A 72,089-nucleotide genomic window follows, 5' to 3' on the forward strand; every position below is an offset into this window, starting at 1 on the left:
CTTTACCATTTCCTAATTATATGTCTTTTACTTCTAACATATTGTGCTTATTGGAGGAAGAATGGTGGATGGGATCATGGGGCTGGACATGTGTGTGTGCAATCCCTGTCCTTCATAAGCAGGTGTTGAATAATGTGTCCATATAGATTACCACCACTAAATTATGGTGCCAAAGACAGGGTTTACTTTACCACTGAAAATGTTGCTAGCGGTACAGAGAGGAAACAGCTGGACTAATTCAATGGATAATGGTGGCAGCAGGTGAGCAGCTCTACTAAACAGGCTATGCACTTTATTATCATAGACAAGGCATATATGAGAAATACTTAAGTAAATGTTAGATGTCCCGCATGTGAAAGTCAAGGTGCTGGAGGATGAGGCACACTTACAGTAGCAATAAAGCTTAGCAGTGATCATTTTAATCTTTATGTATGCTTATTTCCTGTTGGCTTCTGCTGCAGAGAGGTGCCGCTTGGTCTTTAAGGGGGTCACAGATGGGACAGGCAGATGAGCTAGAGCAGTGCTGTCCAACTGGCGGCCCCTCTGTGTGGCCCCCCACCTGTCTGGCTGCTTTGATGGCTTACTCTTGTGTAAGCTTTAAATGGTATCAGTACTGTGATTAACTGTTCCCCCCAGCATGGTTCTCACCTCAGATTCAGGCTGTAATCAAGCTGTATTGTTTAAATATGTAATCCCCTGTGTTGTTCACACCTTTTAATCTCTGCATTGTTCACCCCCCTGCAGTGTTCACACCTCAGGCTCAGGCTGTAATCACCCCCATTGTTCCCCTGGTCACACCTCAGGAGCAGTAGAAACCCATAAATAATCCCTGCACTCTACAAAAAGTACATATACTGAGGTGGTACTGCAATTAAAAAGTTTTTTAATATATAGTTATTGTGCAGACTGTAGGAGCAGTGCCAGCATTGTGTCACTGTAGGCTGCCTGTGTGTGCCATACACACACAGGCAGGGTAGGGCAAGCAGAGTATGGCACACACAGGCAGCATAGGGCAGGCAGAGTATGGCACACACAGGCAGAGTATGGCACACACAGGCAGAGTATGGCACACACAGGCAGAGTATGGCACACACAGGCCGAGTATGGCACACACAGGCCGAGTATGGCACACACAGGCCGAGTATGGCACACACAGGCCGAGTATGGCACACACAGGCCGAGTATGGCACACACAGGCCGAGTATGGCACACACAGGCCGAGTATGGCACAAACCAGCCAAGAATGGCAAACACAGTGAAAGTATGGCACACGCAGGCAGGGTAGGGAAGGCAGAGTATGGCACACACAGGCAGGGTAGGGCAGGCAGAGTATGGCACACACAGGCCCAGTATGGCACAAACCAGCCAAGAATGGCACACACAGTGAAAGTATGGCACACAGGCAGGGTAGGGAAGGCAGAGTATGGCACACACAGGCAGGTTAGGGAAGGCAGAGTATGGCACACACAGGCAGGGTAGGGCAGGCAGAGTATGGCAGGTTTTTGCTGTACTACAACCATTAATATGGGTATGGTCATGTGATAACATGGGTGTGGTTTCAAGTGGGTGCAGTTTCAAAAAGGGAAGTGGTCAAAACTGGCTTCCATTATCGGCCCTCCACCACGTAGGTCGGAAAAATTCCGGCCCTCGCTACAACAGAAGTTGGACAGCACTGAGCTAGAGGATACCTCTTCTAAATAGTGAAAAAACATAATAATATCTATCCCCATTACATAAAAAAGTTTAAAAAAAAAAAACTTAAGGCACTGTAATAGAATTCTTCATTTTCTAGGAAGATTTTACTTTATTTAATTTAATAGATTTGGTAGAATATGTTTCTATTCAGTTAGCATATTTCTTTATTTCTTGCATAGTTCTTTATTTCTACATAATTTTTTTTTAATTCTCAGATGTCTAACACACTTTGGGCCAGATTCAATTCAGTGAGAAATTTAGGTTTTATCATGTGAAAACTCACGCACAAGATGACAATAATAGCGATGAGCAAATTTTTTCGCCAGGCATGGATACTCAGCTAATTTCCGCGTTTCGTCATTGGAGAATTGTTTTGCAAAGTCACGGTCGCATCAAAAATGGGCACAGTCACATCAAAATCAGACACGATCGCACAAAAAAAGATGTGGGCAACAAAAATAAGATGTGGCAACAAATGCGTTTTGGGAATTTTCTTGTCGCTTCGCAAATTTTATGGTGAAGCGAAACGGGACAGATTAGCTCATCACTAGAGATGTAGTGAACTGTTCGCCGACGAACCAATTCGCGTGAACATCAGGTGTTCGGAAGTTCGGAAGTTTGCAAACTTTTCGCGCATGTTCGCAATTTGGGTTCGCGTGGCGTTTTTCCGCTGCGTTTTTTCTCGGCCTAAAAACGCCACACAAGCCACACATGGCATTTTTCAGCAAATCCCCTTTCCATGGTGCTATTAGTGCGAAATAGCAAAAAACGCCGCGTATTTCCACTAGGTCTGCCAGCTGCCTTTGCGATTTTACGCAACGCTGTGTCAACAAAGTATTTTTCAGATACATTTTTGCCCTTGATCCCCCTCTTGCATGCCACTGTCCAGGTCGTGGCACCCTTTAAACAACTTTCAAATCAGTTTTCTGGCCAGAAATGGCTTTTCTAGGTTTTAAAGTTCGCCTTCCCATTGAAGTCTATGGGGTTTGCAAAGTTTGTGAATATTTGCACTTTTTGGCGTAAGTTCGCGAAAGCGTTCGCAAACTTTTTTTTTGAGGTTCGCTACATCCCTACTCATCACTAGACAAAAACACTTACAAGCTATAAGTACAAGAATGCCCCAAGGCATGGTAAGCTCCTGACAACAAAAGCTACAAAATCCAGTCTACCAAATATAGCCTAAGATTAAATTGGGCATCCACACAACAAACGCTATCCATTCTATGCTGCAAGGGTCCCCTCACATACCAGAGGGACTTATATCCAACCCCAGCTGGGGAGGATCCTCTGCCAAAAACAGAAAACTGTCAAGACACAAATGCCCACTAGCAGCCATAACCATAACTCTGGCACTAGCCAGCTCACTAGTGTTACCACCCTAGCCAACCACCAGCAGGCAGAATATCCACACCTTTATCCAGCAACATTGTGGCATTGGTCACAAATAATATTTATATAAACTCCAGTCCAAACTACTGGAATGTTTCATTTTAATAAAATAATCTTTTTCTTTTTTTGTGGTCAAATCATATATATCATCATTTTTTAAAAGCATTTTGACCTTTTATGATTGACTTAAATGAAACCGTGAGTAACTGAATATATTGTTGAGTAACCAAAATATAAAGTTGTTTTTACATTTGTTGTTCTAAACATTTAGGCAGAATCATTTGTGTTATGTAAATGTTTCCCCATAAATACTAAGAGGAATAAGGATGTTAATTAATTAAAATGGTGTCTGCTCTGTAAAGAATCTTCAAAAACATATGCGTATGCAACTAGAAAATTAAGCTCTATAAAGTGGATTGGCCAAGTGCTTCCAGGCAAGCAGCTGGACAGATTCAAAATATATATTATATATAAACCGTGGGTGTTCCGCAAAGGTTATAACTTAAATTGTCTCCATCCAAATGATCAGATCCTTTAATGAAGTACAAAAACATCCATTTTATTATTTTATTCTCAGAATAAAAGTGTTTACTTGTAATATATGGCAAAACGCGGAAATTTGCAGCAGATCTATGCTTGGCAAATAATTTCACTCATCACTACTCATCAGTATTAAATTACAGATATCTTCACTATCCAAGGCTAATTCTAAGAACACAGGTTTGTGAATATGTGTCATGGCTCAAACAAAGGAGATTTCTTAGGACTTGGGAAAAAGGAAGACTGATCTGTGGATTGGTGAAACCAAAAAAGAATTTTTCAGCTTGACTGAAAAGTGTTATGTTGGTGAAAGCAAAATACTGCATTCTAGCATACAGTAAGTTTATCCCCATTGAGTAACATAGTGGTGGTAGCATTTGGGCCTTTTTTGCTGCCTCTGGATCAGGATGTCTTGATATAATTGATGGAACTATGAGCTCTCAATTTTACCAGTAAATTCTGCAGGTAAATGTAAGGGTATCTGTCTATAACCTGAGGCTGAAGAAAAAAGTGTTGCTATTGCATATTATTTTGCACTTGTGGAATTCTCAATTCTCCCCATCCTCTGTAGCAATAAATTCTCATTTTCAGCATCATCTTTGGCTTCTTTTTTGCTAGTCTGCCATTATAGTTCAGTCCAGACTTAAGGTCTCCAAACCCATTCCTGCCTGCCCTGAACCTGACATGTGTAGCCCACCACTGGGTGTGCTATAGTGATAATGTGTATGTGCTGCATGCAGAGTAACTTTAGCACTGACTGGTTAGCGTGACAACTACCAGCAAATCCCATCTGGCTGTAAAATAAATATTGCCTTTATTTATTCTCCAAATAAGCGAGATAGGCAGGCACTCTGGAATTCCATTGAAGTTGGGACACATGCATGGATTATCTGAATGATCTAAATATAAAGTAACATTTCTGTTAGTGTGTTTCTTGTGTTTCTCCATGATTTCATTTTGCTTTGCTACCCTTGCAAAAGTTTATAAGTTTAGTACAAAAGAAAAACATGGTAGTCCTGTATAGTTTATTAGTTTAATTTAGGACACAGGCAAGTTTTTATTTTTCCAGCTAGGAAATTTGCAAGTTACATTTCACAAGGATTTTATTTCTGAAAATATTATTGACATATTTATTGTACATGTTGACATAAATGACATTGTTGACGTGGCTATTTAACCATACAATTGCAACAAGAATCTTACTTATAATTCCTCTCTTTTTCTTAATGTCCATAGTGTGGTGCTCCGTGTAACCTAGATTACTCTAGCTCTTCACTTTGCCTACATTAATCTAATGCAAGAAGAACATAACCATTTATTTTGTCAATAAAAGACTTTGATGGATAAACCATGTAACACTTTGAAGGTAGTCAAGTTTAGATATATAAACAGTCATAAAGTTTGGAGTGCAGTAAAACTTGAGCATATTTACAGTTACAGCCTTTTTTATGCAGCATGTCACATTCTGATGCCTCAGGACACATCTAAATATATCCAAGTCAATGAACTATTAAATGTCCTTCAGTTCTGGAGTCTTCTGTTTACTTGAAATATTAGTAATATTTATTGGCAACTAGAGCCCTAGAGGTTTTATTAGAAACAATACACATCTCTTTAGAAATGTATTGCATTTTTAATATATAAATTATAAATCACTTAATGAGGGACTTAGCACCATTAGACATAAAGAGAGGTTGTGAGCACCCCAAGGCTAAGTAAAATATAACTACAATGGAATTGCACCTGATCTGGTCAAATCTTTTACAAACATACATAAGATGGGATTGATCAAGGCGCATTCCCTGGTTTGAATAGTAATTTAGTACCTGTGCAAGTGCATACATTACACTTGCACAGACGCCGCTCTTACCCTGAGACTCCTCTAAAGACAAAGAAAAGAGGACATATTTTATGACAAAATCTATTAAGCATTTCCTGTTGTTTGATTCAGAACACAGTCCACTAAAATAAGATAATACTAAAAGTGGAACAAAGACATTTCATGATTGTGATAATGACTTTGTAAGCTCTCAGAGTGTGCCTATGACCTATCTATGACTTCTACCAGCCAACAAAACATAACTTTACTGCCCTACATAAATCAAATTTACCATAAAAGAGGACAAGTATGTACTCAAAGCAGAGCTAAATAAAGACAGCTGACTGAATGGTAAACATACTCATTGCTACAAACTCACAATAAAAAACACCAATACACAAGATAAATAAGACAACTTCTAACATCAAGGCAGATGGTTTATTGAAAGTGTGAGAGTCTGTTAAGAATAATAAGTAGCTACTCCTGTACAGGGCCTTAAAGGAACAGTTCAGTGTAAAAATGAAACTGGGTAAAATAGATAAAGTGAGCAAAGTAAAAAAATATTTGTAATAAAGTTAGGCAAAAATGTAATCTCTAAAGGTTGGAGTGGGCAGATGTCTAACATAAAAGCCAGAACACTTCCTGCTTTCAGCTCTCTAACCTCTAAGTTAGTCAGTGACTAAACAACTGTTTAGTTCGTTTGTGAGCATGCAGGTCAGATTCAATAGCAAACTAACTGAACAGTTATGACCCATAAGGCCCCCCTTAAGTCACTGATTGGTTACTATAAATGGAAGTATTAAAGACACATGGAATCCTGGCACACCTGTAGCTTCATAAAATATAACCTTTCATTGATATTATATTAAAAATGAACCGCTAAAAACTGAAAGAAAAAGGAAAAGGAAGGGTTAAAATTTAACACTATACCCTATAAGAGAGAACTGACTGACTGGTGAAGGGTATCACCTCAACTGTTACTTTATTATTGTAACGCTTCGGTTTGTATCTCATAAAAGTAACATGTGTAGCGATTAGTAAAGTGGTCTGGCTGGTTGTGTCCAGTATCACTTATCACAGTATTGCAGTGCAAGTGATACGTGATACTGGGCACAACCAACCAGACCACTTTACTAATCGCTACACATGTTACTTTTCTGAGATACAAACCGAAGCGTTACAATAATAAAGTATCTCAGAAAAGTAACATGTGTAGCGATTAGTAAAGTGATCTGGCTGGTTGTGTCCAGTATCACTTATCACAGCACTGCAACACTTGTGTAATATCGTATGGGGAAGCAGGACCCCATACGATATTACACAAGTGTTGTAGTGCAAGTGATAAGTGATACTGGACACAACCAGCCAGACCACTTTACTAATCGCTACACATGTTACTTTTCTGAGATACAAACCGAAGCATTACAATAATAAAGTAACAGTTGAGGTGATACCCTTCACCTGTCAGTCAGTTCTCTCTTATAGGGTATAGTGTTAAATTTTAACCCTTCCTTTTCCTTCTTTTTCTTTCAGTTTTTAGCGGTTCATTTTTAATATAATATCAATGAAAGGTTATATTTTATGAAGCTACAGGTGTGCCAGGATTCCATGTGTCTTTAATACTTCCATTTATATTTCAATTTACACAATGTGCACCCTGGCTAAAAACACTGTAGTGCGAGGTTCCTTTTTGTGATACATATACTGATTGGTTACTGGCTAACTAAGAGGTTAGAGAGCTGAAAGAAGTGTTCTGGCTATTATGTTAGACATCTGCCCACTCCAGCCTTTGGATTACATTTTTGCCAAACTATATTGAAAACATTTTTTATTTTGCACAGTCTGTCTGTTTTACCCAGTTTCATGTTTACACTAAACTGCTCCTTTAAGGCTAAAGCCCTACCATGGTGTAGACCAAGAGGTGCTGTTTGCTGTTTAGCCTGCTTCCCAACTTGTAGGGAATACAATGCCTTCAAGCATTATCATGGTCAGCGCTGTACAAACATAAACTAACTGAAATAAAAAAGAGATAAGGTTAAAACCCTTACCTCTCCTGTGGATTTACTTAACTTTCTCCTGTTTTTGCATTCTGTCAGCCACAGATGAGAGTGAATAAATTAGCTACTCAATGGGCATGAAATTACCCTGCTGCTTAGATTTAAGCTATGGACAGAATTCACAACCCCACAATGCAAAGCACAATTAAGCCTTACAGTGTGTTCTTTCAGTACATCATTTTTAATGCATCCCTTAAAAGATAAACAATGCTTTGCATGTAATTTAATAAAGCAACCCTACATATAAAGCTATATTTATTATACTACATCTGTATGGGTTTGGGTTTCTATGCATACAGTACTTTAAATTATGGAAAGGCTTCTTGTCTAATTCACAATAGCATTCACAATAATTTAAAAACTGTATAGTGCTATGTATACAAGTAGCACTACATAAATATATATACATTCATATATGCACAGATCCTTTGCCATATAAGAAAAAACAAAACATGTTTATTGAAAAAGATCCAACGTTTGAGCACTAACTGTCCCTGAGGAAGAGCACTGTTAGTGCTGGAAACGTTGGATTTTTTTTCAACGTCGGATCTCTGTTCCTTTATTGTTAATTTTAGCCAGCACCCAGGGCGTTTGGTTTTCTGAAGGGTGTATATACAGGTATATATATTTTTGTAGAGAGATTGTCAGACTCTGCTGGAATTTTAACCTGGGACCTGCCTTTCCATAGGTTACAAGTGAATTCTGTCTTATCACTTGATTTACCCAATGTGGGTTTGACATCTCAACAGCCGTGATCATTTGTAGGTCCAACCAATCAAAGATGAGTTCTTCCTATCAAGGATGAGCCCATTGACTTTAATGTATTTGGTGTGAGAAAACTAGTGGCAAAAAACGAGTCCAATGCGTGACTTTTTCCAGCAAATGTTTCATCACTACTTTAATTACTCTTTAATTACTTCTGACCGCCTGAGCACTGAGGCCTTCCCCTAGGTCTTACTATTCCTGGCTATTACCTCTTGTCTTTCTAGTCTGTTGCCTAAAAGACTTAACCACCCTCCTCTCCATGTACCAGGAATCTCCCCTTAACAATTCCCTTACAAGAATTTGTTTTCAGTGCAATTAACTTTTAAATGTACATAACCTTAATCCCATCACATGTGGGTCAAACCTTACTATTACCTTACTCTTCTACATATAAAGGTAAATTGAAGTAATCTATTAATCAGCAAAATTACCAGCCAGTTAGATACTGTTTTTTTAATAGGAAACATTTTCATGTTCAGATTATATTTATACATATTCACATTTTACTACTCAAATTGTAGCTACATTTTCCTGTTTTAATGTTTATAATTCACAGTTATCTGTATATGGAGCACATCACTATTTATCATGTAAGCACTTTAGTTTCGACAGTTCGTCATATATAAAAGCAATATACTTGCAACACCTCATTGAAAATCAAAGAAAAAATGGATATATCTCTGTCACTTTAATATATAATATATATAATCCTATTTTAACAGAACTTTTCTGATCCCTTCACAAAGTAATCAAAGTTATGCTTTTGCCACTGCAATTAAATTCTTTAAAAGTGAAGGCTAGCAATGTTTGCAATTAAAGCCTACAGTAACTTCAAGTAACTAATTATAAAGAACGCCCATCAACAATCTGTCAGATCTAAAGCAAGATTATATAAGAATATTTTACTAAACCTGGTGCAAGGATTAAAGTGGCGTCAATTAGCTGGAGTGTTTGACAAGAACAAAACCATTTGTCCTCTTAAATAATGACATTTGTGCCTCTGATTGATAATATGTCAACGCCCTTACTTTTATTAAGCTTTATATGTCCTTTTAAAGACTAATTTAATGCAGTGGTAAAATATATTTTGTGTAGAGCCCATTACATCTAAAGAATAATACAATATCTTTCTCTTTAGAGCAGCATTTTTTGAGTGCTTAGTAAAAAAATGAAAAGGCTTAAGTTAAAGGAGAACTGAAAGCAAATAATTAGGCTAGAAATACTAATACATTGTGCCAGCCCCATAGCAATGATGGTCTATGAATAAGATGGCCACAGTAGTTCCAATCATCTTTTCTGCTGATTCACAGCACCTGTTCTTGGTCAATATCCGTTAACTCAGCTTAGGGCTAACAATATGCATTATATGCATTATATAATAAATAATATACCCTTATTGCAAAAATTAAGCCTATTATAAGTCACTGAGGACTTCCATGTCACTTCTTTCGACAGATGTAACCTTTGCAAGCCAAGATTTCGATGATTTCTTATGACCCCAAGACACTCAAGTGACCTTCCAAAAACAGCCCGGAGTGCAATGAGCATGTGCATTGTCCCTGACAAGTCACATGACAATGATGGCCTGATGGCCTACCAAGATCAGAAGATAGAGTGCTGCTGATGGCATGGGATGTTACTATTATATAGCTTCTGAACTACTTGGCTGTTATAATAAATGCAGTATATAAAATACAGTCCTTATAGCGATATTATGATTTAGTTTTCCATTAAGACTTGAGAGTACATGACTTCAATTAGTCTCTATGGATTGTTTGAGTTGAACTTCTAAGACAATCCCGGTATTTAATTTTATAATAATATTGTATAATATGTATTAATGTTAGGACTCTTCAACCTACAAATAATCAAATAAAACATAAAAATGAAAGGTTGGCTTTAGATCTATTTTTACACATAGAACTGGAAAGAAAGGAATCTAGATTTTCAAGCATACAAGGACTCTGAAAGACTCTTTTTATTTTTATGATTTATCTGAATATCTGTGGGTTTAAAGTTACCAGGGTTCTCTGGGATTGTGCAGATTAGCTGTGAATCTTTCTGAATGCTTATCTTTTGTTCCTTAGAGGGGTGAAGGGTAATAAAATATAAAGTTAGGGTTGTTGGCAGAAAATGCATTGGGGTATATTCTTTTTCAGGATGTTCTGACTTATTATAGTATATTTGTAGCTATTGTAACCATCTACAACTTTCTCCTCACTCGCAGATACTTATCAAATACTTATATATAAGGAATATAAAATACTTATTCAACTCAAAGGGGTAATATCTGAATAAACAGAAAAAAACTATGTTTTTCCTTAATTTCTATAGTTATGCGTATATATATATACAGTATATATATGTGTGTGTATACATATATATATATATATATATAATCAATCTTGCTATAAATGGATTTATTGTATGGTAGAATTTTTGATCAGCATTTCCCTATCCTTCAAGGATCCTTTGTAGGTATATACTGGATTTAGTGCTAAACATGTTATACTTGCAAAGACATAAATGGTTGCTATTGGCAACTGAGGTCAGTTTAGCACCTGTGTTAGTAAAAAAGCCCTATAAATGCATACATTCAAAAAAACATAATTGTCTAAAGTTAAACAAGCATTATCTTAGGCATAGTCAGGTTTTTTTTAGAAAAGTAATACAGCACCTATTAAATGGACCAGGAGTACATGCTGGTTTTAATGAAATTGAAATTAGTTTAGTTTTGCACTATTAATATCAAGTAGCTAACATGTAAGATGAAACATTTTTGTTAGTATAAGAAGTAGTTATGTTAAAAACTCCTAGTAAAATAGTAACAGGGAAGCACAAGGTCAAGTTAACTTGCCATTGCCTGCAAGGATTATTGGAAAAACATTATTTACATTTCTGAACATCTACTGGTAGGAGAGCATATGAAATAGCAGAACATAAAGCAGTATAATTTGTATGTGTATTATATATTTCTGCAAAATTATTAACAGCACTTTGTGCCCCCTCGTGCCAGATCAACACAGGTACAGCCAATTTCTACACCATAAATACCTCCACTTTACGAACTGTACTGTATTTTTTCAGTAGTAGATTTGTATCATTTATTCTTTACCCTATATTCTTGAGTAGACATAAATGATTTGATCAAAAACAAACTTCAGGTCATGTAAAAAAGCAGAGTATTAGAAAAAAAAATATAGAGATTGTGGGAAAAGTGCTTATTTGCCCTATATCTCCTAATTCATGAGCTTGTAATATTTTTCCTCAGGTTGAAAGTCCCACAAACACCTACATGATGTCTGTGTGTGTCTTCTTAATCTTATTTAGGTCACAGAGCAATAAAACATCTCACAAATAACCATTATGCATGCTTGTGCAAATGTTTACCTATTACAAATCAACAGTCTAACCTCAATGCAGCCTGTTATTAAAGTAGTTTATTAAGGCTTCCCTTTTACCAAAGGATATCATCAAGAAGTTGCACAATCATTAAAGTCTAGCTCAACTTTCCGCAAAGGTGGAACAAGGTCAGAGTAATTTTATACCTTGTAAAGAACCTAAGAGTGAGCTGGCAGCATTTTTATAAGGTATATAAAACTTTGCTGTATATTTTAACCTTTGCTGAAATTTCATGACAACAACTGCAAGTAAAATGATACTGAAAAATTATCACCAGAATAGTGCACCCATTTATTTCCATTTGACCACTGGGGTTTTCAGTATACTTACATTTGTAAGGGTAATTTAAAATAAATAAATCAAGCTTATGTCTTGTTTGTTACTGATGTAAGATGTTGCATTAATTCTCCTGGTAATTGAATGAAGATATTGCATGTATCGCTGAGAATCTGTGAATCATCATGTCTCATTTTTTCGGAAGGAGTGTGGGTAGAGTATGACAAATAATGGACTCAGTAGAAAAATTATGGATCCATTAGGCTGTTAGATTCAAGGTATAACGATATGTTTACATATTTACTAGGACAGTCTCATGTGCAATGCCGTTGCTGAAATAAAACATACTGTAGGATTACAGCATTAAGGGTGAATTAGACTGAGTTTAAATCACACATCTGAAACCTAAAGGAGTCACTTCCCATATTACAGAAGCATCAAAGAAACATGAATTTTAAACATAAAAAAAAAAATACAAATCACAGAATAGATTGGATCATACTGGTAGTGCAGGCTGGTATGCTTGAATATGCTAGTGGCTTGGCAGCAAACGTGCAACACCACTACACTGGAGAATCTAGTCTGGTATGGATAATAATACATTTTTGGTTATGGGCATTTGATTATTGCAATATGCCCAAAGTATAAATGATGAAATAGTACACCTGTTTATTCGTGCTTTTCCAATTCAGATATTTTAATAAATGACATTCAGGGAAATGAGTTGAGTGGTAGTTTTATAAACTCTAAAAGAACGAAAATCCAAATGTTTACAAATACCCTCTCTTAATGTCCCAACATGTTCCTTCTGCGTATGAGTGTGATGTCACATGCATGCACATAATAAGCAAGAAGGGAGGCCCTCACATTAACCACCTGCATGTAAGGAAATATGGCTGCCTGCACAAGTAGCTCCCTTACTGTATGAGCTGCAGAGCTGTAAACTCCCCCTATAACCCCTGGGAGTTGCCAGATTTATCGTTCCCTTCCCAAGTTTCCCAACAATATAATGAAATCCCCCAAGTTTTGAGCCTTTTCAAGAAACAAATGCATTGTGCGCATGCACTTTTACCCCTTTAAAGCAGCAGACCATTATTTGTGTATGCGTGATGATGTCACAAAATGACGTCATTAAGCCACACTCCCAAAGTTTGCAGCACCGCAGCTAATCCCCCAAAACACTGAAATGAAAAGTTGATGGTAGTGATGAGCTAATCTGTCCTGTTTTGCTTCACTGTAAAATTTGCCAAACTATGGAAAAATTCACAAAATGGCGAGAAATTTGCAAAACGCAGATGCCGCATGTCTTTATTGGCACACGCAATTTTTTACATGACCGCTGGTTTTTTTTACGTGTTGGCACCCTTTTTTGACATGCCCACACCTTTTTTGACATGATCATGAATTTACAAGGTGAAATTTCAGGAAACAATTCGCCAATGGGAAAATGCGGAAATTGGCTGCGAATCCATGCATGGTGAAAAAATTCACACATCGTTAGTTGATAGCTTTGCCACTATCAGATTTATTTTTTTTTAAATATTGTTTCCCCAACTGGAGTGCAGTGCCTTTTAATTTAATCCCCCAAAACACTGAAATGAAAAGTTGATAGTAGTGATGAGCGAATCTGTCCTGTTTTGCTTCACTGGAAAATTTGCAAAACTATGGAAAAATTCACGAAATGGCGAGAAATTTGCAAAACGCGGGTGCCACATGTCTTTATTGGCGCATGCAATTTTTTACGTGACCATGTCTTTTTTTTTACATGACGGCGCCCTTTTTTGACATGCCTATTCCTTTTCTGACATGACCATGAATTTCAGGAAACAATTCACCAATGGGGAAATGCGGAAAAATTCGCTCATCTTTAGTTGATAGCTTTGCCACTATCAGATTTTTTTTTTTTTAATATTGTTTCCCCAACTGGAGTGCAGTGCCCTTTAATTTAATTACATTTTTGTTGGGAAATTCAAGATCCCTTTGCACAGTTTGCACAGTTTGTAGCCTAGCTGGCTTTTGTTTGGTCAGACTGCGACATTGTCAAGTTGTGGCTGCAGTACTACCATGTAGCTGGCTCTTTCTTTATTGTATGGTTGTTAACTATCATGCAGGAACATACAGTGCTAAGCATCAGTAATACTTAAGTGGTATAAAAAACAAAAAAAAACTAAAGGCATGATGAAGCTTTGCACAAATTCTCATGCTTGTTTGTCATAAAGGTCTCTAAGGGGGTGCTTTAATTTGCTACTGTATGCTTGATATTTAATATATTTAAACAGTAGCTGGTTAGTCCTCTTTCCTATACTTATATTTGCAGTGTATCATTGGAATGTTCTACCTGGGAGAAAAAGTTTAATAATTGAGGAAATTCATATCAGTATTACCTGATTATTTTTAAAGCATTTTAAAACTTTTTGATTGCTATTTACTTTGAAATGATATAATATATTCCTGCTTTGCTATCTTCACACAGCATCCATCCATTTATACAGAAAGTAATCATAAAATCTTCTTTTAAAGTATATCTGTGTGTTTTCAGAAAGCACCAAAATCAATGTCTTCAAGATTCAGCTGAATACCAAATCGCACTCAAAGCAGATCAATACCAAAGAAAATTCTCAGTCCTATTAAGCACTCAAGGGGACAAATAAAATCTTGCTGTGTTCAGGTACAGGGCTCAAGGTCTATCAGATGGAAATATTTTGGTATTTATCCAGTTAATTTTCATTAATCCAACCTATAACTCAAACAGACGGTCTGCACTATAACTGTGTGAGATACAAAGCACTTTTTAAAATTCAGTTTATAAATTTATTTTGCTTTTTATATATGAAATTTATATTTGATATGTTCTTAAAATATTCCCTGTTACTATTCCAACTATACACGAGGCAAGATAAGACACTGGTTTATGTAACACTGGGGAAACTAAAATGGGCCTGAATGTTTATTTTATTAACGGAACTGCAAAACTGTTATAGGATTATAAGTGGATAATGCCATACTTTAAGTAGTATTCTCCCCCTAAACAAAGGTCCTTTCTGCGTTATATGATACATATTTCATAAGGTTTATATTGATTTTATTACTAAATTTATATTATAATATCTGAATGCAAACAAAACAAACACTAAAACAGGCTATAGAAATAAAATAAAATATAAATAAAAATAAATCTGACAAATATTAAGTATGAATAACAAAATAAGAACCTAATGCAAATTGTTGTGCCACAATACATAAGAAGAATGTGGATTTTACTGTCAAGAGCACCTGCCATAGAACTGCTTTACCCATGAAAGCAGTCATAAACTGCAGTGGCAGAAACTTATTTCCTTTCCCACCAGCATTTTCTTATTTGATTGTACCCTTATTTACATCTATGTGAAACGAGGACAAGCTTCACAAAATAGCCCTTAATAATAAAGTGTACAAAGGCACACACACACATACATATGAGTGTGTGTACAAATATAGGTCAGCTCATACCAAACTGCAAGTTGTTAATTATTAAGGGATATTTTGAAGAGCTTGTCCTCTTGTCAATTTTAAATATGTAAAGTCATAAATATAGCTGTGTCCATGGCTCATTTGATTTTTTACTTATTTATTAATGACCTGGAGGTGGGCATTCCAGTATCCTGTGTCTGATCATTTTCTTCTTAAAGGGGACCTGTCACCCTAAGAAATAATTCCAATTTTTTTTCCATTGTGTTTGTTAAGAAAAGATAACTTCACATACTATATAAATGATATATATCTTGTTTCCTTCAGTCTTGGGAATATACAATCACAGCCAGCAGGCAGCTGCCATTTTGTGGGCACTGTTATTAAGGCAAGCTTTGTATCACCCCAGAATGGGGGACCTGATTCCCTTGCCCATCCACTCGCTACACAATTAGATGGTGAGAATGTGAGTGCTGGAAGGAAAGTTTAAGTAATTGTCTGCCCTGCCTCTATGCCTAAGGCATAGAGGCAAGACAGGCAGTATATGATTGACAGCTGTGATTTTTAAATGCATTTATAAAGGGTTTGAATGTGTTAATATAAAAATGAATTTGGGTTTCATGTTTAATTTGAAAAGGACTTTTATTATACAGCTTTTAATGCCTCGGTGACAGGTCCACTTTAAGCATATCACAAGGTTTCTGGTATAAAACTTTTGTTGCGTCATCCTGTTATAGTTTCACAAGTATCCAAGACCAAAAATAAGTATTCTTCTCAAACTTCTATTTTGGTGAAGTAAAAGGGAACCTCTCTTTTTCTATGTATACAGTGTATACAGTAGAGGAGCCAGAGTGCCAAGTCCCACCCAATAGCTGCACTGTTGCCTCAGCTCCAACTACACAGTGGTTGACAGAGGATATGGTGCTTAAAGGGTTACACACAATAAATGTGAACAAGGCACCTGGGCCAGATGGAATACACCCTCGGGTACTGAGAGAGCTAGGGGCAGAATTGCAGTGGCCCTTGTTTCTGATATTCTCAGACTCGCTTTCATCAGGTATGGTACCTAGGGATTGGAAGAAGGCGAATGTCATTCCTATATTTAAAAAGGGAGTAAGATCTCAGCCTGGCAATTATAGGCCTGTAAGTCTGACATCTGTGGTGGGAAAGTTATTTGAAGGCTTGTTAAGGGATCACATTCAAAATGATGTGCTGGAGAATGCCATTATGAGCAGTAATCAGCATGGCTTTATGAAGGGCAAGTTATGTCAGAAAAATGTAATTGCTTTTTATGATGAGGTAAGTAAGAAGCTGGACAGTGGGGATGCAGTAGATATAATCTATTTGGATTTTGCCAAAGCATTTGATACCGTTCCCCACATAGATAGAAAACTGGCTACAGGATCGGGTACAGAGGGTGGTTGTTAATGGTACATTCTCTACTTGGAATAAGGTTCTCAGTGGGGTCCCTCAGGGTTCTGTACTGGGTCCACTTTTGTTTAACTTGTTCATAAATGACTTAGGGAAGGATATTATAAGTAATGTATCCGTGTTTGCAGATGACACAAAACTCTGCAGACCAGTCAATTCTATCCAGGACTAATTCTATCCAGTGGCATCCTTGCCATTATAGGCAAATCCCTAATGGAGAAGGACCTTGGAGTCCTTGTAGATAATAAACTTGGCTGTAGCAAGCAATGCCAGGCAGCAGCTGCAAGGGCAAACAAGGTTTTGAGTTGTATTAAAAGGGGTATAGATTCACGGGAGGAGGGGGTTATTCTTCCCCTTTACAGAGTGCTGGTAAGACCCCATCTAGAATATGCTGTTCAGTTTTGGGCTCCAGTGCTCAAACGGGACATTATTGAGTTAGAGAGGGTCCAGAGAAGGGCAACTAAGCTGGTGAAAGGTATGGAAAGTCTCGGTTATGAAGAAAGACTGGCCAAGTTGGGTCTGTTTACACTGGAGAAGAGGCGCTTAAGGGGGGACATGATAACTATGTATAAATATATAAGGGGATCATATAATAACCTTTCTAATGCTTTATTTACTCATTTTAGAAGAAGGGCATTATGGTTGAACGTGATGGACGTACATCTTTTTTCAACCTTCTAAACTAAAAGTATTTCTTCTTTTTATAAAAGGCATTAAAAATAGTATTTTTCTTTTATACATATACTGCATAGACTTACCACAAAAAAACAGATGTTCTGGGTACTCATAGTCTTAATGGTACAATGGACAGAATGCAATTTGTGGTGGTGTTTTTGTAAGGTCCATGTCTGTGCAAATGGTATAATTTCTGGAACCCTAATTTGTGTGTTGCCCAAAACAGTCTGTCTATCAGCTGAATGTACAATGTGCAAAGGGAAATCTTAGATTAACAATTCTTTTAGGCAGCATACATTTATAAATGAGACCTTATGTTAGCTAACTGTAAACAAAAAAATATTGTGAATTGTAATAGGAAAAGGTTCTCCTATTCCCTTATGTATAGCGGTCCTGAGTGGGTTAATTTCCCAAGGAAGTGTCACCTGGGGAATAATTAGCAGGCTAGCTCTGCTAGCAGCCTGAGAGAGTGAATGGCCCAGACAGACTGAGAGCTGAAGCCGGTATGGGAGGGTCTGTGCCTGTGAGGAGCAGCCTGGAGTGCTGCTGTTTTTTCTCCCAACCAAAAAGGACTCTCTGAACGTACAGTGACTCTGTGGAGTTGTATTTTGGGTTTAGCCGGGAATCCCAGTAGGGGACCAGTATTAGAGAGGGAAAGCACCTTGTGTACAAGCTATAAATATAATAAAAATTTGCCTGATTTTATACAACTTTACTATTGACATCATAACCTAGTAATGTGCTGATGAGGCTGCAAAAGACACGTCTGTTAGGTTCAAAACATCACTTCAATATTAATATCTATCTTCTTATTCATACAGAGGAATGCAAAAATATATATTTTCTGACCCCAAAGTTGCAGTCTGTCAGTCCTTGGATCAAGTTTGAACTACATATATTATACTATAAAACCAGTAACCTTGTTTTAGCTAACTTGCACAAAACCCATTCTGCTCTTTATTGACAATAATTTATTGTAACTGTCAGTACAAGAGCTTCAGGGACAGAAATCTGCAACCACACAATTCTCACTGTAAGAAAAAATGTTCAACGGTATTAAGGTAATATTTCTCTTAATAAGCATCACTTAAACTGGTAATTCCTATTGACTTTAGTCTCAAAAGCCAGCATGCTGTCACACCTTATAAACTGATTTTGTAGTTTTCATTTACCTCTAATTAAGCGTGGATCTGCCTTGCCAAAAAGAACTGTAGGTCAAATGTCCCTGTCTGCAGTGTAGCTAGTTTCTCACCCAGCTTGCCAATGGCAAAATGCGGAAATTTGCGGGGAATCCATACCTGGTGAATTATTTCGCCCATTAGTAAATATTACTTAAAATGACTGTTTGCAACCACTTAATACAGGTATGGGATGCCTTATCTGGAAATGCGTCATTCGGATATGAACGCTTGCCGAAAATTCCGCCATACGCCTCCTACATGTCCCTGCACCCGAATGAATGAGATACGCTCGGGTGCAGGCACGTGTAGCTGAAATACACATAAAAACGCGAGAGTTTGAAAGTTTTGCGTTTTTATGCGTATATCGGCTACATGTGCCTGCACCCGAGCGTATTCCATTCATTCGGGTGCAGGAACATGTAGGAGGCGTAGGGCGGTATTTTCAGCAAGTTCTTTTCCAGCATGGCATTATCCTTTATGTTTTTAACACTTAAAATATGTCTGTAAATTATGCGTTAACCCATGTCTAAAATACATGTATTTTAACACAAACCCATCTTTGTAAAACTATTGCAAAGAGTTACATTTTTGTCCATAACATTTGCTTTTGATACAGGGAGAATTAAAAACATTGTAAATATTATTTGGCTATTACAGCCTATTTGGCTGTAAAAACAGGCAACACCAGCTAGATTGGCTTTAGAGCATGGGGTACATAGGACTTAACACACCAGATGGGCTTTCGCTATGTGGAAATATCCTTAGGGTGTAGTGCAACTACAACTCACTTAGGCTGTGTGCAAAGTAATATAAAAGAATAAATGCTAGAAGGTTCTTTGTGGTACAACTTGTTTGTTACCCAAGGCAATTAGCCCACTGGGTTATTGCAAATACTCACTCAGAGGAGTGTGTTAAAGACACAGAGGATAGAGGGAGATGGTTTATCCCAACTCTAATGAGTCTGGGCAGGGTAAAGACAACCAAACAGCACGGCACCACTGTGCAGACTAGCCTGGACAAGTATCTTAGGTCCTCAGTATGAATACCTTAGCAGTTAAGGATCCCAAAACAGCCGACTATAGATCAGGGATTGGAATTAACCCGATTCCTGTGTCCTAATTGTAGTCCTGCACTAAGGCAACAGTGCCTGTAGGGAAAAATACTTCCCAGCTAATCTCTCCTGGTTGGAGCCAGAAACTGCTCTTTCTATCTGATCTTACTGTCTCGCTTTCCTAGAAAGTGCTATTAAGGATGTTCTACTATTCTAGCTATTCCTTGTTCACGGGGTCCCTGTTCCCCGACTTCACTAGAGTCTGATGGTTCTCTAGGATATAATGGCTTACTGGGGCCCTGTTGATCCCAGGCTCAGTGGAACTTCCACCTGCGTCAACAGATGTAGCCAAAGAGGAGGATCCATCCATTTGCTAAACACTATATTAGAGTGCAAAGGGAGTGGTCTACCTATAAACCAATAAGGCACAGAATGCAAACGGTAAACTACGTTGTAGATAAATGGGTCTTTGCCCAGTAACACGATAAAGAAAGAAATGGTAGAGTTTAAAGCCATAGGGGCATATTAACCCTATGGGTCCCTACAATTGTTTTTGCAAAAATACATTATTTTGCCAAAGGATTTTGCTCTTACATATATAAAATCGAAAACCAACTTATTTTGAGGTTGCATTACCAGTAGTGATTCAGTTTTTGCTGTGCCTCTATGGATGGATACATTGGCAGATCCCATTTACATATAAGTTGCATCTACAATGGAAAAATCTAGCATAACCGTTTTTTTTTCAAAATATTACTCATTATTACAACAAAAAACTATTTCTTTGTTACAAAAAGCTATTGCCTTATACCTTGCAAAAGTCATTTTGAAATAAACAAGAAAGATTTTTCTCAAATTATGAGCGCTGAAGGCTTCTTACGCGAAAAGTTGCGCATTTTTCGTAGCGTTAAAACTTAACGCTACGAAAAATGCGCAACTTTTCGTGTAAGGTTTAACGCTACGAAAAATGCGCAACTTTTTACGCAACTTTCGTAATGGATACGAAAAACTCGCGTTTTTACGCAAAAATCGTATTGGTAACGAAAAATTCGTAAAGAATCCGAAAAAATCGCAAAACATACGAAAAAGTCGCAAAATGTTCGTTTTCAAGTCGGAACTTTTCCAATTCGGGTCGGATTCGTGGGTTAGTAAATCAGCCCCTAAGTATTGCTTTTTAAAATAATTGCTTTACTTTGAACAGTTTCTTCAAAGCCTTGCACATACCATGTGATTTGTAGAGACTGATGTTATTCTACCATTACTAATGTATACGTGGTATATTAATTAAAAACTTTGAGTCCACTTCAATTTCTTGTGTATATACAGGTATATATACAGGTATAGGACCTGTTATCCAAAATGCTCAGGACCAAGGATATTCCGGATAAGGGGTCTTTCCGTAATTTGGATCTTCATACCTTAAGTCTAGTAAAAAATAAAAAAAAATTAATTAAACTTGATTATTTTGCATCCAGTATGGATTAATTATATCTTAGTTGGGATCAAACACAAGGCACTTTTTTATTTTTACAGAGAAAATGGAAATCAATTTTAAATATCTGAATTTTTTGATTAAAATGGAGTCTATGGGAGACAGATTTTCCGTAATTCAGAGCTTTCTGTATATCGGGTTTCCGGATAACGGATCCCATACCTGTATATATCTTTGAGCTCTTTGTTCAGAAAGTAGGAAGTGCATGGGTGCAGCTGGGAGAGCTGAGGAGCTAAAGCTAAAAGACTGTAAATTACATTTTTTTAAATTTCATGGATTAAGTTGCTTGAAAATTACATTGGTTGTCTCTATCTCTGGAAATTGTATGGCCACTTCTGCCAGTTGAGTAAACCCTGTGTAACCCTATTTTGTCAGATTTCAGGCAATGTCCAGCTAGATGGCACAGAGCATGGGGTACATATGGGGGGTACACAAGGCTGATTCTTGGCCTGCATATAATCAGCAATCCTCTGGCCTTCATGTCGTCACGTTTGGCCAATACTGTTTCAAAATGTTTTTATCTTTTTTTTTTTTCAAATGATATCATTAGCCACAAACAACAGCAACACATTTGGTTGCCAATGTATTTCAAGACTGAGTTATTAAGATGAATGCTCTAATTTTACACATTGCTACAAAACCAGAGCAGACTTTTTTCGAAGGCCATTTTTAAGGGTTTCTGCAAACTAAATGTTTTGTCTAAAAGTATATTAAATCTGCAATATTTCATTTGTTTCTCACTACCTTATTTCACATAGTTAATTATGCCGTGTTTTGTGTTCCTGGTGTTGGAGCTCTGCCATGTACATCTTTGAACAACAAAATTATGCCAGTAATGAACTGTGCATGGTAAAAAATAATGTCCTTATAATTTAGATTACAGATTTTCTTACAAGAGTCTCAGCTGTTCAGCACCATATTAAAGTTGTTTTTCTTTACGCATTTTTTTATATCAGATGAAAAAAATTGTCTGGAAAATGACAGTTTCAGTAATGTTCCTTAAAGGAGAAGGAAAGGGTAAAACTAAGTAAGCTTTATCAGAAAGTCCTCGATGAAAAGAACACCACATTTCTTTCCTTCTATTCTGTATACAGGTATGGGACCCATTATCCAGAATGCTCGGGACCTGGGGTTTTCCGGATATGGGGTGTTTCCGTAATTCGAATCTCCTACCTAAAGTCTGCTAAAAACATTATTTAAACAGTAATTAAACCCAATAGGATTGTTCTGCCCCCAATAAGGGGTAATTATATCTTAGTTGGGATCAAGTACAAGTACTGTTTTATTATTACAGAGAAAAAGAAAAACATTTTTAACAATGTGAGTTATTTTATTAAAATGGAGTCTATGACCTTTCTGTAATTTGGAACTTTCTGGATAATGGGTTTCCAGGTAAGGGGTCTGATACCTGTACATGTTTTTCTGTGTCAGACTTCCTTCTTTCAGAAAAATCCTTCAGGGCACTGCACAAGCCTGCTCGGTATGCTTCTCTCACCTATACCCCCCTCCTCTTCTGTAATCTAAGCTGAGAGATTGTTCCCTGCCTGCATGCTGCTGCCTGGAAGTGAAGGCAGACCAAGCTAAAATGGCAGCTGCTTTCTTAAACAAAAAGAGAGAGCTTCTAGGGCTGTTTACTCAGGTATGTTAAAGCACTCTGCAGAATAAACATGGCATTCTAGATTTCACTATTGGGACTAATCTATTGGCAATAAAATGAGTCAGTAGCTTTCCTTCTCCTTTAATAGAAAAAATAATAATAATAATAATAAAGGAATAATAAAGGAAATTCCATATTTGTGAAGATAATAAATTACAAAAAAACAGCCCCCCAAAAAATACAACAGTATATAGTCATAATTCTTCTAAAACTTTTCAGATGTTAGAGAACATTTTAAAGCTATTTTTTGGGGTATAATAATTAAGTAGCAGATTTATGCAATGACTTTTGATGGTGAATATAGTAGGCATGTAAATGTGATGGTATCATGCTAATGCTGCTCAGCAAGATTATTTTAACAACAAAGCAACTAGAGCAGAGTTTCTATGAAAACCAGCAGTGCCATCTCTTCACTGGCTGCTAGTCTGGGGGGCGTGTTTGATAACCTGAGTTTAGAAGAACTGAGCATGCTTAGTGCCAACGGCAAAAGTCAATATCTTAGGGAGGGGGCCAAAAAGGTTGGAGGAGGAGAAGAAATCCTAACGGATTAAGGGGATGCTGCCTTACTATTAACCTTTTAACAACCAGATAAGCAGATATTTAAAGATTTCAAAAAATGCTGATCGATTATTACATTTTATTATGGGGGGGGGGGTTACATGTCCTTAAAAAAACGAGGTAGAATGCCTTTCTAGCAGAATAGGGCAGTATAATTACAATTTGTTAAACAATCAGTAGTAACTGATGCTTTCGTGCTACCCTGCTGGGGTTTTTTTTTTTTTACAAATTAGACTAATTAAAATGGGAACAAAAGTGTAACATTTTTGTGGTTTTTATGTTTTTCTACAAATCTTTGTGTACAGGTATAGGACCCATTATTCAGAATGCTTGGGACTTTCAGTAATTTGGATCTCCATACCTTGTCTACTAAAAAAAATTAATAAAACAAAATAAACCCAATAGGATTGTTTTGCATCCAATAAGGATTATTTATATCTTATTTGGAATCAATTACAAGGTACAGGAATCAATTTCTACAGAGAAAAAAAAGAAATCAGTTTTGAAATTCTAAATTATTTGATTAAAATGGAGTCTATGGGAGATGGGCTTTCCATAATTCGGAGCTCCCCGGATAACGGGTATCCGCATAAGGGATCAGGACCTGTACTTACAAACAAAAAAAACAGAAAACATCTAAAACCACAAATTAACAAAATGATTGTTACAATTTACCTAGGACAGCTCCCACTGACTTCTATATGACCTTGACAGTTTTTAGATGGCAAAGTTTTGTTTTAGTGTTTTTTGTGGTTTTTACGCTTAATAAATCATTAAAAATATGTGTCTTTTACATTGAAACTCACAAAAAAAATTAATATTAGCGATTTTTTGTCAATGCAGTTCACAGTAAAAACTGCATATACCTCTTATAACAACTGGTAAACTAAAGCATCTGGTAAACACAACCATGCACAGCCAAATTCCCACTGAAATACATGCTTTGTTAACTCCAGATGAAGTAAGTCTGTTTCAATAATAGCTGCCTAAAATGTTCTAAGAGCTTTCTAAAGGGTTAAAAATATAAGGTCCTCTGTAAATATTTTAACATAATCTTTTAGGTGCAGTATATTTGGGTATGGAAGCATACATTTTTGCCTAAAGTGAGTTCTTTTTTGAACAAAATGCTGCTCAAAAAGCACTTGTTTTAACGCCAGTCTGATTTATTCGGGTCATATGCACAGTATGCATTTTATTCTTCTGCATGTTAAGTGAAATTTCAAGGTCAAGTACATTACGGCAGTTTTAAGGAATGCAGAACAGATTTTGAGCAATAAATGACAATCCCTTGAAAAGATTTACTTGAACATTTTATTTGAATGCCTCTCTGATCTACTTTTGAAAGTTAATCTACCTTTTTTCATGTACATTAGAGTTAACAAGAGATTTATATTCTGATTATGGAAGCTGAAAATCTTTGGTCTTTTGAGAGTTATTGTCCTTCACCTCAGCCTCTCCATCTTTTATCTTGTACTCCTGTACACTATGTGCGAAGAGCTCGCTGCAATACCCAACTGTATAAACAGAAAGACAGTAATAAATGCATATTGGTGAGACAGCTTAAAGAAATCTATAGCATTATAGTAAAATCATCATATATTGTATTTAATGTTTTGCAAACTTAAAAGAAATACCATACAGAAATTAGCCACAGAGTAAAATCACTTTCATTCTGAGGCAGTCCCTCTTGTGAAATACAAATCTTTGTGGTTCCAGTATGGAAGTGGGTCCTCACATAAAGGCAGGGAAAGGATTTTTATGCTCTTTCACCCACATTCTCACACTGATCAAAGTTCACTTGGGCACTAATATCTCCTAAAAACAACAACTTGATTTTTTTTTCTACATTGCAGGCCAAGTGTGCATCAAAGGACTTCTCTCTACTATGGCTCTACCTATTTGAGTTGCTTGATGTTTTATAGACCTGGGAAATCAATCATTCTGCTCTCTCCAATAGCACCTCCAACTGCTCTACAAGCTACTCCAGTGTATGTCTCAATGTGAGCTACATGTAGGAGCTAACACTGACACAGGCTTGTCCTCATTCACGGTGTAATTCCTACTTAAATTCCACAAAAGTGTCTCCCTTGCCCTAGGGCTATTTCTTCTACCCTGAAATATGAGAGAAGTTCATCATAGCTATTTCCCTCAGTTTATCAATTAGGGGGACAACTTAACATGACTGTGTAAATTTCCTACATGAAACAGATCATGCCTGTAGCTTGATGGGGACCCCCTTCTCCCAGCCATGCATCTTATTGACCCTGCCCACAGCTAAAGCTATACCTAGGCCTTGTTACCCCCCACCCCAAAGAATATAGTGCTGACAAACACAGTCAGTGCAGTATCATTCGGGGGGGCCTCAGGTCATTACACTCCTCTTTAAGAGACAAAGGCAATTTACAAAGTGCAAATAATTAGGGCACCCTTTTTTTTTACACTTCATTTGAGGATGTACATTACCCTTACATTCCATAAGAATTGGATGCTATCTCTATTATCATGGACTGATCTACAATTAAGGGTCAAATTATCACAGATCATAGGTTTTTTTGCAGCACTTCTGCAATGGGAAGTTTAAATTGTTTCTCCTCCCAGAGGCAACAAGTAAACCTGAGCAATGAGTGATCACATCTTCTGTTATACTTATATCCCCACAGCATCGCTGCCTTTCTCTCCTGCTATCCATGAAGTCCCCCAGATGCGTATTCCTTTATCTCTGTGTATTGGTATACAACACACACTCTTTTTTCACAAACATTTTAACACTGCATTTTTATCAATTATATTGCATTTTTAGTTCCATGTTGTGGTTCATTGCTTGGTTTGCCTGTAAAACATTCATTGTAAAATGTAACTGGGTTTCTGAGTACTAACTGTGCACAATTGTTGTATTGCTTTAAATTATTTTATCGTATTTTTTGTGATTTTAATGTAATCTCTGTTGGTCTCATTTATTTGAAATTGTGATTTTTTTTTTTACCTGTGGGTAGAACCTAAAAGAAATAACATTTAATCACGAGAATGTTCTCTTCCTAACCTTGGTATTTAATGTAAACTTTCCAATAATATGTCCTTCATTGTCAGACAAACTAATTATCCAGATATCATTCTTCATGTGTTTCCAAGGCAGAAGACTTGAGCAAATTGGTCAGGACTGTGGGGACAAAATCAAAAAATGTGAGTTTGCAAATATGGCTTAACTTTGCCTAGGACAACTCCCATTGACATCAAGAGAAACTCACAAGCTTTAGATGACTTTTTACATTCTGGTTTTCAGGCTTTTTGCAGTTAATAAATACCAGACAATCGAGATTTTGAAATATAAACTTTACATATATGAATTAAAAGAAAAGAACATATTTTGGAAAACAAAAGTTTATGGTTTTTAAATCATTTGACTTTTCAATTTTTTTTTTACTAATTTTAGCAAACACAATGATGATCTGTAATTAATGGGATATTATTCAAACAGTTCTGAATTACATGTTAGAAAAAGTCAGCACAGACAAAAATGAGGCTTCTGAAAATAATTAACAGTTCTGTCAAACATTCATGGGCTATAAGCTACAGTGAGAGCTTGTGTGAGCCATGTTTGACTTGAGTGCGACAGTCTGCAATGAATGTGGTTTCCTGCTTATAATATATAACATTTTATAGGGTTGTATGTACAGCTATTTGTAGGCAATCTTCTGTATGGCTGATATTGAGTTTTACAGTCTGAAGGGTGGGGGCAATATTATAGATCTTAGGGGCTGATTTACTAACCCACGAATCCGACCCGAATTGGAAAAGTTCCGACTTGAAAACGAACATTTTGCGACTTTTTCGTATTTTTTGCGATTTTTTCGGCGTCTTTATGAATTTTTCGTTACCAATACGATTTTTGCGTAAAAACGCAAGTTTTTCATAGCCATTACGAAAGTTGCGTAAAATCACCCGATTTTTCGTAGCGTTAAAACTTACGCGAAAAGTTGCGCCTTTTTGGTAGCGTTAAAACTTAAAAGGTGCGAAGTTTCGCGTAAGTTTTAACGCTACGAAAAAAGCGCAACTTTTTGCGCAAGTTTTAACGCTACGAAAAATCGCCAGATTTTACGGAACTTTCGTAATGGCTACGAAAAACTCGCGTTTTTACGCAAAAATCGTATTGGTAACGAAAAATTCGTAAAGGCGCCGAAAAAATCGCAAAAAATACGAAAAAATCACATAATACCGATCATTACGACAAAAACGCAATCGGACTCATTTCGACCCGTTCATGGGTTAGTAAATGTGCCCCTTAGTGTTTGTTCTTCTTGTTTGGGGTTGCGTGCTACAATCCACAAGAAGTGCATGTGTGGGCCATATTGTTCATGTTGCCTAAATCATACTATATGCTGGAAAATTTAGGTTTAATTATTTTTTTCTACCTGCAAAATGATCACATTTGTCTGACATGGATAATCAAACTGCCTTCGGTGCCATCCAATCATTCTATCCTTTTTAAAAGCAACTTGTGTACATTACACTGACCAGGGAGACCAGTTAAAAAGACAAAGAGTGGTACTTTATTTTGATTTCTTTAAAAGTGGCCAGCTGAAGAGAAAAGAATGAAAAAAAAAAGATTTCTTCAGGTTCCTGGAAAATTTGTAGCCTTGATAAGTGTTATGTACATCTTACAGGGTATCAAAATGTAGTGAAAAATGCATTGTTTTTACATTTGTACAATGAATAATAAGAATAAGATAAATATGCTACCATGCTATAGGAGACCCATCTGGACCTGGAGACTAGGGGAAAATTTATCAAAATGTGAGTTAAGAGCATAATACATAGAAACTCACTCATGTGTTATTCATTCCTATGGGATTTTTATGAGTATTTATCATTGGGTGAAACTTAGAGTTGACCATTTGTTAAATACGCTTTTAAAAATCCTATAGGAATGAAGAGAACATGGGTGAGTTTCTAAGTATTAACTCTAAACTCACACTTTGATAAATCTGCCCTTAATATTAATGGTCTCTCTGAGTTGTCTTTCTGATATTGGGACAGTTTAGGAAAATCTGTTAAATCATTTTCAGACTAAGTTACTCTTGGGCATCTGGTCAGATTATTGCACATCTATTCCCAATCGCATTTAATTCAGGGTATCATAGCAGAAACACGATTTTAACACAGATTGTTAGCTCCCATCACCTTGATCAAATATCTGATTGATCTATTAGTTTTATCTAGTAGTTTTATCTATTATTATAATTTGTTTTCTTCTAAATGGGTATGCTACATAACTCTGTCAGTGCTTTTATTCCCAACATGTTTCAGGTTAGCATGAACCCTGTAGCAAATGCTAATACTTGATAAAAGGTTCCTGCTAACCTGAAACATGTTGTGTGAACAAAAGCTCTAAAGAGGTTCTGCTTGGTTCCAGCTTCCTTTGTTATATATGTCTTAATCAGCAGTAAGGGTCAGAGCGGCATTTGGTAAAAAACAATCTGGACAACCTGGTTGTTTGGTTGTGAAAACCATTATGGTTGCTCTTTTAGCTGACGATTTAATAGGTCTTCCATTTTTTGTTTGTTCAAAAGTTTATTGCAGTTTAAAAGTAAAGTAAAAGGTTGAAAAGATTATTACTTACAGTACCACTTTTTCACCAGATTTGGCAACCACCCATTTCTTTTCCAGAAACACCACAAACACATCTTACATTTACAGTAGTACCAGTATGGGATCTGGAAAGCCAGTATCCAAATAGCTACAAATTATGGGAAGACCCTTTTTCTCTGTAATATTAAACCAGTACCTTGTACTTGATCCCAACTAAGGTATAATTACTCCTGCCTGAAAGCAAAACAATCCTATTGGGTTTAATTAATGTTTAAATACATTTTTAGCAGACTTAAGGTACAGTGATCCAAATTACAGAAAGATCCTTTATCCAAAAAACCTCAGATTCTGAGCATTCTGGATAGCAGGTCCCATATTTGTTGTAGAGAAGGCATATACACAAATACACATATGTTTAAGTGCATCTGGGCATTAATGTATTTTAATCTTTGGCATGATAACACTTGCATACTGTAAAATGGGAAATATTGTACCCTTTAATGCTTTCTTCTTTTTTCTGGCATGCTTATACCATGCAAAATGTTATTTTAGGTCAGAGGACTGTTCCATCTGTGCTAATCTCTACATGAAGGGAAAGATGCTGAGAAGGAGATCCTAGGAAACAGAGTGTAGGCACAGCATGCATGAGAGATATTTTGCTCACATGTTCTATGTATATAATGACTCACAGTTCATCAAATTAACAAATAAAGACATTTGAAATGAATAATTTAGAAACCCGGTTCAATCTAAACATATTTGCCTGTTATGCATTCTACTGTCTTGTTTAAAAAGCTGAAAGGTAAAGTAGAAACATAAACAGTCACAAAATAGGGCAAGATCATTCATCAGAACCACAAGGCAAACTGACCCAGGACAAAAAAAAACCCAAATAAGAGGAATCAGACAAGAAGCAGGAACCAGATAGCATTCTTTTACGGGGATGACAATTTTTTGTTGCACGGCAAATGTTTATGCAGCGGTTTTCCCATTTTAGTGGGTTTAGTTAAGTTAGTGTGTATATTTGTAGTGTATGTAAATATTTGTTTCCAAACAATATAAAATATATTTACATTTATTGTTCAGCGATCTCTTTGTCACACTATACTGTAGAACTTATTTTTAATAATCTTACACCAGTTTTAACAATAAAGGTGGCTACACACGTGGCGATTTTTGATCGCTCCAATCGGCCACTAACGTTCAGGGCTGAAACGGCAGATAAGGAGGTAGAAACAATAGGATTTATACCTCCTTCTGCTGATTCAGCTCTGAAGGCAGATTTTGCTCAGGCGCCTTCTATGGCACCCGATCAAAATCTTTTAACTGGCCCATCGGCGATTCGACCAATATCAGCAGCCTCGCCGACTTGCCATACATGCACCGAATATCGTACGAAACGAGGTTTCGTATGATATTATCAGTGCGTGTATGGCCAGCTTAAAGGGGGTGATGTAATAAAAGACAATACGGTCTTGCCCAGGTACAGTAACCTATAGCAACCAATCAGCAGGTAGCATTTACTGGTCACCTGTTTAAAAGCAAACATGTTATTGGTTGCTATGGGTACTGCACCTGGGCAAACTTAGTGCCTTTTATTACATATAGGGAATAGTATCTAAAGTGACTTGTGTATTACATTTTTTTACTGTTTTAGAGAAACCCAATTGATATGGTTTTTCTTACTGTCTTGTTCTAGAGCTAAAAATAAAGAAAACACAAATGTACATACAGGTTATCTAAAAAACTGCCATCGACCATTGGTAAGGCTGACTTGGTAAATTGCTGGATTTTTAAGATTCAGGTCACCTCAAAGTAGGAATGCAGTTTTAATTTCAGTACATGATAAATTATGTTTTGTATTTATATTTGTCCCTAATGTGCTAACACGAGCATATGTCTTTTACTGCTTAGTAGCTGCAGGGAATAAGCATCTGTACACAACTGCACTTTTTTGGAGTTTAAAGCTCCAAGCTATGCTGTGTGCCAACAACTGAAGGAACAGAGGATGAGATAATGTGTGTGAATATACTTTAGATATTAAATGACAGCGTTTCTTTCACCATAGAAATGATACTAAAAGTACAATGAAAATCGATAGGACTGTGAATAGTGAGATGAGGCAGGTGTCTGGGAATATTCCAGAATGGTTATTAAATAAATGGCAGAAAAGACATTGGAGAAAATCACCTGCAGTGCTTCAAAACTGTGTATCTGAAGTTGTGTACAGTTTGCAGCAGCTAAACACATACGAATGATTAGCTAATAATAAAAATCTATACTTACAAAATCACTAGACCTTTGCAGATCGGGAGTTTTAAAAACACATTTGTTTGAGGCTTTTAAAGTCATAACGCTCACAGGCAAGAAGTTTAATGCAATTAGAATTCAAAACAAATTAAATGCACTAGAACTTCTGAAAGGCATGATTAGATAAGATTGTGCATAATTATCAAATCCTTTAAGTACAATAGATTTTGTTGTGTCAGTGAGGCAGCAGCAGCTGGTGATATAAACTTGTAACACGTTCCAAGACTCATCACTTCTGATGGTGACAAATTTATTTTGGTTTCAGAATTTGTATATTTTACTATTAAAACAAAACTGCAATTTCAGAATCCCTACTGCTTTGGCTTTGAACTAAATCTTTCGCTAAACTTCTACTGAAAATGTGTAAGCTGTCCAAAATGAGTCAAGGTTTAATTACAGGCTATTTCAGAGACATCTGCTTACAGTCCTGCACAACCAGCAGTACTGAAAAATATACATCTTGCAATTCCTTTGGAAATGTAGACTTTTTTCTTTTAAATTAATTTCTCTTATATGGCTGGTTGTCAAAAGCTCATAAAGGCATATGATATGCTAAGAAATGGTTTAAATGTTGATGTGTATACATGCTGATATTTGGACTAAAATTACTGCACATACTGTATAATTGATCACAATTGAAATAAACAATCTAGCATGGGTTGCTATTCCTGAAAAAGCCCTAATGCCATCATATATGCAATGCTGTGTGGAAAGAAACTGCTAATCTGCCCCAAGCATTCACACAGCTCAGAGGTGGGTTCAGAACAGTTATGGGCATCTAGGACTTTTTCAATAGAGTGTGAAGTGCATTGAATTAGAATTTCTGTAATTTAGTACCACAGAGGGGGAAGGCAGATCTATCCCCTGTCCACAGTACTGTTAAAAATAACCATCGATCTTTATAAGGATAAGGAAAGGTCACTGGCCAGTGGTCCCATTAGCAGAAAATGCCCTAGCCTGGGGTCTTCTCAGCGAGCCCCAGAGAGCAATTCTGCCACTTCATTTTTCTTTACTACCCCAGGGCTAATGCTTGCACAGTAAAGTGAAACAGCTGGCCATGGTGCTTGACAAGGAATAGTAGCTGAACTTTCCATGGTGCTGGACAAGGAATAGTAGAGCTATCAGCTGTCTGTGGTGCTTGACAAGGGATAGTAGCTGAACTGTCCATGGTGCTGGACAAGGGATAGCAGCTGAACTGTCCATGATGCTGCACAAAGAATAGTAGCTGAACTGTCCCTAGTGCTGGACAAGGAATAGTAGAGCTATCAGCTGTCTGTGGTGCTGGACAAGGAATAGTAGCTGAACTGTCCATGGTGCTGGACAAGTAATAGCTCTATATACTGCCCATGGTGCTGGACAAGGAATAGCTCTATATACAACCCATGGTGCTGGAAATGGGACAGCAGAATTATTAAACCAAAGATGGATTACAATATGCAAAATTCACACAAAAATTACTATGGTTTTTGACCATATTTAAGATTTCAGAAGTAACTTCAATGTTGACTGGTATTTGAATGCTTTCTATCAAACAGTATGGAGTAACTTTTGGAAACATTATTTAAAAAAGGCAGTTATGTTGTATTCTATGTACAGGTGAAAATGAATAACCTAAAATACTTTCTTTTCATATGTTCACTTTCGGTCAGTTTTAGTTTTCTTTCTTACAGTTCATTTATCAGAATGTAATGTAAGGTTAATTAATTACATATTCTAATATCCATAGACAATGAATATAAACAGGTTTTGCTCTCTCAACATGGTTTACTCACCTCCCCTAAATACAGAAAAGAACATAAAATCTACATTTTTTTTCAGCAACAAATATTGGCTTTAGTTTACATCAATTTCAAAGAGAAAAGGGAAAATCAGTTTAATCAGATTTCCATAACAAGGTAGGGATTGCATCAATATTAGCAAATATTAGCAAAGGGACATTATTGAAAGCACAATTCCCATACCTGAGTTTCAGATTTCATACTGATTGTCTGTGGGTCCTGCCACTCATTAATGGAGATGAAAGTAATAAAATACACAGGACACTAGTTGAATTGCTAAACAGGTACATTTATTAAAACATATATTTATTAACAGTTCTTAACACATTGTATATACATACCAAGATTAGCACAGCTAACAGGACCCTGGTTAGTTAATAAGGTATACAGTAGTAATGAGCTACTGTTTCTGTTATATATGCAGATGTCACGAGTGTCTTACATTTCCTTCCCACCAATGTGTTTTTTGGCACTGTTTGTTGGGAAGGCCTGAGTGCCAGCTGAAAAACATCAGTCTCCACAATAGAAATATGATGAATTGTTTCACACTAAGACTTGAGTTGTGTGGATTTACTTGCTCTACTCTACATATAATTTTTTTTATTTCTGTCTGGCATGAATAGAGATTCCCAGGGCCAAACCCTCTGCCCACTTATATGTTACACAACAGTACATTATACAGCAAATTGTTTAAACTTGCTGGTACTTTTTAAGCACTTGCTGTTGGTTCTGGGCGCTCATTTGCATCTATTGCGGCCGCCATGTTGGATATTTAACTTAGTCCAACATGGCGCCACGTAAGTTAACGAGCATGTGTGAACCTTCCTCCCTCCCCTAGCCGCGAGCGTGACCTACTCTACCCGAGCCTCTCCTGCTTGTGAGATGGGAAAACACGCTCACAGGATAAGGTAAATGCGCATGCGCTTCCTGAGTAGCTGGTCCGTGCAGGAGCGAAGCATTCTGGGAATCTTCTTCACACAGCTCAGTGTTTTTTCTTCCTATTTGGCTTCTGATCATCTGAACAGGTGAAATATGGGGAGATTTAAGGGCACTATTGAGAGAACTGAAGGTATGCCTGCAGCTTGAGATTAAATCTTTATTAGCCTTTCCTTCTCCTTTAAACCCATCAAATAAATTGATATATGCTTACTGTTTCTCTGAGCACTTTTGCAATTAACATTCTCTTTCTATTTTTTGTGATTTTTGAGATAATGGCATGTTAGTGTGCTAATAGCAGGCAAGTGGATTGGCAGCTCACACCCCCCCATCACGAGGTGTTTGACCCATACATAATTTTTCTTTCTTATATTCACTACATATATGGAATGTAGCTCCAATGATTTAGCAGATCCATTCACATCTTAAATCACCTGTTTGTGCTTAAAGCATTGATTTGAATGGTAGTGAAAGCTGTTAGTTAATGGTAATATATGTTTACCTTCAGTCTGCTCTGAACTGAGCACCATTGTGCAAATTTGGAATGCTGTCAGCCAGGACCTGGTGATACTGCCAGGGTTCACTTGAGTGCGTTGCATACTAACCCCAACTGTCGTGCAGCTAGTAAATCAGATTCTAAAGCCATTACTAAAGTCACAACATTCACATGCAGATGTAGTAAGAAAGACATGGGAATTTATTGTGCTGGAATTCTGGGCAAAACAGTTTTCTTTGAAAACTTTTTTTATTTTGAAATTTTGTACTTTACATTCCTAAATGAGCTCTAATGCCTTTATTAGTGGCTGCTGTGCAATGAGCAGGTCACAGCAAGCACCACAAATAAATATGGGGTTGCTTCTACAGTAAGGACACACATTGGGGCAATGTTGTTTCCTCAACACAGGAACCTGAATGGGATACTGGAAAGACAAAGTCACCTGTATGTGTAGCTAATAAAACTACTAATACAAATATACTGCCTCTCCTACAGTAGTTGCATGACTATAAAAGTTCTTGGAATTAGTATTATTCATTATTAGAAAGGATTGCCAGTTTTGTTATCCAGCAACTTGTCAGATTTGGTAACAGGCTTGTCAGACTCCCTTAAATTAATATATATCTCTAACTTGGTCAGAGTGCTCTGCTAAGGAACTGCAAAAATAAAACAGAAATATTTATTTATTTTAAGAATGTGCACTTGTTCCTTAGCTGAAATGATTAAACTGGAAAATCACTTTATAAATTATGCACCCATTATCTTCCTGCAGCAAAAATACATACCAGCTTGGTATCACACCCTAGAGCTTGCATCATATATGATCATTTTAGCACAGTCAAGGATGTGGAATCTGTAATCTGGGGCATGTATGCAGATATGATTTTATAACATACTCAAAGCTATTGGCAGGCACTAAGTGCAGGTCTCAAATTAAGTATTGCCAAACTCAGGCAGCCCTGTTTTAGAGCTAGGGATTCAATCCAAGGTGAACAATAAGTTGCATGGTAGTGCACCTAGTTACATTAGGTTGGGCTGAAAAAAGGCCAAAGTCCATCAAGTTCAACCCCTCCAAGTGAACACCAGTGCACATATTTAGACTTATACCGACCTATCTATACACTCACATATATAAACTATATATACAGTATATACCAACATCAATACTAGCTGTAGATTTTAGTATCACAATAGCCTCGAATATTATTTAATGTTCTGATGGTAGAATCTTCCATCACAACATTAAACAGAAGCGCATTCCACAACTTCATTGTCCTTACTGTAAAAACCACCTACGCTGCTTCTAATTAAAGTTCTGGTCTTCTAATCTAAAGGGGTGGTCTCTGGTGCGCTGATTGTTTTTATGGGAAAAAAGAACATCCCCCAACTGCCTATAATCCCCTCTAATGTACTTGTACAGAGTAATCATGTCCCCTCGCAAGCGCCTCTTTTCCAGAGAAAACAACCTCAACCTCGACAGTCTAACCTCATAGTTTAAATCTTCCATCCCCTTAACCAGTTTAGTTGCACGTCTTTGCACTTTCTCCAGCTCATTAATATCCTTCTTAAGGACTGGAGCCCAAAACTGCACCGCATACTCAAGGTGAGGCCTTACCAGAGACCTATAAAGAGGTAAAATTATGTTTTCATCCCTTGAGTCAATGCCCTTTTTTATACAAAACAACACTTTATTTTTTTAGTTCTAATTCACTGGGGCATTTCCTAACTCAAAGCTCCCAGCTTTATTCCTTCACCATCACCACAGTTCTGCAGTCAAAGAGATTGATTACAGTCCAACCAAGCTTATACAGGTAAGGACTTGTTATCCAGAATGCACGGGACCTGGGATTTTCCAGATAAGGGGTCTTTCTGTAATTTGGATCTCTATACCTAAAGGGGGCTATTTAATTATGTTTGTATTTTATTTTTTTGTTTCCCGTTTTGTGTTTTTTACAGTAACATTTTTTTGCCATTTATTATGCATCAAAACCACAAAAACCACTAATACAAAACGTTGCCATCTAAGAGGTCATATAGAAGTCAATGGGAGCAATGGGAGGCAAATTGTAACACTCGTGGTTTTAGAGGTTTTCGGGGGGGTTGTTTGAAAGTTCACAAAGATTTGTGTAAAAAAAAATAATGGTTTTCATGTTTTTTACAATTTGGTTCTGCAATTACACTCGTTTGCTTGTGCAATTACATTGATTTGGGTGCAGTTACATTTAAAATAGTCCCAACTTTTAACAAGTGAATTGTAGTTAAGGTCTGTTTTCCAAATTGTACATACTAGGATCAGGAGGGATTTGTTGTGTAAAATACATTTGGTAATTCAAAGGTGAACAAGACTGCACATCAACTATATGAATGTCTGACAAAAACTGATATAATGCAAGTGAGGTGCTAACAAGCAGCATAAAGTAGATTCCATTTACAGATCTCCATCCGCTCTTGTAATGCATACAGGGAGAACTGATGTAGGGCATTCTGACACTGAGTTTTGTAGACTATTTCAGTAAAATTGGAAATAACACAACTACTGAAATCAGCTGAACACGAATATTTTTTTTTTTTTTAGTGTCAAAAAGGATCATCTATGAAACTGTTTAGGCCTTTAGGCAAATGTTTACCTAGCAGAGAAAATTTGTGATAGAAATTTGTGAAGAATATTCATACTTGCTAGAAGGCTAAATGTTTTGCAAGAAAAAAGAAATCTTCTGCTGTCACTCTACCCACAGCTAGAATATTGCTTATTATAGCTGCCATTCAGGGCACTGGACACTAGCAGCAGTGTAACATACTGCATCTGACATTAGGGGTTTGATTTGCTTTACAAATAACAAAGAAGGATGATATTACAGGTATTAGATAAAAGGAAAACACAATACTCAGGCCAGTTTAGTGCTAAAATAGTAATTATTCTACTAAAACACTTTTCATAATTGGTGATGAGCGAATGTTTTCGCCAGGCATGGATTTGCAGGGAATTTCCGCATTTCCCCATTGGCGAATCGTTTCGCAAAACTTCAGTGAAAACTTGCCATGGGAAAATTTGTCGCACATAATTTTTTTTGTTCCGCGTCAAATTGGGCGCGGTTGTGTCAAAATTGGACGTGGTTGTGGCAAAAAGGGTGCGGTTGCATCAAAAAAAGCACGGGCGACGTGTCGTGGGTGACAAAAAATTTGAGCAACAAATGCGTTTTGTGAACTGGGACAGATTCGCTCATCACTATTCATAATACTTTGATGGTACATTGAGGAAGCAGAATCCCTACCTGCATCCCAAGTGACCTGCTTGTCAGTTAGTATCATGTGATAGCTTCACCAGGAAAGTAGTATGATATGTATTAAACTAGACTGATCTTAGCAATGGTCAGATAGGAATCCATCTAGTCTGGCACACATTTTGGGCAGCCTCAGTAACTCGCTAAACTGCTGTGCATTTCATACTCTAGCCAGAATACTTCAGCAGAAGATGCTACCTATACAGAGCCATCTAGAAAATCCAAAATATAAGAAGGCAGGCACTCCGGATATAGATTAAAAGTTTATTTAAACTAACACATAATGCTACAAAGCCTTATGCGTTTCATACCTACATGGTAACTAATCATAGGCTATGAGCCTATGATTATGTACCATGTAGGTTCGAAACGCGTAAGGCTTTGTAGCATTATGTGTTAGTTTAAATAAACTTTTTTTATTTTACTTCATTTTCTGAGCTACCGCTGATTACTTTTTTCCATCTATATCCGGAGTGCCTGCCTTCTTATATTGTGGATTTCCTAGATGGCTCCCTCAAGCTGAAGGTCTGGGGCATGAGCACCCGGGCCCATCTCTACTATGGGTGAGAGTCTAACAATTTTGACTTAAGAGCATATGTTTCCTTATGTTTATTAGTACCAGTACAGAGCACCAAATCTATGAAAAATCTTGCCTCTGCTACTAGTGCATGGCAAAGCACAATTCATAGACCTTCACTCAAGAACTCAGCCTTTAAGGTGATTGAAACTGCTACAAGTATTTAGCATAAGGTATGTTTTGTTTTCTGTGCACTGTGACTTTGACATGAGGGCATGTGTGTCAAATAGTGAGCAAATCTGTCCCATTTTGCTTCTGAAAAATATGTAAAACTGAGGAAAAATGTGCGAGATGCCGAAAAAATCACGGGACACTGCTACCGTGCCACGTTTTTGACTTGCCCAGCTTTTTATTTTGCACGACCCAAACTTTTTTTTTATACAACCTCAACTTTTTCTTGAGGCGACTGCAACTTTATTGATGCAATTGTGGCTTTTTCCTCATCAATGAATCCATGACTGGTGAAAAATTTGGCTCATCACTAGGGTCAAATGCATACATTAAGTTTTTATGTTCCTATTATCTTACTTGAAATCACATTTGAGTACCCTTGGCCTCTGTTTTACTAGGCTGAGCTACAGATGTGACCCCCTTGTATAATAGTTTGCCCTGTCACTGTTTTTTGCAGGATTATGCACAAATGTTGGCCATGATGTTTGTATTTACTTTTTCTGATACAATAATCCAGTTTAAGGTAACTGCATATTAGTTGCCATAGTTACAGGACTATGGCAAAGTATGCTTACATTTCTAGGTCACTCTGTAGATGTTATATATTGTTATATATTTCTGAGTAAAGCAACAGAAACATGCAGATTGCAAACACTTGTATTTTTGTTTCATTAGTATCTATATGTAATCTCAGTTTACCTCAGCACATCAAGCAGTATGGTGCCCAAAATGGGAAGACTACAATAGGGGAGGGCACCTGTGGTAGTGGAGATGATAAACATAAGATTCTAGATGCCTGGTGGAACGTGTTTAGCACCCATTAATTAAAGCCTTCCTCTCTGTTAAATTGGAATTTGACTGCTGAAATCTCTGTTGTCTATCACCCAATGTCTCTAAAAGTTTATGGCCAACCACTTTCTAGTGTCAGCACCAGGTTTGCTTGTTGGCACTCAGTAACCCTCAGTTACAGTTGAAGGACATCCAGTAGTGTCAATGTCAGAAAAATACTGTATGTATGTATAGTATATGTGTGTCATTTACACTACTGAAATACTATGGAAGAAAACTTAAGCATACATTCTGGGTTGACATAGCAGCCAAATGCTGTACAAATTCAGTACAGTGGCTTGGAAAGAAGTTAACTATATCCTGTCCTCCGTCTCCTTAAAAGCTTCTCAAAGGCTTGAGCATTGTGTTACCTTTATATGGAATTATTATACCATTATAATATCCAATGTTCCTGTTCTTACTTAACAGGGATTTTAGTGCACACATAATGTAATATACCATTGATGGGGTTCTGTGTGTTAATGCAATCTACATTTTATTATATTGATAATTATTCACATTCATCTATTCACCTACTGTATATACTACAACTATTTTATATAGCTTTGTGTTTGCAGTTTATTTACTTAAGGTTAAGATTTCAGTATTCACATATTAAATCATACACAACTAATAACTGGAGAAGAGTTTAAAAGAAGTTATATTTCACCCTGGTTTGTCTCTTACTCCCTCATGTACAGCCAGGGTCTGACTGGCCTGCTGGGAACTGGGAAGAAACCCCTAGGCCCTCTAGTTAATTTGGCACAGCGCATCCTGTCCGCACTATAAAAAAATGTACCAGCTGGTCTGTTTGGGTGGACTATACACTGCCTGCAGCCCCCCAGGTTCAATAATCAGAAAGTGATGCGAGCAGGAGCGGTCCAAGCTGAGGACCTTGCTCACGTGATCAGTGGCTTGTCCCTCTGTTAGTGATTGGCCGACACCGTGCCTGCACGGCTGCACCTAAACGCAGCGCTAGATTTCAAATTCTTCCGCCCCTAGGCCGTCACCCCCCCATTCGTGCCCCCTGCGCATGCACGACCAAACCCCACCCCCCGTGACGCGCCGCGTCGATGCAAGAGCGCATGAGCAGGCATTTAACTCCCATACGGAGCAGTGGGGAGAAATCCCCATTGCTCCGTATGGGAGCAAAATGTCAAAGTTTCGTGCATGCCGCCCCTAAATTTGTGCCCCCCTAGGCCCGGGCCTTTGTGGCCTCGCCACAAATCCGGGCCTGCCTAAACGTAAATGCTATGTTTCTGACAGCAGGCAGCAGTCTTAGCCCATCACGCAGCATGTAGTGTGGCTCTGGAACGGATTGGTAGCTCCCCCGCACACTTCAGTCCCAACTTAGAGTTATTGCTGCCGCACAGTAAATGATCAGTGTCAGGGCCAGAGTTCAGCTTAAAGCTACAGATGCGCTCAGCTCCGTGACTCACATTAAATCAAACAGAAGGTTTGAAGCTTTGTAAAGGGTCATATAAAAGCAGTGTATTTTATTTGCTACATAGGTCATACTACGTTGAAAGCATGTCAGGTCTGGAAAAGAATGCACAGTTAAAAAAGTACTAGGGTCATAGACACAACCAAGTGGTCTTTGTTGATGCTGGGTAGGGGGAAGAAATACAAGGAATTATACTTAGTACAGGGAAAATGAGAGATATGGGGCATATTAGGGATAAACAGAGATAGGGGTTTAGGGAAAATAATAATATATATTATTTTTTTTTTGCAGTGAGTGTTAACTTGCTGTTAAAATCTTTTTGGGGGAATGGGCATCAGCTGAGAGGCTTGCCTGGGGTGCTAGAATACCTGGTTCCAACACTGGAGGTGGGGGGCCCCTGAGGTGATAGTCCTGGTGGGCCCCGAACACCCCAGTCCGTCACTGTGTACCCAAGAGGGTAAGTTTCCCTACATATTCTCACCTAAGGAATAACTAGCATACAGAAGCTTGCTAGGAGGCCCAGTGGATAAGCAGAGAAGAAAGAACAGCAGTTTGGAATGCTGCTAAAAAGAACTTTGAAAAAGTAATTGTTGTACTAAAAACTTACAGTGAACAATAAGATATATTTTGGTTTCTTTGCTGGAATTCTCAATAGGGTTTTGGTATTAGTAAGGTGATTATTGCACCTTGGGGTATATTAATCATGCTGTGTAAAAAGTGGAGTAAAACATTATCGGTGATGTTGCTCATATCAGCCAATCAAATGCTTTGCTTCAGTTTTTTAACTAATGAAATCTAATCGCTGATTGGTTGCTCTAGGAAACATCATCGGTAATGCTTCTCTCCACTTTTTACACAGCATGATAAATATACCCCCTTGTGTTCTGTAAGAACCCTAAAGTGGAAACATTATTGTTTTGTTTGCACAATAGAAGATTGTTGCCTTTATTCTTAATGAACTGGAGATTTGCCCTTTGAAAAACTGTTTGTCCGCCTGATCCTGCTAACAACAGATATTAATCTTTTACTGGAAATCGCAATGTTACCTGGCCTTGCTTAAATCCTGAAACATAAGTAACTAAAGACAGATAGTAATATATTGTTACTGCACATTACACCTAAAATAGGCTGCTTCACTTTAATTTATTCTCTCTACTTGTCTTCTGTTTCAGTGTCGAAATGTGCAATCTACTGATAATTATGTGCAAGAACATTTTTGGAAACTATAAAGCATATGTCCATAGCTCTAATTAAGACTATCCAGTTGAATAATAAATCCATCCCAAAGTTCAAGCCTTAAACAAGACGTCTGCAAAATGACATTGGCTTGAATTGCAAATAATTCATTTGAAGCTTTTTTTCCAGGGATCCTTAAGGCCACTGATATCAGTTCTTATCATCAGTTCTCTAATGCTAAGATAGATTTAATATTCGGTTGTCATTTTTTTTCTATACCATGCTGATAACATTAGAAAAGCTTTTTGGGGGGGGGGTGTCCTAAAATCATTATATAATCCCCACAGCAAAGATATTATAGTAGATGGAAAGGACATTAGTACTAAAAACAAGGAAATATAGTTGTTGGTATATATATATATATAGAGTAATTGTAAACCAGTCTCTTGTTGACATGACTTTCAGTCAAAAAAAAAGATCATTGTAGAAGTTGATTCTCCCCATTGATTGTGAATACTTTGTCTGGATACAACAGAAAATGGGCCAGTTTACTGGGTAAAAATTTTAATTTTGGAGCATTTTCCAAAAAAATAATGAAAGTTCACCACAACATCGCCAGTTTACTATAAGGAGAGTATTTTAAGTTAAGACAGTACTGTAAGTAACAATGGTAAAGATCCTATTCTCATTGGTGAACATTCACAGCTTTTTAACAGTTGAAATTTCTCCAGTGAGTGTTTGCCAGTTCATTAAAACACAAGAATGAATTTTGTCTAAGAAAAATGTCTCCAGATTCAGGCTGACAAACTGCCATTATAAAATAAAGCAGTCACTTTTACATCTCATTCAGTCTAAATACCCTTAACCTGCACCACCAGTAATTGCATTTTAGTAATAATAAGAGCCAGTTTTAAAAATAGTGCGCCCCTAGGCTGGCCGCTTCCCCCATGCCCACCCCCCCCAGCGAAGCGTGTGTGCACATACCCATCCGTTCCTTCTGGTTGGCTTCCCTGTGCGTATGCCTGCCTCACTAGAGATGTAGCGAACTGTTCGCCGGCGAACTAATTCGCGAGAACATCGGGTATTCGCAAGTCCGCAAATTCGCGAACTTTTCGTGATGTTCGCAATTTGGGTTCGCCGGCACCGAAAAAATCGCAAAACTTACGATAACGTTACGAATGCTCCGAAAAAGTCGCAAAACTTACGATAACTTTACGAATGCTCCGAAAAAGTCGCAAAACTTACGATAACGTTACGAATGCTCCGAAAAAGTCGCAAAACTTACGATAACGTTACGAATGCTCCGAAAAAGTCGCAAAACTTACGATAACGTTACGAATGCTCCGAAAAAGTCGCAAAACTTACGATAACGTTACGAATGCTCCGAAAAAGTCGCAAAACTTACGATAACGTTACGAATGCTCCGAAAAAGTCGCAAAACTTACGATAACGTTACGAATGCTCCGAAAAAGTCGCAAAACTTACGATAACGTTACGAATGCTCCGAAAAAGTCGCAAAACTTACGATAACGTTACGAAAGCGCCGGAAATTACGAAAAAGTCGCAAAATTACCGATCATTTCGAAAAACGGCGTGTGTCAATTTTTCAGAGAAGTTTTTGCCCTTGATCCCCCTCCTGCATGCCACTGTCCAGGTCGTGGCACCCTTTAAACAACTTTAAAATCAGTTTTCTGGCCAGAAATGGCTTTTCTAGGTTTTAAAGTTCGCCTTCCCATTGAAGTCTATGGGGTTCGCAAAGTTCGCGAATATTCGCAATTTTCGGCGGAAGTTCGCGAACTTTTTTTTTGAGGTTCGCTACATCCCTATGCCTCACTAGTTCCTACAGAAGCCCGCAGCACTGAGGACTGGATGCAGGAGATTTAAATGACTGTCAAGATCTCAAGCATGTTCAGTCCCCGATGCTCCAGGTGTCTGTAGGAAGGAAAAATGAGAGATGCGGCTGGACAGCATGCCACCTTGAAAAACTTACTACCCTTGGTCCTGGCCTTTGTGGCCTTTTCACAAATCCGGGCCTTGTAAAAATAATTTGTTTTGAATTTCTTGGTAGCAGCTCTCCCTAAACCCAATCCACATTAATAAGCTCAGTGTAATAAATAATTTACCCTTAGGTTACTGTAGCGCTTAACCATAAACACACACTTTATTTACTGTCACAAGTTACATTTGCCAGCTTAACACAGGTTGATACAATTATATCACAGAGCAGGTTAAAATGGTTTTTCTAACCATATATCTAACCCCATATTAAAAATTCAATAAGCATTTACCCTTATATGTAATTCCCAATAGATATTTATTCTAGGCCCTGGGGACTTGGTATCCAATGGCACCTATATGTCTGTATTCCTATTATAGTGGGGAAAGTTTTGGTGCACTTATAATAATAATAAATATGGCCCTGCACTTCTTAGAGCTAAATATTCAACCTTAAAAGAATTTTTCCTGGCTGAAACAATTCTGCTGCTCTGTATCCCTTCAGCTGCTGAACCTTATACACGGTTCTTGATTATCATCTTGCGTCACTCCACCAATTCTCATGATATGGGATTTACTGCAGACAAGTATTATCATTCAGTGGCATTAATATAAAGAAAGCAGAGCCAGCAGCTGCAGGGTAGTTCCAGGTTTGTTTGGGGGCCAGGGGAGGAGTGTGGGCCCCAAAAGTTATACCACCTGTCTCATTATCTACTTCAAATCCTCCATGCTATATTTCTTTATGACATTAATATGGAAAATGGATTGGTGAATTTTCACAGTGAATTTCTACCAAGAGAACATTCCCCACATTTCTTTAACATTTTCCAATTTTTAGCTGTAAAAATACACTTGACAAATCAAGGTGAATGTTGTTGATGTTAAAAGAAAATTCCCATTTTGACAAATATGGCCCAAATTAGGAGTTGTCATTGTTTTCATTTTCAACAAAACATTATGTCAAGCTGCGGTGTTTCCCTTTTGCAGTTAAAATACAGTTCACAGATAAAATCCAAGCCTGCTTTTTGTCTCTTTGTATTAAATTATAATTATATCACATAAACAATTCCAGCAGGTTATTTTAATGCTGCAATAGAGTCTTCCCATTAATTTGTCCATTCCTTTATATTTTTTTATAAGCACTGTGCGGATGCTTTATTTTAATACATTTTAGAGCAGCAGGGGGTCGAAAGTCACTTTTTAGACATCCTTGTTTTAAAACAAATCCTGTAATTGTGTATATTGCCTATCTACTTGTTTTAGTGTTATTTTGCCTTCCATTCGGATTATTTTACTATCTAGTAAAAGCACATATTCATTCCCATTTTAAATTCACTACCTTATATCTGTTTCCCCTGTGTAGGATTAATCTGTGTGGAAGCTTTTATTCATTCAGAACAGCGGCTTTGGCGAGCTTTATTTGTTATTGCTGCACATATAGTACATGGTGGTTTTGAATTGGCTCAGCTGCTCTGCAGTTTTATCCGTTTTCACTGCAAGCAACCTGTATCCAATATATTACTCTGCTGCACAATAATAAATAACGTGTAGTGCTTATGATCAGCCTATTCATTTTTATTCTTTAGCCAGATAACTTTATTTCAGAACTTTTTTTCCTCACAATTAACATTTAATTATCTTGCTTAGTAAGGCATCATGGTAATGACATACAGGGCATAACTGCACCATGGTGTTTATAGTGTTACATAAATTGCATCTGATCTTTAGTGTCAATCACCTACTGTATATGTAGGCATGCTTTAACTGGAATCTTTTGGAAGGCATAGACCAGCAATCCTCAATCTACGGCCCGCGGCCCCCCAAGGTAATTTACCCGGCCCTTGCGTCCTCACCTCTGGCCACTACCTGTCTTCAGACACAGCAGGGAGCAGGAAGCGGAGGACGGAGCAGGGGAGCAGGGAACCAGAGGAAGTGGCAGGGAGCAGGGGAACGGGAGGACGCAGCAGGGAGCGGACCGTAGTTCAAGGACTACAGTCCGACCCCCCAACAGGCTGTGGGGCCATGAACTGGCCCCATGTTTATCAAGTTTTAGGACCCCTGGCGTAGACACATACACATTACACACTTTCATATACCCTAATTTATGGTACATGGGTAAGGTTAAACATAATATAAGCATATAAATAAGACAGAGAATTAACAATATTCTAATGCAAATAAATATTATCTGAATTCAATATCAGGAAATTGGTTCTCTCCAAACATTAATTTATACGGTTTGTCCCTGAGGAAGAGTACAGTTGGTACTCGAAACGTTGGATTTTTTTCAATAAATTTTTTCACTTTATTGCTAAGTCCTTATGTGTGCGGCTCTCTGTCCATATATTTCCTCTTTTTAGCCAGCACCCAAGGCATTTGAATCTCTATAGGGAGTGCTCCACTCTTCCTTGTATAATATATATATATATATTATTTTTTTTATATATACACATATCAGTGAGGACCTTGACAAAACTATCATCTATAACTATAAGGATATCATTTATGTGCCTGCTAAATATGAGAATAAAATAAATTATGTACATTTTTTTATATGTGCCATTAATATCTAACTACCCTATAAAGTCTATCTTTGACTGGGGGTCATTTATCAACACTGGGGAAATTTTCACATGGGCAATAACCCATGGTTACCAATAAAACTGTTGCATTCATTGTTTACCTTCAGCTGACTGGACTGATTGGTTGTTATGGGTTACTACCCACAGGCAAATTTGTCCACTATTGATAAATGAGCCCCAGTACTAGTACTAAGTACTAACCATAGCAATCAATAAGATATTTGCATTGAAACAGGTGAAGAGTAGAAGAAGAGGGAGTCATTTTGAACAGAGCTGCATTAGCCCTAATGCATATCCTGGGGAAATCGTAATTTGTTTATAAAGTAACCCAGTTTGATGTCAGAGACTGAGCAAGCATTAGAGCTAAATCCTGCACTGCCCAAAGTACCCGCTGCCAATCTATATTTGTGCAGTTGTGGAAGAGGGAGTCAATGACCCCCTGTTGCTATTATCTATTGTTCTGAAAAGCAGGATCTCCAGCTTGCTGAGAAGAATATCATACTTATGATAAAATATATTCATATTAGTTCCTCAAAGGAGAACTAAACCCTAAAAATGAATATGACTAGAAATTCTGTATTTTATATACTGAGCTTCATGCACCAGCCTCAAGGCTAAGCATCTCTGTAACAGTAATGATCCAGGTTTTATACAGTAAGATGTCACAGGTACTCACCATCATGGATTTGCTGAGCAGCCATTGGGAAGCTTAGCTTAGGGGTCATAGCAAATTATCAAGCTAAAAAGGGGGTTTGACTGTCATATAAGTTGATGCTACAGGACTGATTATTAAATTCTTATGCCAATTGCACTGGTTTCAGAGCTACCATTTATTAATAATCTGAATTATTTGCTAATCAGCCTGATATTGTTACATTTATATTCTATATATACAGTATTTTGTGAGTCAGTCCCTAAGCTCAGTAACTGACAGCAGCACAGAGAATGTGCAGTGAAAAGAAGAAAAGAAGTTGGGGAGCTACTGGGGCATCTTTGGAGGCACAGATCTTCCCTGCTAAAGGGCTGTGGTTGCCTCGGGCTGGTACAGAAGCACATAATGTACGACATTTAGGTGCTACCGTTTTAGTTGAGCTTTAGCTCTCTTTCAAGACTACCTAACTTACATGAGCACATTAGCCACATAGGCCTTCCATGGTACCTATAGACAAATGTATAATGTTTTCAGCTTTTTCGTATATCTGTTGCATCTACCTGTCTGAAATTATACAGTATATAATCACCAAGACCCCTTTCTGTCTGTCTCTATATCTCTGCAACAATGTTTGATGTAAAAAGAAATGTCACTGCACAAGTCATCTGCACATCTCTTTGTCTCAGTTTATACTGTATCTGCTGTCAAGGTAGCGGTATAGGGAAGAGTGGAATTCATTTAATGAGGCTCACTATGGCAATGAAGCAAATTACCTTTACTTTAGATTTAATTGAGGTAAACTGTACTTGATAGATCTCTGTCTATTTTTTCACAAAAGTAAGCAGTTGCTATGTTCTGTAATTAAACTAATGATTTTAACTTAATAGATAGACTTGGGGGCAATTTTTATAAATAAATCAATCCTAGGAAAAGATGCATAAGGGAAAAAAAAGCAATATACATGGTTTTAAAGATACAGTATATATATAAATGTATGTGTATGAAGTAAGCTGATAGAAAGATATTGAAATATGTACCATATTGGAGCACAAGGTGGTTATTGAACATAAAGAAATGGGCTCGTTTCTATAGTATATCTTATTCTATTCTATTCTGTATTCTATAGTATAAACAGTGATAAGGATATTCCAGGAAAGTGAAGGGACATCTGCCATTGACTTCTAGATCTTGGAAAGTTTTAGCTGGAGAATTGTCGTATTTTTAGCCATTTGGACACTTTTTTTTTTCCTGTGACTTCTAGTGCTAAAAATCCAAATCAGAAAAATAAAATCTGACTGTTAGTAAATGGCCCCCTATGGGAGTGACGTTTAACACTGATGAAAGAAATGCACATGTGTGCACTATATTATCCATAAAGGAGCATGGTGGTGGTGATTGTGCTCGAAGGTTGCACTTTGCTCCCTTTGTCTTGGTAAGTGAATATGACCTAATATTTTTGAAAATAGTGTCCAGGTCAGAATTCAACTTAGGACCCCACTGCGTAGAACGTCTTACTTTTTTTATACAGTAAAAAGTCAGTTTTAAGTTTTCTGATTTTCCCACATTTGACACTGTTTTTTGTGGTTGCACCAATTTATAATGCATTTACAGTGGGTGCTTTTTTCCAGATTTAACATCATGTTTTCCCAGATTTTACACCAAAACTTTGTCCTGGTGTTCCCAAAAATGGAGGTTTTCCCTTTGTGAATGTTGAGTTACCAATACTATAAATAGTGTATTCTAATTACTCTGCACCTCATACAGTCATGCACAGATCACTTATTGCTTAACGTTGTGCATCTGACTGTCCATAGTGTAACATTAATGCTTAACCCTGGTTATTAACACATTAAATATTGTGCTTACATCCTTTAAGTAGTTACATAGTTACATAGGGTTTAAAAACACCAGAGTCCATCAAGTTCAACCCATCCAAGTAAACCCAGCACCCACAACCTATACTTACCAATCTATACACTCACATACATAAACTATATATACAACCACTAATACATAGGGGCAGATTTATCAAATCACGAGTTCGAACCCAGAATGGGAAAAATTCGGATTGGAAACGAAAAATTCTGAAGATCGCAAATATCACAAAAATGCTTACAGAAAAAATCGTATTAGTCACAATAATATTGTATTGGCAATCTGAAAGTCACAAAATTTTCGTAAAGTACAATTGTAAACAGTGGTAAAACCTTTATGATTTTTTTCATGCAAGCGTACGAAAAAGTCGTGCAGCGTATGAAAAGTCATGCGGCGTACGACAAAATCGGGCGGAAGCACGAAAAATTTGGCGAAAATACGCTCGGAGCGTTCGAGTAAATGTGCCCCTAACTGTAGATATTACTATCACAATAGCCTTGGATACTATGCTTGTTCAAGAACTCATCCAGGCCCCTCTTAAAGGCATTAGACAGCACTTTATTTGCTTTAGTAGCCACAGAATGACACTGCCTGGAATTAGACAACTTGTTATCTACAAAAAACCCTAGATCCTTCTCCATTAAGGAAACCCCCAACACACTACCATTCAGTAGATGTATGTATGTGTGTATATGTATGTATATCATTATTTATAAAGCGCTACTTATGTACGCAGCGCTGTGCAGTAGAATACATTAATACAAATAAATACAAGATAAATACAGCTGCAATGTTAAGAGTCGAGGACACAAGAGGATGGAGGTCACAAGAGGATGTCGAGGACACAAGAGGATGGAGGTCCCTGCCCCGTAGAGCTTACAATCTATATGGGAGGGTAACTAACAGACACAAATAGGCAAATATAAGTGCTGCAGGTCACAGTGGGTGACACTACAATATAAGTGCCAGTTCCCTGGTCAGATGCTGGGTGAGTGCTCCAAAATGCTGGGTGAGAGCTCCAGTTTGCGTTTATATTATTTCTACCAAAGTGCATAACTTTGCACATGTCCACATAGAACCTCATTTTCCAGTTTGCTGCCCAGTTTTCCAATTTTGTCAAATCGGCAGCATCCTGCATGGAACTTATAGTTTTGCACAATTTAGTGCCGTCAGCAAAAATAGAAACAGTACTCTCTATGCCCACCTCCAGGTCATTAATAAACAAGTTAAAAAGCAAAGGACCAAGGACTGACCCCTGCGGTACTCCACTAACCACACTGGTCCAATTAGAAAATGTTCCATTTACCACCACTCTTTGTAATCTATCCTTCAGCCAGTTCTCTATCCAATTACAAATATTATGTTCTAGGCCAATATTCCTTAATTTGATCATTAACCTTCTGTGAGGTACTGTATCAAACACTTAAGCAAAGTCCAAGTACAGTAGATGACATCAACTGCCATTCCAGCATCAAGGTTCCTGCTCACCTCCTCATAAAAGGCGACTAAATTAGTCTGGCAAGATCTGTTACGCATAAAACCATGCTGGCAAAAACTTATAGTATTGTGAACTGCAATGTATTCAAGTACCCTATCCCTTATTACCCCTTCCAAAAGCTTTCCTACTACTGATGTCAGACTAACAGGCCTATAGTTTTCTGGCTGAGAACGGCATCCCTTTTTAAATAACGGCACCACATTAGCAATCCGCCAGTCTCTCGGCACCATGCCAGACCTCAATGAATCCTGAAAAATAAAGTGAAGAGGCTTGGCAATCACAGCGCTCAGCTCATTTAATATCCTGAGATGAATCCCATCCGGTCCCATCCGGTCCCAAGTCTCTTGAATTTCCTCCCGAGTGACCCATGCGTCAGTAGCTAAATTACTAGAACTGGGCATATTAAAGGGGAAGCCTTCATTATCTGGCTCCTCAGATGTATAGACAGATGAAAAATAAGAGTTCAAAATTTCTGCTTTTTCCCAGTTCTCATCAACCAACTTACCCCCCCCCCCCCCCATGATAATAAGGTTCCCACCTCTTCTTGCTTCATTTTTTTACTATTCACATAACTAAAAAATAATTTGGGATTCTTTTACTCCTAGCTGCAATATCCCTTTCCATCTCTATTTTAGCTTGCCTGCTTTATTTGCTTCCTTGTACCTGATGAAAGTTTCTGCTGTCCCAGCTAACTTGAATGCTTTAAAAGCAAGTTTTTTCTGACCAACCTCGACACTAACACTTTTATTCAGCCATAAAGGTTTTGTTTGCGATGCCTCTCCTTGCTTACCAGGGGAATATACTGTTGTGTATACCTGCAAAGCAATGTTTTAAAGATGTTCCATTTTCCTTCTGTGTCTAACCCTATGAAAAGCCTTTCCCAGTTGACACATTGCAGAGATGCCCTTATACTAACAAAGTCTGCACGTCTGAAATTGAGCGTTTTAGTTACTCCCTTATAGAGCTGTCTCTGCAGCATTATCTCAAAGGAGACCATGTTGTGATCACTGTTCCCCAGATGCTCACCCACACAAATGTAAGAGATGAGTTCAGTGTTATTAGATATTACCAGGTCCAAAATAGAGTCATTCCTAGTAGGTTCTTGAACATAAAGAGTGAGTTGCTTTAACACATATCCCTGATTTTACTTTTTTTGGATTTTATGTTATTTTTATCTAGTCCCCTGGGACTTCTACTGTACTGTAAATATTATCTCTTCGAGTACATCTTTCCACTGGTTTTTATGAAGCAGGCATTATTTGCAGGCTCTGTACTGTTTATTATCCTGTGCCAAAAAAAAGGTAATTTTGCTTTCTTTTCTTGACTTGACTCATATACTGGTCCTCTCAAACATACACTAAACAAACCATTTCTAAATGACTTCAACTTTTTGTATCAGTGTTCAGTCAGGTTTTAGAATGAATTTGTTTCATGGTAAGAATTCAGGAGCATTTGTTTCAGGGATGCCACTATGAAACGAAGAACACAGTTCATTTGGGCTCCCGCTGAGTTGAAATCATAATATTTCACACCTTTCTGAAGGGAAGCTGTTGGTAATATTTTGTTCTCTACAGTGATATAGAAAATCAAGTAAAAAGCAGAAAACTCATATAAATAAATACTATTATGCAGTGCTAACTTCATTACTCTATGCTTTTGCACACAGATGATTACATTATATAAGGGCTTATTGATATTGCTTCTCTTCTTAGGTTTCTGACCGATCCCAAACTTGTCCTTGTCTCTTATTTTAGAATCTAGCAGAACCTAATCTCCAGTCCTGCGGAATGCGGGGGTGCGGCAAGACTCTGTATATGGTCTATTGGCATTCTCCCTAAGGTCTTGTCTGCTCCTCGGGCTTTAAATATCATTTGAATGCTGATAATATACATATATATTTATCAACCCCTTCATTAACAGCTGAAACTGTGATTCAAATCCGTGACTGCAACATAGCAATCTTCAATTGGATGAACCAATGCCACCTGAAACTGAGCCTACAAAATGGAACTGATCATCTTTCCACCTAAATCTGCTCTTACTCTGTTTATGGCATAGTCATTAATCCTGACAACTTGACTCGTCTGGGGGTAATATTTGACTCCTCTCTCTCCTTCTCTGACCATATTAACACCACTGTCAAAACCTGTCACTTTTTCTTATGCAATATTGCCAAAATCTGTTCCTTTTTTTTACAAGTAACAACTAAGTAACAGACATTTCCCTGCTGAAATTCTTATCAAGGCTTCCCATAAAAACAAGAATAACTTACAAACTCCTTCTCTCAACTTTTAAAGCCCCTCACAGGGCCACCGCTTGGTTGCACCACCCACTAACACTGCTGTTTCCCACCTCTATCCTTTCTGCCTTGCTGCTCCTTTTATTTGGAACTCCTTCAGTCTCTTAAGAACTAAACACAAAGACTACCTTTTGGAGCCCTTTCATAACACCTGACAGTAAACCAAACAAAATGGTAAATGTAAATTAGGCTTGTGAAGATTGTAGTATACATTTACTTTTATACAACACCAGTGTAAACCTTAGAAGGGGGTTAACATAGCAATAGAAATCAGGTTATGTGATCTCTCATCAAGCTGTAGTCTGTTCTTTATAAACACAATGTCATTATTATGTATTCTACAGTTATCTCAAGGTTAGCACTGGTAGGAGAATAGCTTATCCTTGCTTCCCACACAAGGAATGTGCAGCTGGTAGCCTTGGTAGTTTTCCTCTATATTTTGTATGGATCTCTATGTAGAGTTCAGGGAAACGCCATCCACCATCTAAGGGTATAACACTACAAGCAGTAAGTAAAGTAAAGTTTCTTTGAATGTGCCTTCACATCACTGCATGTGGGTTTTGGTATTGAAGCCTATAAGCCTGCTCATACCCAGTCACTTGATATTGCCTGGGGTTAAGATGCTCTGCTGTCGTTGTAACCATGTACAGTAGTAACCAATAATAGCTATGCATAAAGGTGCAGATTACACCTGAACTGGGAACTGGCATTTATATTGCAGTGTCACCCTCTGTAACCTGCAGCACTAAATACCCTCCTATTGTGTCTGTAAGTTACCCACCCACTTAGATTGTAAGCTCTACAGTACAGTGCTGCATACATTAGTAGCGCTGTATAAATAAAAATATACATCCATGCATAAAGTGTGTGACCTGCTTATGTGCTTCTATTTCTGTACAGACACCTTCCTAAGTGCCAGGGGCATAACATAAGTTTCTGCAACCTTATAGTGCTACTCTGGGCCAAAACAAAATGGCTACAGTTTAATACCAATATACCGCCTTGTGGGCCAATCATACACAAAGGTTGCATTTTTTTTTTTTTAAAGCTAAATTTGAATGCTATGATAATTTAGATTGCTGGAATTAAAATGCAGACATATGGTTTCTTTTATCATAATGACATAAACCAGTTCAAGAGTGCCAAGACCCACCCAATAGCTGCAATGTTGGCTAGGCCCAATCTAGTCAGTGGTTAAAGCAGGATATGGTGCATAAAGGTTTACTCAAAATTAATGTGAACAAGGCACTGGGGCCAGATGAATACACTCTCAGGTACTGAGAGAGCTAGGTTCAGTTTTACAATGGCCTCTGTTTATGAGATTCTTTGGAGCTGCAGAGTGCCATTGAGCCCTATGGGAGACTTTCCTTGGGCCAGGTTGGAGCTGCAGAGTGCCATTGAGCCCTATGGGAGACTTTCCTTGGGCCAGGTTGGAGCTGCAGAGTGCCATTGAGCACTATGGGAGACTTTCCTTGGGCCAGGTTGGAGCTGCAGAGTGCCATTGAGCCCTATGGGAGACTTTCCTTGGGCCGGGTTGGAGCTGCAGAGTGCCATTGAGCCCTATGGGAGACTTTCCTTGGGCCAGGTTGGAGCTGCAGAGTGCCATTGAGCCCTATGGGAGACTTTCCTTGGGCCGGGTTGGAGCTGCAGAGTGCCATTGAGTCCTATGGGAGACTTTCCTTGGGCCAGGTTGGAGCTGCAGAGTGCCATTGAGCCCTATGGGAGACTTTCCTTGGGCCAGGTTGGAGCTGCAGAGTGCCATTGAGCCCTATGGGAGACTTTCCTTGGGCCAGGTTGGAGCTGCAGAGTGCCATTGAGCCCTATGGGAGACTTTCCTTGGGCCAGGTTGGAGCTGCAGAGTGCCATTGAGCCCTATGGGAGACTTTCCTTGGGCCAGGTTGGAGCTGCAGAGTGCCATTGAGCCCTATGGGAGACTTTCCTTGGGCCAGGTTGGAGCTGCAGAGTGCCATTGAGCCCTATGGGAGGCCTTCCTTGGGCCAGGTTGGAGCTGCAGAGTGCCATTGAGCCCTATGGGAGACTTTCCTTGGGCCGGGTTGGAGCTGCAGAGTGCCATTGATTCCTATGGGAGACTTTCCTTGGGCCAGGCTGGAGCTGCAGAGTGCCATTGAGTCCTATGGGAGGCTTCCAAAATCATGCACTGAAGGTTCAAAGTCTGCAATGTTTTCTTGCATTTGCCGATCATTCAGATACGAAAAAAACATACTTTTCGGCCATTATACGATCAGATACAATTTTTTTGTATTTTCAAATACGAATTTTTGGTACTTTTAAAAGCACGATACAAAAAAATCATATGAAATACGATTTTTTTGTATCGTGCTTTTTAAAAGTATGAAAATCATTCTTTGATAAATCTGCCCCAGTGATTCACTTTTATGCACACAGTTTTTAAACTTTTGATGAAAAATCCTCAATCGTTTTACTTAAGATTTCTAAACATTGTGACATTTTCACTCTGTAATGTAATTTGTCCTACTGAATTAGTCTGGACTGTATACAGTTGAATAGTTGCAGGGCAGGGAAAATAATTAGTGTGGCCAATTAATAGGAATGTAAAGATGAATTATGTGGCTTCAAACATAAGAGGTTCTAGTTATTATATTAGAGTAGATGGATTAAGGAATTTAGTATTCCATTTGAGAAGGGTAGATGACTATGAGAAATCCTATCTCATAATTTATTTCATGAAAGCACCATTATGGTCTCTGTTGAAAACTAGTATTTAATTTGTAAATATTTGTATATGACTTAGTGTGAAAAATGCCTTACAATTTAAAGTTATTATTTGTAATTCATTTTAGTAAAAGAAGCTTAGTGGCTTAATTACAAAACACAAACCTCAAAAGAATTTTCATAAAACAATTAAAGTATGTTTAAAAGGGACACTGTAGCCTCACAATCAGGTCGTTCTAGAATTGTAATTATTAACACTTCTGCTTCTGGCACTTTGGCACCTAAACAACCATTTAAACTTGTCTCTTGGTGTTCTTCTATGCCAAAGCTGGCTCCTGTTCTACAGGACCTAATAAAGCCATATTTTCGGATTGCACTCACCATTTGCCTTTACTATAATTCTGTTTCTTTTTTTTTCACTGCTTGTGTCTCTCCACTTTTTGAATGTGGGTGTCTACTAGTGATGAGCAAACGTTTTCTTGCAGCTATGGTTTCATGAAGTTAACTGTGTCACCTCTGGCAAAATTATTCATGAATCATTTTACTATTTCACCAAGTAGTAATTAAACCCCATGAAACAGTAAATCAAAACCAAGACATTTAATAGAACTGTAAACCACATCATCACTGTTGGTGCCAAATTTAAAACTAAAAACATTTCCGGGCCCCTGTTTCATTGCCCAAGCTGGCTCTGTTTGCTACAGTCCGTGCCTAAGCCTTGTTCCTGATTCTGACCCCCTGGTTATTGACTCCTGCCTTTTTCCTGACTCTGATTGTATGCTGCCTGCTCTGACTCCTTGCCTGCCTTTGACCATGCCTCTGTTTAACCCTTGTCTGTACTGCGCTTTGGATCAAACTCTGCCATGTTCAAGTTTTCCCTGTTGGACCGCAGTCCTGGGGCCCCAAAATGCCATCAGTAACATCTGAGCTAACTCACATGGATGTATAAGAAAAAGACTGATTTTATCAATGTTCTATTCCTAACTCTTTGGTCTTGGGGCCTTTGTGTTAGAGAGTCTCAATAAGAATGTTGATATAACAGAATTGTAAGGGTCATGTGGTTGCTTCATAACATAGTAGTTGGTAACTCTGATCTTCCCATAGCTTTTTTTGCAACATGGGTCATGACACGAATCGGATGACCAGTAAACTGAGACATCAAACTAAATGCCAGTTTATCTACTTACAAATGTGAATACTTATTTACAGTAGTTTACAGTTAAAGCTTGGTCATTAAAGTCATTCTGAAAAGGAATCTTCTCTTTATGAGAAAATGATTCACAAAAAAATAAGATCAATTTCAATTATTCAGACATGTATTTGAAAAAAAAAAAAAAACTGTTTGCTAAAGATTCCAGGTCACTTTAAATAAATATGTTATGATTTCAAATAATTTTAATTATGACCTTAATTATACAATTTGTCTCTTTCATGCCTCAAGCATTGTCCTTAAGTAGAAACAAATTATCATGTGTGGTGCAAGTAAATTGATAAGTGAGCTATGATAATTAATTTAATGCGATTACGTGATCTAGTTTTTCTATAGTGTCTAAAATGTTTCTTGGGGCAGTGATCATTAATCAGAAATGAAATGCTATGCCCTGTCCTTGTTTTACCATATCAATTTTAATGAGCTTGCCTGCTTCAAATTAAAACCTGATATATCTATTTCTATTATAATTACTTTAATGTAAAATGTGGGCAGCTTGGCACCCAGTTTGTATAGCAAACCTTAATAAAGTGTTTAAAATAAAAACAATTTAGGCATGCAAATTTAGTTATACAGCAGTAGAGGTAGAAATCAGAGAATTAAGCATGCATTGTAGAGCATTATAGAATGGGGAGGGTTGTGAAGACAATAAGGAGGTTCATAAGTTAAAAATAAAGGTTAGTAGCTGTAAATCAATTATATAATTGTAGCAACTATGTATTATGTAAGAAGCCTGAAGAGAATGCTTGGGGCTTGTAAGGAAACGATATGTCCTTATTAGTTATACTGAAAGTTATCTGGCTGATTTCACAATTGCCCATGCAATATGAATAGATAGAATGATTTGCTCTTGTCACGGCTAAAATATATAAGTTTAAGTAAACTTCAAGGAAGATATACAGTAAAGCTGGTTTAGATGAGATGGGTATATATATAGTTGTGAAAAAGATGTTTAAGGAGATAAAAGTGTTATATTTTAGTGCAGTGCCTACATTACTAGCATACATTATTGGTTGAGTGGGAAATAATTGTTGTAGTGTTGCCAAAAGGCCAAATGCCATCTATACATGAGGTTTACACTGGTTTCTAATCATCTTGTTAATATTGTAATAGAAATTAGTAATGAGAAGGCTGAATCCCAACCTATTGGGTCAAAACTTGATTGTAAGGTTCAGTGGGCCCAGACCTGACCCTTTCCGGCGCTCCCTTTGCCCGACCGTTCCTTCCCTGGCGCGTTAAATTTACGTGCACTCAGGGGAGTATGTTGGGTGGGGGACCCTGCGCGGGTGGAGTTTGGGAACGCGGCCGGTGGGCCCTGCACTCCCCAGTCCTACCCTGGTAAGGTCACTTTCAACTTTACTACCATAGAATCAGAGCCATGTATCATTGCATCTGAGAGTAAAAATACTATTGTCTTATAGTGGAAGTTTGATATGGTAATGTAATTGGTTGTAGTGTAATGGGCATTTTATTATTATAAATCTGAAAAACTGGCCAATTGTGTCAAAAAGGAAGACAGTGAAAATTTGTTTTTAAGCTGTGTACAACAATGTGGGTTGCAAGAGGGTTATATTTTGTGTAGCCGGGCTGGGGTCATGTAAGTTCTTTGGAGAAGTTTTATTAAGTTTTCTCTGTTTGTCCAAAAATTGACATGGACGTTAAAAGAATAGCCGCACGACAAAAGAATAGCCGTGGCCGGCAAAAGAATAGCCGCAGGTGACAAAAGAATAGCCGTGTGACAAAAGAATAGCTGCGGATGACAAAAGAATAGCCGCGGGCGACAAAAGAATAGTCGCGGGCAACAATTTTTTTTTGACGCGCAACATTTTCGCCGTTTCACAAATCTTTTGCTGTTTCTCGAATCTTTTGAAACATTCATAAATTTTTTGGCAAAGCGAAAAATTACGATCCCATACCTGTACCAGAAAAAAACATCAGACATTTGCTTAATACCATCTGTAGTCCATGCAGTGAGATGTAAAGTTGATATGTGTAGGTTTGAATAAAGCCCTATTGCAACTGAATCCAAGTTAAAGACAAAGTTCCAAATTTCAAGGCTGCAGTGGCAATAAAAGGTTTATAAAACGAGTGTTATCTGCTGTTGCAAAAATGCTATATTATCTTTTATCTAAAGTCTATTGAAAAGAGAAGGACTGAACTAAGCAGATAAATTATGCATACGGTCACTAGCTTAGATGGCAATCACACTGCAGGAAAACAGAACTCTTTCTTCAAAGACAGTGCTTTTACATTCAACTGAATAGCAAAAAACAGTATGTTAATTGAAAGGAATTACTTTGGTTTAAATTGATTGTGTTTTATAGGTCCCTTAACATTTTATTTGTTATTCTCCTCGCTGGTGAATTTTGGCTAAATTTGCCAGAGCTAAAATGAGCATGTATTCATGCAGTGGATGTGTCTTTGTTGACCATAACTGGGCTATGGAGACCACATGAGAATTAACAATATCACAACTCTATGATTCATGTGAAAGGCAATGAATCAAATGTGTCTTTGTGCTTTCATCTACAGACACGATTTTGTTATAATAAAAATACAATAAGTAAAGCAATTACCTAAACAACCAAAGTAGTCATCTTGAAGTGGTGCCCCAGCTGCATTGCATTAAATGAAGAAGTGCTTTCGGCAAGCACCATCTACAGTTGTTCTTTGGCTTTTTCAATTATATTCTTCTAATCAATGCTGAAGTAGTTTCTGTCCATTAAGATGAACACTATGGCTAAAATTATCCATTATTTGTACATTCTAATTATTTAGCAATGGATGAAATGCAATTTGTAAGATATCACTTGCATTTTAATTTTTCTGATTGGTTAATAATAGAGCTATAGCTACATATATTATTTAGTCAATAATTATAAAACAAAGATCTCCACCCTTCAGTTTTCCAGTTTGATGAATTGCAGCAATAACCTCTGAACATTCCACTTTCATAAGGTTGCCATCCTTTGTTTGATACTATATATCTGTACTATACACATGCTATATGGTTAAAGGAACAGTAACACCAAAAAATGAAAGTGTATAAAAGTAATTAATATATTATGTACTGTTACTGTGCACTGGTAAAAGCTGCTGTATAGCCATGGAGGCAGCCATCTCCCAGAAAGAGAAGCAGAATATGATGAGAATAGCCATGACCTGGGGGATGGAAGCTCTCTAAAAAGTAGACATTGTGTTGGGAACTTTCAGAGGGAGAGAGATTTGTGGAAAAACTCCTGAGAGAACCAAGGCTAATAATATACTATGTATATATACTGTATATATATATATAGTGTGACTAGGAGAGCAAGACCCGTGTAGTCAATATGCCAGTAAAGCGAGCTGTTCTGCAAGTTGCTGTTACTTAAGTTCTGTTACAATTTATTTCTCTCTTGTAAATCTCTGTTGTGAATAAAACAGATAGATTTCTGTTACCCTGGTTGTTGTTTTTTTACTTTGAAAAGTTATTGCAAAGAATTCCATTTGAGTGAACCCCACATTGCCTAGGAATATACAGTATATGAGTGTCTTGAGAATGCCATATGATATTTGTAAAGCACTGGTAATATATTTGTTAGGATTAGTAATAATGTACAAATCATGTATTTTTGGGGTAATTTGTTTAGATTTTGTGCATTGGCTCTGTGAGTACACAGTTCTCTATAATTTGTTGTTTGTGACCATTTCCTTTAGATTACTGAATCAGCATCATACAAGTTTCCTGCCCATAGATGGCAAAAGTATTATATTGCCCATTTGGATTATTGCTGCTAGCGCATTTTTTTACATTTTTGATTGAAAAACCAGAATGTAATAATAGAAAAAAAAAACTTCATATTGTACAAACTGTTGTTTGTGAGAGTTAAAATACAATTGCAAAAGCAAACACCGCTGTTTTTAAAAGGTATCATCTCAAAGTTTACCTCCCAATGAATACTGGTAAGAAACAGAACACTTTGAGAAAACTACCAGCTGAATCAACTTTCATTACCATTTACATAACAGAATTATTTTATAGTTGAATGGACAGCTGTGGCGTAACTTATGAATGTCAAACTTTTGTAAGGTGAAAGTCCCTCAGAGAGTAGCATGCTGGCACTAGACTCTTCATTAATTTTATTTGCTTTCAGATCATTTTTTATGCCTTGATTTACATGTTCAAGATTTAATTTACGCTAAATGTTTCAAACAGTGCTATGCAGGAGATGTAAACAGTTGAGCTCGAGATGCCCTGCCTTTGTCTTCTGTCTGCAGCTGCATAGCTGTCTCAGCAGTGCAAATTAACTTAGCATGAAGTCATAATAATAATGATCTGATATATATGTGTGTGTGTGTGTGTGTGTGTAGGCATACGTGCAATATCAATATTTTCAAAGCTACTTCAAAGTTAAACAAACTTTGTAAATCTAACCATTAAAACTAATCTAACATAAGTCAAACTAAGAGGAAAAGATGTAAATCCAAGACATATATTTTAGGTAGACTTTTTTCTTCAGTTACATTTTTTATCACTGCGATAAGCTAACCAATATTACTTTCAGATTCAATTTCTCACTATAGTGGCAGATCAAAAACTCTTTGAACTAGCACTTTGGCTTAACACATACGGGCAGCCTAACTGAGTCAAAGACTAATGTTTTGATCATAGTGGCAATGTTTGGTTTGGCATTCTTTTCCTGCTGTTCAATACTTCAATAGCAAATTTTTCGATAACAAGTTCAGCATCACCTTCCCTTTGAAGACAAGCAAAAGGCTCCCTAATATTCCCTAAAATAAAAAGAATAAAAAAATCTGTTGTGATAATGGGCATAGAGGGACAGATTAGCAACAGGGAATCTAATTATAATTCACAGGAGCAATGGTACAGTTAGGTTTGTGTTGTTACATCTGAAACCTTAAACTTTGCTGGATATTTAGCGCATTTTCTTCTACCAGGGTCATTTTCAATATTAGTTTATGCAGGAATAAGTTAATTGATGAATTTCAGAGTGTTTAGAATATATTTAATTCAAAATAAAAAGGTTACACTGTAAGGAGGTGATTTGTCAACACTTGGGGGCACATTTGCTAAGCAATTGTGATTTTTGCAAAAATAACTCCCATAATTCGTGATCTATTAATGTTTTGTAACCCTTTCTTGGCACATTCACTTATATATGGGCTGTATTTTCAGGAGATGTGTGTTCTTCAAAGAATATTGATACTGGGAACTGGGAACAGCGCAGTGCCTCCACCTAGTGGACACTGAGGAACACACCTCTAGGGGATTTCCACTAGGAATAATCACACATGGTTTGCAGCAATATTAAACTTTATATAACTTTTGGACATAAACAGTAGAACAGCTTTTGGGTGACTGATAATCCTTTCCTGAGGAAACTTGGGAGGGCTATCCACACTGGCACAGTCTCTGTACTTGCCCAGCCCACTTTAGATCCGGATAGACCCCCAACCCTTAAATCAGTTCAGTCCCTTCCCCAAGAGCTCTTTAGTCCCCCCAGGTAGCGCTACCTGCCCCAGAGTACCTTCCCTGTTGAAAGGGGTGGCTGCTCCCACGTAGCAGGCAATTGCAATACCTGTTCCTCCAGGGGACACACACACAGAGTACCACAGAGGACTTTATATTCCCTGGCAGTCCAGCAGACTTTTATCCTTTCCAGTCTGAACACACACTGTTTGTGCTAACTGCTCACTCTGTCTCTAACTCTGAACTGGCAAACAACAGCAGGGGCTCCCTTTATAAGCTGCTGGGCCCGCCCCTAGATTTTTGGCTCCAAAGCTTAGGCACACCTCTCCCAGACGTGCACTGGGGCAGCCAGCCAACCGGATCCCTCCCCAGGCTGTAGCTAGGCTGGATGATGTCACAGACTGAGAAACAGGGGACAGGATTCTCTGATCCCCTACATTCTCCCCTTGGAAAAACCGGTAACGGCCTCGCTTGCCGTACCTCCTTACACTCAGAAACAGTACAACACTCCACAGGGTTCTCCACAGCAGTCTCCCTTTGACTCAACCCCTCATCTCCTTCAGGGGAGTCACTTTCGGATATTGATGGCTCATAGTAGGACTTCTGTACTGTTGGGCCTTTGTAAGTCTTACAGTTCCGGGCCTGATGACCCATCACATGGCACTTGTAACATTTCCCTGGAAGTCTCTTACGCCGCCGGCGTACTTTACACAGTGCAGACTGGACCTGAACCTCATCAGGAACAGGGCAGTTTGGCTGTATGTGGCCTATCCTGCCACACCGGTAGCACGTTGGAGGTTTCCTCGTCTCAGTTGGGGTTTTGGCTCTCTCAGACAGTTGAGCTTTAAACGCTTCCAACTCTTTGCGAAGTCTCTTATTTTCCTCCAGCAGCTTTGCATCAGCAGGGGACTTCTCTGCATGCCCTAGGGTGGAACTCCTCCTCACCCTCACATAGGCATCAGCCTCCTCCCGCCGAACTCTCTCCATCAGAGCAACATAGCCAGGGGTTAGTGTATCCTGGTAGTAAGCTCTAATTGTCACGGCAACAGGGTCACTATTTAAAGTCCCTCTCCTCATTTGGCGAATCCTCAGGGAATCCATTTCAGAGCTTTGGATTACCCCACGACTCACCAGCAATCTCAGGCCTTGCTCCACCCGCACCAGATAGGCAGACAGGGCTTCCTTCTCTTTCTGGAAGGTAGAGTGGAAGTTGTGGAGCATCTCTGTAGTACTTGCTACAGGGCCAAACGTCACCTCTAGGACTTCTATCAGGTCGCCTGAAGTAGCATCAGGGTGACTAACTAGGTAGGATTTTACCACATCCACAGCAGGGCAGCGAAGGCTCTCAAGGATCTTCCTTCTCATGGTTGCCTCAGGGCCGGTCCAATCTCTCACGGACACCACAGTGGAGTCTCTCCAACTCTCAAATGAGTCCAGTCCCTTCCCCAAGAGCTCTTTAGTCCCCCCAGGTAGCGCTACCTGCCCCAGAGTACCTTCCCTGTTGAAAGGGGTGGCTGCTCCCACGTAGCAGGCAATTGCAATACCTGTTCCTCCAGGGGACACACACACAGAGTACCACAGAGGACTTTATATTCCCTGGCAGTCCAGCAGACTTTTATCCTTTCCAGTCTGAACACACACTGTTTGTGCTAACTGCTCACTCTGTCTCTAACTCTGAACTGGCAAACAACAGCAGGGGCTCCCTTTATAAGCTGCTGGGCCCGCCCCTAGATTTTTGGCTCCAAAGCTTAGGCACACCTCTCCCAGACGTGCACTGGGGCAGCCAGCCAACCGGATCCCTCCCCAGGCTGTAGCTAGGCTGGATGATGTCACAGACTGAGAAACAGGGGACAGGATTCTCTGATCCCCTACAGTTTAGTTACCTTTTTTTGTAAATTGGACAGGTTTGAGTCCTATGGAGACTTAGAATAGTCAGTGACAGCCTGTCCTTGACGCATTTTCAAGGACAAGTTAATCCCCTCATTGTTTTCAGTTTCACCTAGCTTCAAGGGGATCTTATTCCCCTTATTGTTTTCAGTTCCACACGTTTCAGAGGAAATTTAATCCCATCATTGTTTTCAGTCTCACCTAGTTTCAAGTGACACTTAAACACTTTATTGTTTTCCTAAAGTCCCAATGCTCCTAAAATGGCTGCTGGAGCAATTTTCCTCTTTATTCGAAAAAAATAAAGAGGATTCATGGAAATGAATGTCCATTTTAGCTCAAATTTTTTGAGGTTTTTTTTTGAGTTTTAACAATGCTTACAACTTGAAAAATTTGGGATTTTCTAATATAAACTCAAAATTTTTGTACCAACGATTCAAGCATAATCATGACATTTTATAAATACAGCAATGATCGAACACATTTTAGTAAATGTGCCCCTTGAGTTCAAATATTTTTGTGCTAAACCTTATCATTTTGAATTATGGTTTCAAACAGTCAGTTGTTTGATATTTATCAAGTGCAAACATCCAAAAAACTCAAATATAAAAACTTTGGCAACTAAAAGCTTGTAAGTTCATGTAGAAGTCATTGGGAGTTCCCTGAGGCAACATTTATCAGGTTTTTCAATTCAAGTTTTTCAAACTCTTTTGGGAGTTTGAAAATGATGAGTAGAACTGAATTTTTTCTTTTAATATTTTTTAATAAATAAGCAAACATTTACGTTTAGTACAATTTCTGGTTCAAAGTGAAAAAAAAACTCTCTAAAATCCACAAATATGAAAATTGATAAATAAGCCTTTAAGTATTAACTTTATATATGTATTTCAAAGGAATGCGTCAAATCCCCTATTTCGGGACTCCTGACCTCTGACCCCTTTGGGGCTGAATACCGAACTGAATCTGAATTCTAATTTGCAGATCCAAATAAGGTTATTTAAGCATCAAAGAGAATGACAGTGAAAAATGTTCAACTTTCGTGCTTATGTGACAAAAGTCACATGATTTTAAGGATTTGGTTCTCCCAGGCGCTGAAAAAGGCATAACCTTGGTTGAATTCCAAACCGAATTCTGGATTTGGTGCATCCCTAGTATTTCATAGTTACAATCAAAGTCACAAAAGTCATCCTTTTATATATACAGGTATAGGACCCATTATCCAGAATGCTTGGGACCAAGGGTATTCCGCTTAACGGGTCTTTCCGTAATTTGGATCTCAATGCCATAAGTGTACTAAACAATCAATAAAACATCAATTTAACCCAATAGGATTGTTTTGCACCCAATAAGGATTATTTATATCTTAGTTGGGATCAATTACAAGGTGCTGTTTTATTATTACAGAGAAAAAGGAAATCAGTTTTAAAATTCTGAATTATTTAATTAAAATGGAGTCTATGGGAGACAGGCTTTCCATAATTCTGAGCTTTCTGGATAATGGGTTTCTAGGTAAAGGATCCCATACGTGTATATATATATATATATATATATATATAGTATACAGACAGTGAGCCGCACACACCATGACGTCTTCGACTACCGGTGCGGTGTGTCCCGGGCTTTATTGTTTCTGTCCAGGCTGCGATCGATCTGGTATATTCCCTTTCCCTTTCTCTCTAATGTGTTGTTTGGCTACTAATGTAACTGTTTTCCCACTTTCTGCGTTCTGTCAATTCTCCTGGTTCTGTCTATATCGGTTAGCGACTTTGACTTCCAGCATTTGTTACTGTTATTACTGATAGCGATTTTAGTTACATTGTATATACCACTTTAATCATGTTTTGTAACTATTCATTCACCCTTGATTCATTCATGTTATATTATGGTACTTGTCTGCTTTGATCACTATGTGCTTTCTTCGTACTAGCACTTTTTGTTTACATTGGTTTCTATGGTTACAACCACTATGTTTGGCGCCCTTTTTCTGTGGTGGGGTATTTAGGGGGGGTGGTTTGACACTGTCTTTTGGTTTGTCCCTGAGGAAGAGCACAGTCAGTGCTCGAAACGTTGAACCTTTTTTTCAAATAAAATTTTAATTTATTGCAAAGTCCTGGTGTGTGCGGCTCACTGTCTGTATACTATTATTATTTTTGCCAGCACCCTGGGCGTTTGAGCCTTTATAGGGTATGCTCTGTTTGAGTGCCACACACACAGGGGCTTGATACAAAAGATAAAATGTTTTTATTGAAAAAATTCCAATGTTTTGGGCATGACCAGTTTTGGAAACTTTGGAATTTTTTCAATAAAAACATTTTTTCTTTTGTATCAAGTCCCTGTGTGTGCGGCACTCTTTCTATTATATTTTTGTTTTTGACCTGCACCAAGGGCATTTGGACTTGTATAGGGTGTGCTCCTCTCTGTGTACAATATGTATTTATATATAGATATATAAATGGATAGATAGATATAGATGGATAAATATATATAGATATATGTTTTAAGGGAAAGAGTGTTCCCATACATCTTTTAAGATTTAGCTCCTTCCTTAATGTGTAGGTATCTGACTTTGGGTAACCCATGTAGTTTGTATTACTGTTACATGAGGTGTTTACTCACCAGACGTGCTGTAATTATCTCTCTTAGGCTTCATAAGATGCAGCTGACTGAACATCTTTTTTAGATAACTAAGGTCATTGGCATCAGAATTACCTTCTGCTTATCGCTGATTATACTTTGGTGCTATGACAGAGCGTCCAGCATATCTGATGGATCTTTCTGGCTCTGTTATGTTATTGCTTTTCTTAGCAGAAATTCTTGTTTTCCGTGTTTCCTTAGATTTTAAGTGTTTGCCATTAAGATAAAAGACCAAGTGAATTGGAGACGTGTGTGGAATTAAACTGCATTACCCTGCACGTAGCTTTCTGAAATATGTGTGCCATCATATTTATTTAACATTGTATCTTCCTTAAGTATACTTCTCTAAATAATGATTGTCATGTAATGAGATGAAGTGCAATGCTAATATGAAAAGCCTTATCAATAGATCAGTCTCCTGCTACAGATTGTGCTCCAGTTCATCATACAAACTCCTTAGCACCTGTTGTTGTGGAGAATAAAATTGAAAATACAGAAGAAAATAGTTCAGTCACCTTTATTATGAATCCTGTTGACAAATGTGTATCTATACTTACCTCATAAAACATCCTGGCATATTTTGTGCAGCTCTCAGTCAGCAGGTCATATGAAGCTAAAGTAACTATTATGCTATGCTAAATCTATATGCCTAGGAGGAAAAGAATATTATTAAATCAGACTTATTTTGTTGCTGCTAATAAATACCAGATATTTAAACACAGATGTCCAAGTCTTAAATATAATAATGATATATTGAAAAATGACCAATCCTTAATTATACTTTGTATGTCTGCCTCTTGGAATATATTATGAGAGAACAAGCATGGGCCATACCAAACCTCAGGGCACGTGACCACCACATAACTCCTTAGCTAGTGAGAAGGATTTGTTAATAATATTATCCCTGAAAATAAGATGGGACAGATGCAAATAAAAAACAAATTACATTTTTGTTTTTTTTTTACTAAAACTTAAGAATTTGAATTATGGTTTCAAAGTTTAATATTTATTAAGTACAAAGAAAAAAAAGAAAAAGAAAATTGAAGATAAATTACATTTAGAGGCTTGTGAGTTTATGTAGAAGTCAGTGGGATTTGTCCCATTTGTAGACCCATTAAAATGATGGGGAGGATACAAGTTTTATTTGATTGATTTTTTTATATTAAAATTTTAGTAAAATTTTGAGTTTATTCAAACTGAAAAAAAACCCCTAAAATATAAAAATTAAAAAATCCCATTTATGTTACTGTTACAGTTTAATGACGGATCTTTTGAAAATTAGCCTTTTAGCCACATACAGGTAGGTACTGTATGACATTCATGATCATATTAACACATTTAACATTGCACTCAACTAGATGTTTCCAAGCAGGCTTGATGTCTCTGTGACATTTTGTGCAAATATATATTAAACTAAACATTGTACCCCTGCTTATTTCCCTCCCTCGACACGTCTGAAGGTAACTATATTGTACAGTACTTGGGCGGGCAGCGGGGGCCCCTGGTCTGACCCTGTTAATAACATTTCATTTGTGCGTTCTGGGCAAAACAGCATAACTATCAAGCTAATGCTCACATTTTCCACAGTACAATTATCAGCAGTAGCTCTATACTTTTTGTAAAGGTGAGGCAAGAATTTCTGATGATTTATGTTGCCATCTTTCAAATATAAAGGCAGGAGAGATGCCAAAGGATACCCAGAGAGAGTGCTACACAAAGATTAAACAGAATAAACTAAAAAGGAAGACTCTTTCATCTGCATGGAAATAAATTTTGATCCAACTAGAACATATGATTGATATCATTTGTGTGCCAGTGATAAACAGTCTGAGGTACCTGTTGGCAGACATTTACTTTCCCCATGATATAAATGATATCTGTTTATAAAGCAAGACAATATGAACATATACAAAATTGAATTGTTTTTAGAATCAGGTCAAGCAAATCAGTTAATTTGTAGAGTAGAACAAAAAAATCACGAATGATACAGGTATTTTTTTTTTTGCATGATAACATATCCTGATGTATGATTAAAGTATTGGCGGCTTGGCATTAATCTGATGGAATAATAGGTATAGTACAGGTATAGAACCTATTATCCAGAATGCTCAAGTTAACCTTCTTGTAAAAGGAGAGATTAAAAATACTGTAGAAAACTAGAAGAGAAGGAATTGAACTGGGGAGGTAACATATAGAGAACAGATCATATCAGTTAGCATGGAGTATATAGAAAGGGGCAGAAGATAAAAATGATTAAGAGTAGAGATGTAGCGAACTGTTCGCCGGAGAACTAATTCGCACGAAAATCGGGTGTTCGCAAGTTCGCAAGTTCGCGAACTTTTAGCGATGTTCGCAATTTAGGGTTCGCCTTAGCTGGAGCCAAATTTTGACCTCTCACCCCAGAGCCAGCAGATACATGGCAGCCAATCAGGCAGCTCTCCCTCCTGGACCACCCCCAGACCATTCCCTTCCATATATAAACCGAAGCCCAGCAGCCATTTTACATTCTGCCTGTGTGTGCTTGATGAGTTAGCATAGGGAGAGAGCTGTGCAGGGGTTTGAGGGAGAGTTTAGGTAGCTTTGCTGACTAGTGATCTACTTTCTACTGCTCTGTATGTAGCTGCTGGGGCTGGGGGCAGATGTCCTGCTGATCTCATCTGCTGTAACCCAATAGTCCTTGTAAAAGCAGTTTATTACACAAGTTTAGAAATGTAGTGTGATTTCTGCCCTTTACAGCACAAAACGCAACGCTGTGTCAACAACGTATTTTTCAGAGAAATTTTTGCCCTTGATCCCCCTCCTGCATGCCACTATCCAGGTCGTGGCACCCTTTAAACAACTTTAAAATCAGTTTTCTGGCCAGAAATGGCTTTTCTAGGTTTTAAAGTTCGCCTTCTCATTGAAGTCTATGGGGTTCGCAAAGTTCGCAAAAGTTCGCACTTTTTGGCAGAAGTTCGCGAACGGGTTCGCAAACTTTTTTTCTGAGGTTCGCTACATCTCTAATTAAGAGTTATAGTTCCATTGTCCTTTCCCCCTATTTTAACTTAACTTTAACTTTTAACTTAAGATAAGAACCAACCAATTGCACTTAGGTACAATTGTAACTAATAAGATAAACAGGTCTCTTGGGGGAACTGAGACTCTAAGCTTAAAGGGCCTATTTTTAGTTTTTTTTTAAATTTGTAATAACACATAAAACAAGACTCCAAAACCCCCAAAAATGCGTTCAAACTTTAAATAACCTGGCAAATGTCGGAAAATGGGAGTGGTATTTAGAGGGTGTGGTCACAAACATGGGCGTAGTCAAACAATGTTGCCACTCTATGCACAGCATTTCTTTTTCTCCCTCTTTGCATCTTTTAGATGTTGGGAGATATGCTCAAATGTTGAGGGTTTGTGCATAGCCTGTACAGCATGATACCATAAAACGATGGCAGCATAGGTATTCCCCTGTACTAACCACAATTCACCATGTACTAAAGGGGCCTCACCAAAATGGTTCCAAATGGGCCCCTCAGTTGGTTAGACCGGCCCTGTGTTTTTCCATCAGAAGTAACCACCAGAAAAGACAATTCAAATAGATACCAGTTAATATACTATATCTTGTAAAGGGACTATCCATTATTTTATGAAACCCTGTTTAAAGTTTTGTGCTGATCGTAGTCAGCTGAATAGACCTTTATAAAAGACTTCCTGTGTTGGTCATGCACAATGATCTTGTCGGCTATTATAAAATACAGCTTTTAATCGTTCCTTTTAGCCACAGACAAATTATGATTATCATCTTGTACCTGATATCTTGCTCAAAATGTATTAGCAGCTGAACATGTATTTAAAAAGTCACTATATATAACAAGCATAAAGGTGCATGTTAAGTTAACCAGCCCTGCGAGTGTAATGCTGAAGTCAGTTGCTGCTAAAGTTCTGGCAGTAAGTGAGTTATTATGGATATTTAGCAGGTTTATGATTCAGCTCCTTTCTTTAAAGTAGGCGAACAATTTGCACATTCCAGCTGGATGTCAGCCTTTACAAATATATTTAGAGGGTGAAGGAAAGTGCTGCATGTGTGGTTCTCCTTTTGGAAATATTCAACCACAGCAACTGACTTACTGTAGTTCCCTTTCAATGTGTACATAATACACTGTAAGTGTGAGAGAAAAAGGTTATAATTAGCATTAAGTGAGAAATTGCTTTTCAGCTGTGAATTGGACAATTACTATGTACTAACACAAATCCATAAACATGATTTTTTTTTTAACATAAATCTTTTATATTTGCATTCAGAATTGTTGTTGCACGGAGAGCCTGTACATATCCATGCTGCTATATTATACATTGTTATACCACTAACGCGTGATTATTTTTTATAAACATAAATGTGCAAATCTGAGGCTTTATTGTAATAAACCAGCAGCAAAAATACAAAGATATGAAAAGAAAAGATCAACTGCATGTGTTGTACTTGGCTTTGGAATTCATGCTGTAAATACAATTATTATAACAAAGTTGTAGGGGGCATTTAATAAAGGTTATATTTTCTTTCATGATTTATTTGTTGTGGGAAAAATGCAATTTTTTGCCATTTATTACGGCACAAAAATGTGATAAATCCAAATGATCCTTTGGATTATGATCCTTTGAGCATTGGGCTCATGTTTTCTTGAATTGTTGCTTTTTTACATGATTTTTCCCCTGATTGTGTTTTTTCAAAAATCAAAAAAATAAAACAAACACATGATAGTGATTTTGTGCAGCAAACTTTAAAGATTTATTGCCCAGGGTTATGGTAAACTATGTGGATAAATTGGGCAGTGCTTTAATTGTGAACATGGCAACTGTGCACTTAAGTAATTGTATATGTATTGGAACATAATTATATACTTAAAGGAAAAGTAACACTAAAATGATTATAATTATTATTATTAACATTTATTTATAAAGCGCCAACATATTCCGCAGCGCTGTACAATAAGTGGGTTTCATACATTGGACATACAGAGTAACATATAAAGCAATCAATAACCGATACTCGAGGTGAAGAGGGCCTTGCCCAAAAGAGCTTACAATCTATTCTACCTTGCTCCAATAATTTCCCTATCCTTCCCAGCGTTAATTATTCTGAATTCTTTATTAGAAAATACCTTGTAAAACGTTGCATCTGGTCACTTCAAATCTGGCGATCCAAAGAGATCTCCTAGCCCAACTCCAGAAGTCCGAAGTCAATTGTTTGCCTGTACAGAAGGAAGGCTAGGAGGAGATGTCGATCGTCACATAGTTG

This window comes from Xenopus tropicalis, chromosome 5 (genome assembly GCF_000004195.4).
Source record: "Xenopus tropicalis strain Nigerian chromosome 5, UCB_Xtro_10.0, whole genome shotgun sequence".
Classification (NCBI taxonomy): domain Eukaryota; kingdom Metazoa; phylum Chordata; class Amphibia; order Anura; family Pipidae; genus Xenopus; species Xenopus tropicalis.